A 70,727-nucleotide genomic window follows, 5' to 3' on the forward strand; every position below is an offset into this window, starting at 1 on the left:
CGAGACTCCTTTCCCCATAAGTAGTTCCACGGGTATTTCCTAAGAATAGGGTTGTTCTTTGCCATGGCCCCAGTCCAGTTGTGAGAACTAGGAACATTAACATGGAGGCGAGACTGTGTCATCTACAGGCCTTCCTCAAATTTCACCAATTGTTGCAGTAATGTCACTTGTAACATTTTTTTGTTGATCCCTACTATAAAATATGAAAGTACTGAAGTTTTCCTCACCCTCCCCTTTGGCCAGCTGTAGGCTGCCTACCCCCCCCCCCACCCCAAGAAGTCTGTCTCTCATTGTCCTCAATGAAATCATATTTCCCACTTAATTTGTATGCCTTGAGAACTCTTTTCAATCTCTTCCCCAGGCAGCCAAGGTAGAACTTTCTAGTCTTATTTTACACCAAAAGGAAGTCTAAAGCTGATGGGACAAGTGCCTTTGGTGTCCAGGCTGGAGTGCCAATCCTGTCCTGTGACCCTAGGTCTCCCAGCCTTGCTAAGAAAGCAGGAGAAGGTGAAGGGAAACCTGGTTCTCCAGGGTTATTACAAATTCTGCCCCCTCTCCCCACACCTTTTGGCAGCTTTTAGAACAACCCCGGCGCCCTCCTCCTTGAGACAGCCTCCATCTGGCTTCCCAGAACACCTCTCCCTCCCAATTCTTCCTCTCCCCCCGCCCCCACTCTTTTTGGGTCTCTCCTCAGGCCCTCCACTCTGAGCACTAGGGCGCAGGGCTCAGTCCTGGACACTCTCCACCTGCACTCCTAGGCGGCTGAGCGCATCAGCTCTTAAGGGGAGAGAGTGCCCAAATGCTGGGGGCTCCCAAGTTTGCACAGCTAGCCTGCCATCGCCGGTCAATGCTAGGCTCACATACGCAACTGATTTGACATTTCCTCTTAGATTTCCAATGGGTGTCTCATGCTTAAGATGCCCAAATGGAACCCCTGATTCCCCAGTCCCAGCCAGATCCCCCCTGTCCTCCCCTCAGCAGGTGGTAGTTCTGTGTTTCTGGCTGCCCAGGTTGAAGCCTGGAGCTGTCTCCCCTGCCTCTCTTCTCGCTCATACTCCACATCCAATCCAAGAGCAATTCTTCCTTCCTTCCAGTTCCAACCCCTTCTCACCACCTCTGTGGCTGCCCCCCAAGTCTCCCCACCTGGATGATCACAGAAATTTTCCAACGGGTCTCCCTGCTTCTTCTCTGACTTAGAGCCTATTTCCTACACAGAAGACACAACAGCATTTACAAAACACAAATCAGATCACATTTGATTGTCATATCAAATTGTCACATCCATGCTCTGAACGCCCCAGGAGCTTCCCATCGCAGAGTCAACGCCTCCTCCCCTGCCTCTCTCATTTCTCTCCCACTTTTCCTGTCCTTGCTTTCTTCTAGCCTCATGGCCTTCCTTGCTGTTGCTTGAATGCACAAGCACACTTCCACCTCAGCGGTTTTGTCTGGCTGTCCTCTCTGCCTGGAATGGTCTTCTCTTTGATATTCCCATGGCTCTACTTCTTCCTCTCTGACTCGGCGAACTGTCAGCATTCTGGGGAGCTTCCCCCTAATTGTTCATTCATTCAGTACATTTATTCATTTCTTCAACAAGTATTTATCGAGGGTCCTCTTTGTGACAGGGTGCCACTCTAGGTACAGAGGAAACATCTTTAACAAGATTCTCAACCACATGGAGAAAGGCTATAAACAATAAGATAGAGGGTCAAGGATAACTATTTCAAAGGGGGAGGTGAGCAGGCAAAGGAGGTTGGGTGTGCTGAAGGGGTTGCAATTTAAAATTGGGTGATTGGAACAATTCGTAGAATGCCATTTGAACAAAATTTTGAAGAGGTGAGGGCTTGAGTCATGAGGACACCTGGGGGAAGAGCAGCAGGAACCGCCAGTGCAAAGGCCCTGAGGCAGGGAGCATTCCTGCAATTTCAAAGAACAGCAAGCACTCCAGTGTGGCTGGAGTGGGTGAACAAGAAGAAGGAGTAGGAGATAGGAAGACAGGGGAGGAAGGAAGTTTGTGGGGTCAAACTTTTTTCTGAGTAAAGCAGTGGCCATCAGGGAGGCCACCCTAGCAAACCCCCTCCTTCTTCCCAGTGCCCACACTCCCTGCCTTGCTCTGTTTTCATCACTCAGCAAACTTACATGCCAGGGCCTTTCCTAGGTTCTGGGGACACAAGAGGATGTTGCTGGTGGCTGCCCTCAAAGACTCCCCAGGCAAGCAGAAGGGACAGGGAAAGGATAAACGCACAGGGAGCTAAGTGGAGGGCTTTGTGGTGTGATGGGGTCCAAGGCACCTTGCCATCTGTAGCCAGTGGGTGTGGTGGGCAGGCCGGGTGGGCCTTGTCAGGGAGCCCAGCAGAGTGTAGCCCATCCCTGGTGGAAGTGTTGACCAGGGTCTGTGTTGCTGAGTGTGATGGCAGAAGTGCGGTCTTCTTTGCTCAGAGGAGGTGGAGGAAACTCACGATCACCTGTGTGGGTTTAACCCAGAGCTCTTACAGCAGCTGTGGTCTCCCCACTCCATGCCGACCGGGGCACAGAGGGCTTAGCACACAGAGAAGGCTGCCCGCCCCAGCCCAGCATGCTAGAGGAGCTGAGCTGTCCCCCGAGTCCCCGAATCCCAGAGGGGAGTCGGGGGGCAGAAAAGAAAGGGCTGATGGGCACATCTCCCAGGTCCTTTACTTTGTTCTCCATGATTTATGAGACACTATTCCCTGATTTCACACTCCCTGGGACTCCAAGATTGTGGGCCGTGAAACTCTGCTCCAGAAGAAGTCTTGTCCCTGGGGGATCCGGGTTTCAGCCCTGACTTGGTCCTGCTGGAGCTAGCATAGAAAAGGGACCATTGGTGTCCTGAGAGCCAGGGTTGATGTCCAGTTGGGTACGGGACGAGTTTGATTCCTGAGGACCGTAAGTGTCCCTGCCCCGCAGCGTCTCAGTTGGTAATTGACAACGCCAGGCCCACAGTCTGTCTGCGGGCCTTTCATTCATGCTGCACCACATTCTGGACTCTCTGCGGGTGTTCGGGACACAGAAACCAAAGGGCACAGCTCTGCTGGGGTCGGCTGGAGAAGACCAGCAGGTGAGCGGGCAGGTCTAGTACAGTGTGAGCAGTGCCATTAGTTAGGACCGGTGGGTGTGGCTCAGATGGGGCCACCAAGGCAGCCTCTGGTGGGGAAAGGCCTTGGATTAGTGTTCTATGCCTGCTGCAATAAATTGCCACAAACTTCATGGCTTCAAGCTGCACATCCTTCTTCCCCTTTCATTCTGGAGCCCGGAAGTCTGAGATCAGTCTCCCTGGCTAAGGTTGGGGTGCTGGCCAGGCTAGACCTTTTTGGAACCACTGAGAGTAGAAAATATTCCTTGCCTTTTCCAGCTGCTAGAGGCTGACTTTCCTCCATCTTCAAAGCATGTCATTCCAATCTCTGCTCTGTCATGACATGGCCTGCTCCCCGGTGGTCGAATGTCCCTCTGCCTCCCTCTCTAAGGGTGCTTGGGATGACATAGAGCTCTCACCTGGATAACAGTCTCCAGATCCATAACTTACCACAAAAGCAGAGACCACCATATAGGGTGGCATGAATTTTGGGGGTTCAGCCGTGGATATCTGGGGGCCTAGCACTGCTTCCCAGAGCAGATGACTATGAGGCAGGGCGACAGGGGTGGGAGTGTTCCTGAGTGAGTGACGGGCAACCAGCAAAGGCCAGGAGGCATAGAAAAGGCTGGCATAGTTGGTGAGGGTGCAGGCCAGATTTCAAAGGGCCTGGGGCACCAAGTTACAGGAAACTTGGCTTTGTCCTGGGGGAGGTAGGTCTGCCCTGAAACCAAAACATGGACAAAAGGTGGTTGTCTGGGCCAGAGCCACTCAGGACCCAGATGTCATGCTCAGAGGGGCTGTTTTCAAAAGGGTGGATGGGGTTCTGGAAGACCAACAGGGATGGGGCCTGCCTGGGATGGGCCAGTGATATGTGACCACCTCTTTGGGAAGGTGTGGCCATCCCTAGGAAGCAGGCAGGGAGGAATCATCAGGTCCAGAGAGGGTGGCCCTCTGGCCAGGAGTCTGTAGCTGACCTGGAAGGGACGGAGCTGGGTTACGGTTGCCCCAAGTCCACTCTCCTCTTGCCCTCTCCTGGCCAGCTGATGCCCCCCTCCAGGACAGAGCAGAGGGGTGAAGGACAGAGTGGGGCAGCATGGGAGAATGCTCAGCACATATGTCACAGGGACAGTGGCACAGAGGTGTCATTTGCAAGGAGGATCACTCTGGACACATGTACAAGGATGGATCTGAGTGGGAGACAGGGCAGAAGTGGGGGACCAGCTTATTCCCATTGATCAAAGTAGCACTTTTAAAAAATAAGTTCTCCCCAAGTGGGGATCTATTTACCCTACGGGGTGTCAGGAATAGTTTTGGAATCAGCAGTGTCTGATAGGGTAAAATTTACCCCAGGCTGCCACCTTACAGTGTGCTAAATGCCTCCCCAGTGGGGAAGGCTCAGCGGGCTTGGCTTCAAGCTACAGAAACCACCCATAGCAACTTTAAGCAGAAATATAACTTATTACAGGGTAGTGGGGGGCTCCTGGCATTTCTTGATCAGCCCAGGGATCAGGCTGAGAAGCCCTACGGTGGGGACATAGCCCAGATATGCCAGTTCAGGATAGCTCCAGGGAGCGATCCTGTGAGCCCCACAATGAGCCTGGGCACTATCCTGGGTCCTCTGCTGCCTCCATGGGAAGCTGCCTCATCTTCTTGCTGCTGGCTCTTAACGTGTGGCTGCTGGGACCTCTAACCATGGAACCTGGTCACGTGTATATACCCCTGTTCTGGGACACAGAGTTTCTGGCTTCTCTGGGGAGTCAGGGATCCAGAAGGAAGGAATTCTCCAAAGCTAAGAAGGTTGTAAGGGATGAAGGATATGTACACATATTAAAAGAAAAAAAAAAAAGGACACCTATACGTTAGAAGTAAGTAAAGGTAAATTATCTTAAAGTTCAGACCACCATATCCTTCATCCTCTGGACAGCATGTGTGCTAGTGGCTTCTGTCATTAGGGACAATAACATCTCCATATTATTCCTCCAGTATGCAAAACCTTTCCAGGACCCTGCCCCTGAGAGGCACAGGCACCCCAAAGTATGCCCTAGCTCCAGTCCGTGTTGCTTTGTCATGAAGCGTATGGGCTTCTCGTGTCCCATGCAGGCCCCTAGGCAGGCTGGAATACTGATTCAGTGCCCCCTTGGATACCCTCCCCTTCCCTCCCCTTCCTCTGAAATATATTGAGGGCCTAATCTGCTCTAGACTCTGGGGGGACACGAACACCATGTTGTCTGACTCCCGAGCTCTCTCAGATCCCACTTAGGCATCAGCAGGAGTCACAACCCCCTACCTACCATCCATTCCACAGAGGCCAGTTGCCAAATGAGACCTGCCAGGAGCCAAGGGCAGGACCACATGTCCTAATTCTTCTGTGTGCGTAATGAGTCAGATACCCTTAATGGAGGATCCCAACACCTGGACTTCCCTGGGAGCCTCCCTCGCTAGATCACCCCGTTTATTAAGTAGGTTAGCTACTCTCCATGGGGCTGCAAGGTTGCTAAATTTCTGCCTCTCCACAACGGAAGTCCCCTCTCTTCAGTTTTCAGTATATTTTCCTTTCAATCCTCACTACCATCCCCCTCCTGGCAATCTGATGCCATTGTCTAGACTCTCTGGGACACTTCCTTCACAGGCCTCCCAACTTCTGCTGGGTTAGGTTGACGTTCCCGTGGGTCCCCAGACCTGGTCCGAACTTTATCCTGGTTATCTGCTGCTGTCTCACGGACTACCCCCAATCCTAGTAGCATAAAACAACAGCAAACTTTGACTAGCTTTCACAGCTTCTGTGAGCCCGCTCAGCTGGGTGATCTGCTGTGCTGCTCTCCTGAGGTGGCGGTCCAGAGGGAAGCTGGAGTGGCCGTCATCTGAAGGCTGGATCGGGGCTGGGGGACCCACTCCCGAGGTGGCTCACTCAGATGGTTGACAAGATGCTGCCTGTGGTGGCTTTCTTTCCATGGGACTTCCTCTCTACGGGGCTGTTTGAGCAAACTTGCAACATGGCAGTTGGCTTCCACCAGAGCACAGGGTCTGAGAGAACAGGCGGAAGTCACAATGTCCTATGATTTAGCCTTGGACCTCATACACCATCCCTTCTGCAGTGTTCCACTGGTCCCACTGGCCAGCTCTGACTCAGTGTGAGGGGAGAACACACTGGCGCATGGATGCCAGGATGTGGGGCTCATAAGAGGGCCATCTTGGAGCTGGTGACCACAAACAGTTAAAGGGACATAAGATATGTGTTATATATACACATCTTTCATTATAAAAGTAACACATTATTTATAGAGATTTAGGAAAACTCAGATTAGTCAAAAGAAGGTGGTAGAAACTTCCATAATAGCTCCACTCTCAGAAAAACCACTGTCAACATTTTGGGGGTATATCTTATCATGTCTGAGCTTTAAAAATTTTTACAAAAATTGGGTAATGCTGGGCAAAATCGTTCATGACCTCTATTTTTTCATTTAATAGTGCAGTAACAAATATGCCTTGGCACATCTTTTTTTAATGGCAACATTATAATCCTGGGAGCTTTGAAAACCTGAGGCCTGGGTCCTACCCCCAGAGAGTCTGATGTGATTAGTTTGGTGGGAAAGTAGGCTCAGCAGGTTTTTAAAGCCTCTAAATGATTCAGACACACTGCTAAGGTTGAGAACTGCTGCTCTAGAGTATCTGGTTCTGCAGAGGTGGGTGTGTGTGTGTGTGTGTGTGTGTGTGTGTGCATTTGTGTGTGTCTGTGTGTGTCCCAGATGCCTTCAAGTTTGTAGATTCCCATGGTCACAATTCTGAGGTCGTCCTTCCTGAGAACCTCATTCCACGTATTATGGAAGAGCCTGGAAATCTCTCCCAAATGTTCCCTGATCCCACCCCTCACCCCCAGTCAGCCCTCCCGGCACCCCGGCCCATCCCCGACTCCCCCGCATCCCCCACCATAGGGGCTTATGCCTTACTGGTCACTTCCTGCCTCTGATTTCCTGTTCATACTGAGCAACTCAGTCCCACTCCTGTCTGTCCCCTAGGACTGTTGCCTTCTTTCTCTCTGTCCCTGTCAACTTAGTGTTGGTTTTCACTGACCGCCGGCATACAGCTGTCAAGTTTAGTAGATGTTTCCTGGAGGTCTGCAGTCAATGAAGGGGGCTGTTCCTGGAGTTAAATCACTCTGCCCTAAAGTCCTTAGGTTGACTCCCGCAAAGCCTGCTTCCTCCAGTGGTCAGCGTGCCGCCGCTGGCCAGACTCCAAACTGCTGTTCCTTTCAGGATCAGAACAATTCAACTCTCTTTTTCCATGCCTCTCCTCTACGTCCAGGTAGTTCCAAAAGAGATGCAATTCTCTCTGTGAGGAATCGAGTGGCCTGTACTCCTCCTAGGTGAGCTGGCTCCCACTGCAGCCAGTGCTTAAAAAAAAAAAAAAAAAAAAAAAAAAGCATCTCCTTCTTTCTTCTATTTGTGCAAAGCTTCAGGGATTCTAACAAGTTATCTTAATAGTTAGAGGACACTGCTGAGTTCAATGCAAGTATTCTGGCCAGAGATCCAGGGTCCTTAGATGAAACCCAGTAGCTGGAGGGGTCAGGGATTCCTTGGTTCTGGAGAAAGGCAGCTGGTGTCTCAGCAGATGTTTCTAAAGATTTGGACTTGGGCCACATCTGTTCTGCGGGGAGAGCAGGAGGAAGGGAGGGAGGGAAGAGGAGAGAGAGCAAAGGAAGCTAAAGATGAAAATACAATGATATGGTTCCCCCTAAAATTAAAGTGATCTCTTTTCCTGATCTCAGGAAAAGGCAGAGAGAGAAACATGGGGAATCATGGTGACTCCAAGGCCCTATGGTCCATCCGCCTTCAGATCCTAGAATCTGCAGTCAGCCTTGGCTGTATGGGATGTACACACTCTAGCCAAGCTGCCCGGGAAACCAGCAGCCACTTCCTTTCCTTCCCTTATGTTTTCCCAAGAAGGGAGAAGGCTTTGCTTGAAAAGTTCAACATGAAGCTTTGCTGTGTATACCCAGTAGATGAGTGAAAATTAGGAGGTTGTCTAATGCCAACTGTTGGCCATAGTGTAGGTGCAGTGGGAACCCTGCTTCTCTACAAGGCAGTGAGGGCAGGGGCTGCCACTCCACAGAGCAGCCTCGCCCACCAGCGCAGGTTCAAGTTAACTGCATGGATCCCCCGCTGCTAACCAGGCCAGCCTGTGGGCCAGAGGCACTCTGTCCTAGGGACATATGCCAGAAGATGTTCTTTTGGCACTGTTCATGGCAGGGGAGTAGGAAGCCACCGAGAAGGCCGTCCCTGGAGGCTCCCATCAGGCAGAGCACAGGAGGCGATGTACGTACAAACTGACGTAATCTGTAGAACAAACTACCTTGGAATTCAAGGATACACATGAAACACATAGGAAGGCTGGCCACGTAGAAAGGGATTGTGAGTGGGAACTGGGAGCTGTAGTGGGTTAAAGGTGGTTCTGAAAGCTTGGGCATTGCTTCCATCCAGAGCTGGGCTGATACCTCTGGGTGGGCCTCTGACCGGCCAGGAGAGTATAGCAGAAGCGGTGTCCTGTCAGTTTCTGGGCCTGGGCCTAAAGAGAATGGTGGTTTCCATGCCCTCTCTCATGGAAGTTGGTCTCTGGGCGCTCTGAGCTGCCTTGCAACAGATCGACTATCCTGATTGTCCCAAATTGGAGAGGCCACGTTTAGGCACTCTGGTTTGTGATCCTAACTGAGCCCAGCCATCCAGCCAGCCCCGAGCCTCCAAGATCACCAGATGTATAACTAAAGCCATTTCAGATGCTCTAGACCAGCCCACCTAGGCTGATTACCACTGACTTTAGTGGATGCCACAAGGGGCAGAAGAGTCCACCATGTGTGTCCTGCTCCATTCCTCATTCACAGAATGTGATATGATAATAACATCACTGAGTTCCAGGGGCATTTTGTTGTTCAGCAATAAATCCTTAGAAAAAGATAAAGGGCATTAAATCATGAAAGCCCTTGCACTGAGCAATGAGGAGGCTTTGTGGCAGAGAAGTATACAGAGTCCCATGAACTGAGCCCTCCTGCCACTCTTCTGGGCAAGGAAGAGATGCCTGGATCTAGCCATGCAACTCCATTGCTATGGGTGGGGAGTAGAAGGCCAGCACGGATCCTGTGCAGCTGATAAGGAGGGAATTTACTTTCTCACTCACTAGTTCCACAGTCCAGAAGTGGCACATACCTGGTCAACTTGGCGACCATTAAAAATGTTATGGAAATATTAATATTTTTTCAGAGTTAAAATCCTTTGAGATTAGAAATATACTGAAATGTAAATCTTAAAGCGGGAGATAGCCCAACGGCTCACCTGCATTAGAGCTGACCAGTATTCAGTAAATATTCATTGGATGTCAGACACAGTATCAGCACTGGGGCTGAAAATGAAGTAAGACACAGGTCTGCCCTGGGGGAACACAAAGAACAACTTTAAACAATGAACTTGCACTTACCACCCGTCCCAGGCCATTTCCTGAACTTGGAGCACCTAGAGTTTCCTTGATGACATGATAATCTGCTATTATTATAATATTCTTAAAAATTTTAGTGGGTTTTTTCCAGGAAGAAATCTGTTTATGTACTGCCCTTCTTCCAAAGCATCATTTTGAAGAATGATGTTTGCTACCAATATTTGATAGATGGCTAAGTTGCTAGATCATCAGGATCTTTTATTTATTTACTGCTCCTAACATTTTTTTTTAAAGATTTTATTTATGTATTTGACAGACAGAGATCACAAGCAGGCAGAGAGGCAGGCAGAGAGAGAGGAGGAAGCAGGCTCCCTGCTGAGCAGAGAGCCTGATGCAGGGCTCAATCTGAGGACCCTGAGATCATGACCTGAGCGGAATGCAGAGGCTTAACCCACTGAGCCACCCAGGTGCTCCGCTCCTAAAATTTCTACACAGGAAGATTCATTGTAAAAATTCAGGGCTTCTGAGTGAATTTGGAAAAAAAAAAAAAGATTATTAACAGAGTATGAATTTTATTTCTAAATATGTTAATTTAGATCCCATCTTATTGCAAAATGATTTGGGATAGCTTACATAAATATACCCCACATGAACTATCACAACTCCATAATGAAATGACAAGCCAATTAAAAAATGGGCGCAAAGTGTTTTGAATAGACAGCTCTCTGAAGAAGATGTCCACATGGCCAATAAGCACATTCAAAGACGCTCGATGTCATTGGCATGGCCAATAAGCACATTCAAAGACGCTCGATGTCATTGGTCGTCAGCACAATGCAAATCAAAGCCCCAGTGACTTCATACCCACTAGGATGGCTGTGATCAAAGATGGATCAAAACACACCTTGGGAAGAAGGTGCAGAGAACCCTGATAGACTGCTGGTGGGAGTAGACTTTGGAAAACGGTCTGGCAGCTCCTGAAATGGTTAAACTGAGAGTTACCCTAGGAACCAGCAATCCCACTCCTAGGTATGTACCCAAGAGAAACAGGAATGTGTATCCCCACGAGATCCCCAGTACACAAATGTTCAAGGAAGCATTATTCGTAATAGGAAAAAGTTGGACTAACCCAAGAGTCCATCTGCTGATGTCTGCAGAAATAAAATGTGGTGTATCCACACAGTGGAATATTATCCAGCACTAAAAAGAAGGTACTGATCGATGTTACACAACATACATGAGCTTTGAGAACATGCTCATACTGTGTGATTCCATTTCTATGTTAATAGGCAAGTTAGGCAGATTTATAATAGATAGGTCTTGGGGCTTCTGTATCTTCTGTCTTTCAAAGCAGTCCACAGGATATTAGCAGTACATAAGTCCTAAACATTATTATTATTAATAATTTACCGCTCACATATTCCAATAGGAACCAGTGGAGGAGAATCTCAGCCCCTTCTGAAGTCTCTGACTTAAGCCCAGGACCCTATGCAGTAAGCTCTGAACGGGGTGTTGGCCCCAAACCCTTGGGAGCCCCCTTAAGAATGCCTGATGAAGGGGCACCTGGGTGGCTCAGTCAGCTAAACGTCTGACTGTTGATTTCTGCTCAGGTCATGATCTCAGGGTCATGAGATCGAGCCCCATGTGGGGCTCCATGCTCAGTGGAGTCTGCTTCTCTCCCGTGCCCTTTGCCTCTCCGCCCCCCTCCCTGGCTCACATGCACTCTCCCTCTCAGTAAATAATTATCTAAAAAAAAAAAAAAAAGAGGGGCTCCTGGGTGGCTCAGTGGGTTAAAGCCTCTGCCTTCGGCTCAGGTCATGATCCCAGGGTCCTGGGATCGAGCCCCGCATCAGGCTCTCTGCTCAGCAGGGAGCCTGCTTCCTCTTCCTCTCTCTCTCTCTCTCTGCCTACTTGTGATCTCTGTCTGTCATTATTATTGTTTTTAATCTTAAAAAAAAAAGAATGCCCGAGGAAGACTGAGCCATACCTGTGTGTCCATCTTTGGATCAACGACTGGCTTGATGGACTAAAATTGTAGAGAGATTTCTAAGGGGGGAAGCCAAACAGATAAGCATAGAAGTCCATAGGGAGGCTGTAAGATCAGCCCAGAAGCTGAGGCTGGCAAGAAGGTGATGGAGGAAGGCAAACAAGGAAAATAAAAGGTAAAAACTAAAACCATTCATATTTTAAAATAAACTTTGAATTGTCAGTTTTAGATCAGCAGAAAAATTGTAAAGGCAATACAAAGAGTTTTCACATATTCCACACCCAGCTAACTCTATTATGAACAGCTTTTATTGGCGTGGGACAATTGTCACAATTAATGAACAAATATTGATATGTTATTACTAACTAATATTAACTCAGATCTCTTTAGTTTTTACCTAAGGCCCTTTGTCTATTCCAGGATCCCACCCAGGACTCCGCAGAGCCGTTAGGGACCGTGTCTTTTGGGGATCCTCTTGGCTGTGACAGTTTCTCAGACTTTTCTTTTCCATCCCGTTTCTCGTGACCTTCACAGTTTAAGGAGAACTGGTCAGGGATTTGGTAGAATGTACCTGCACTGGAATGTGTCTGTTATTTTTCTAATGAGTAAAAGGAGGTGGTAGTTTTGGGGATGAAGAGCACAGAGGTCACATGCCACACACGTCACATCATGTCAGGGGAACATACTGTCAACATGACTTCTCGCCGTTGTTGTTGACCTTGACTGCCTGGCCAAGGTAGACTCGGGTTTCTCCTCTGTCAGGTTACCCTTTCCCTCTGTTCCCATACCCCCTCTTTGGGGGATGTCGTCAGTATAGCCCACACTTAAAAGAGCCAGGAGTTGTGGTCCCCCTCCTGGAGGGTGGGGTAGCTACATCAGTTAATTTGGAATCCTGAACAGGAAACTGGAATTATGTAGAATCTGTTACCAACCAAAGGGGGAGCTGGGGCAGGAAACACGTGTCTCCAGGTTTGAAATTGGTCTTGTATCCTTCAGTGAAGAAGGGGGGAGCTGGTGCTCCTCAGAGAGAAGGGAGAGAGGAACGAGAGTTGCCTGGCCTCTCCCTACCTCCCAGACCTAGTGGAAGAGGGGAGCTCTGTTCCTGACTCTGGTGCCCCAGGCTGTCTCCACTGTGCCATTCCTGCTGATGACATGCCTGGGAATCTTGACATGACACATTCACGAGTTTCTCAAGCAATAATGGAAAAGTTTTCCTTCTTCTGCTCTGAGCAGATCATTTAAAATAGCGAAAAAGGTCAGTTATAAAACTGCAACAAAATAATCGGTCTCAGGAGTGTTTCTCCTCCTCCCTCCCCTCTTTGAGTGAGTGGCCAGCACTGAGCTGCGTGCCTAGACCTCCTGAGATGACGTGCTGTCCCGTGAAGGCAGCAAAATCACCTGATCAGGGCATATGGGGCCCTTGGGACTCATGAGTGGGTGGGTCCCAGTTCTGGGAGAAAGCCACCAAGAATTTTTCCACTCTGAGATCAAAGGGAAGACTCTTCTGGATTGGACTATTTAATGAAAGGCAAATGTAATTTGGAAAAAACAAGATCTGGCTGCAAAATACAAAGGTTATTTTTACTGTAGAGGGCCAGTTGTCTAATAAAATGCCACCACTGCCAAAGTTTGTCTCTTCCCCAGCCCCAGGAAGCTTTACAGGCACCTAAGTGTCTGTCCTTTTGATGATGCTGTGAATGTCTCAGTGAGTTCAGTGGGAGCCTGGCCAAGGTCATGGAGTCCCTGCCGGTGGATTTGGTGTCACCTAAGGGCTGAGGTTTATTTCCAGAGGGAGAGATTGAGGTTTCCATTTGTGACAGTCATGGAAGTGCTTCCTTAGTGCTGTCCTGTTCGGGCCATGAGCTGCACCCACGTGTCAGCTTGGGGGCTGCAGGAGACATCGTACGAAGTGTTGGTGGTTCTGTTCTAGAGCTGCCTGCAGACTCTGACGTGCAGGGTGCAGTTTTGTCCTGAATTCATGTGTCTGGTACACAAATCCCTGCGACCGGACAGAAAACATTCTCTGACAGCTGTCTGTAGATCGGATTAGGGCTGAGCATGGCGTCTGTGTTCCTGAATCTGGACTCGAGGTGTCCAATAAGCCATTGGCTTCCTAGCAGGTATCTGAGATCAGCTTTCAGACCTTCCCCAACACCTGCTGCACGCTTCACCTCCTCTTAAGAGCAAGCAGCAGAGCAGTGGCAAGACCAGGCTGGAATCCTGCAGCTACCATTCCTTACTCTCTGACCCTGGACGATTCCCTGGCACCTCTCTGACCCTCCATTTCATTAATTGCGAGAGGCAGGACACGATGTCTGAGAAACAGTGGATTGCACAAAATAAAGTGAGTGACTGGTAAAGAATATATTTCCTCTTCTGACACAGAGTCCCAGCTCTTGATTCTTAAAAACCTCAATGATTTCATGTTTCTACTACTTTAAAAAAAAAATACCTTAATTTTTTTGGTGTGTGTTATGTTAGTCACCATACAGTATGTCATTAGTTTTTGATGTAGTGCTCCATGATTCATTGTTTGCGTATAACACCCAGTGCTCCATGCAATCTGTGCCCTCCTTAATACCCACTGCTGGGCCAATCCATCCCCCAACCCCTCTCCCCTCTTAGACCCTCGGTTTATTTCTCAGAGTCCACAGTCCCTCATGGTTCTTCTCCCCCTCTGATTCCAGCCCCCTTCCCTTTTCCTTTGTTTCTCCCCATGTCCTCCATGCTATTCCTTATGCCCCACAAGTAAGTGAAACTGTATGATAATGGACTCTCTCTGTTGACACATTTCACTCAGCATAATCTTCTCCAGTCCCATCCATGTTGGTGCTAAAATTGGGTATTCATCCTTTCTGATGGAGGCATAATACTCCATTGTATGTATAAACCACATCTTCTTTATCCATTCATCTGTTGAAGGGCATCTTGGCTCTTTCCGCAGTTGGCAATTGTGGCCATTGCTGCTATGAACATTGAGGTCCATATGGCCCTTCTTTTCCCTAAATCTGTATCTTTGGGGTAAATACCAATTGCAACATCATAGGGTAGCCCTATTTTTGATTTTTTGAAGAATCTCCACACTGTTTTCCAAAGTGGTTGCACCAACTTGCATTCCCACCAACAGTGTAAGAGGATTCCTGCTTTCTCCACATCCTCAACAACATTTGTTTTTTCTTGCCTTGTTAATTTTGGCCATTCTAACTGGTATAAGGTATTATCTTAATGTGGTTTTGATTTGAATCTCCCTGATGGCTAGTAATGATGAACATTTTTCATGTGTCTGTTAGCCATTTGTAGGTCTTCTTTGGAGAAGTGTCTGCTCATGTCCTCTGCCCATTTTATGACTTGATTACATGTTTTTTAGGTGTTGAGTTTGATAAGTTCTAACAGCCTCTTGTCTGTAGTGTCATTTGCAAATATCTTCTCCCACTCCATGGGTTGCCTCTTTATTTTGTTGACTGTTTCCTTTGCTGTGCAGAAGCTTTTTATCTTGATGAAGTCCCAAAAGTTCATTTTTGCTTTTGTTTTCTTTGCCTTTGGAGATTTGTCTTGAAAGAAGTTGCTGTGGCTATGTTGAAAAAGTCATTGCCTGTGTTCTCCTCTAGGATTCTGATGGATTCCTGTCTCACATTGAGGTCTTTCATCCATTTTGCATTTATCTTTGTGTATGGTGTAAGAGAATAAGACCTTATTTTTTTTTTTACAGCAGTTTTAGGTCCACAACAAAACTGAGAGGTAGGTACAGAGATTTACTACATGTCCTCTGACCTCCCTCACATATAACCTCTCTCCACTGTCAGTGTCACTCATTGGAGCGGGACATCGTGACCAAGGATGGACCTAGACATCATAGTCATTCAAAGTCTGTGGTTTACCTCAGGGTTCACCCTTGGTGTTGTGCAGTCTATGGATTTGGACAAAAGTGTAATGACATATATCTACCGCAATCATATCACACTGTCTTTTCCCTGCCCTAAAAGTCCTCTGTCCTCTACCTACTCATCTCCCCACCCCCACCCCTGGCAACCACTGTTCTTTTCACTCTCTTCATGGTTTTGCCTTTTCCAGAATGTCATATAGCCAGAATCCTATGGTGTGTAGCCTTTCCAGACTGGCTTCTTTCATGCAGTAATCTGCCTTTAAGGTCCCTCCATGTCTTCCCATGGCTTGATAGCTCACTTATTTATAGCCCTGAATGATATTCCAGTGTCTGGATGAACCCCGGTTTATTTATTCATGCCCCAACTGAAGGATGTCCTGGTTACCTCCAAGTTTTGGCAATAATGAATAAAGCTGCTATAAATGTCTACATGTAGGTTTTTCCATGTATGTAAGTTTTTAAGTCCTTTGGGTGAATACCTAGGGAGTGCTGTTGCTGGATTGTACAGTAAGATTATGTTTAGTTTTGTAAGGAGCAGCCCGACTGTCTTCCAAAGGGGCGGTATCATTTTGCATTCCTGCCGGCAAGGAGGGAGCACTCCCATTGCTCCGCATGCTCGCCAGCAACTGCTGTCGGTGTTTTAGATTTTGGTCATTCTAACAGGTGTGTGGTGGTATCTCGTAGTTACAAACCATCACTTTTTTGAAAAGCATACATTTCAACAGATTATTGGTATGGTTTTAAGAGATCCCAATCTTCCCACAAATTTGAACGTGGTAATTTATCACAGACCCTAAACAATGGCTCTGCCTTGGGATTTTGCTTTTAAAAAAGCATTTTCTGAGAGAACTGCTACGGTCTTACCCTGTACTCTGTGGATATTTAGGGGGGCCTTTGCCCTTATGTGCTGGGACTAGACTAAAAGAGTAGCCAGTCTGAAGGGCTACAAACACTTTAATATGAAGTTGCCTATCAGCTAGGCAGATGCATTCATATCTTGTGGAACTGATAGGTCCCATCCCAAGAGCTTAGGGTAAGTATCTGGTCCTATTTTTTTTTTTTTCTGATTAATCACTTGAATACTACCTCCCCCCACTTCAAACTCTTTTGTTACAAAGCCTAATGCCTTGCTTTTGATTTAAAAAAAAACAAAAAACAAAAAAAACAAAAAACAAACAAAAAAAACAAAACCCAGGGCCTGCCTTAGTTCTGCTTTTGAAATACCAGATGCAGAGGGACCTATTGTTCTTGCCCATCTTCACCACAAGGTGGCGCTGTTGAACAGCAGCCTGTGCAGCTCTGTGGAGGGGAGGCCTTTACTCTTCTGTATCTGTGGTCCCTACAGGGATGTTCTGCTCTCAGGCTCCAGAGTCCGCTCCCTTGGTTCATGTGCAGATCCTGTTCCCCCAAATGAGACCCTGAGTAGCATGCACCAGCTTCTGGGTGTTGAGCCTGAATCATCCACCCCCCCCCTAGACTCCCATGTTTTTCCTGGTAATTGTGATGGACTGAATGTTTTGTCCCCATTCCCTACCACCTCCCCCCTCCACTCCCAATTCATACATTGAAGCCCTAAACCCCGGTATGGCTATATTTGCAGATAGGACCTTTGTGGAAGGGACTAAGGTTGGTAGGGTCCTGATCTGATAGGATGAGGGCCCTTCTAGGAGGGCCATTCTGACACCGGAGAGCCTCATGTCTGTCTTCCTCAATGAGGCACTGAGGCAAATGTGAGCGGGCAGGGAGAAGTCAGCCGTGAGCAAGCCAGGAAGAGGGTCCTCGCCGGCACCCTGACCTTGGACTGCCAGCCTCCAGGGCTGTGAGGAAGCAAATTGCTGTTGTTGAGGCCCCCGGTGTGTGGTAGCTTGTGATGACAGCCAGAGTGGACTGACACATTGTCTGTGGGTTGCAGGGAATGACCCCCATGGAGCTCCCCGTGTCCATTCTTGCCAGCATCCTTTGCTCAGGGGCACCCCTATCTTACCTGCCAGAGCCGCTTGGGGAGGGAATTCTGGCACACTGAGTATCCAGGCCACAGTCCAGCAGTATGGGGGAGAGAGGAGTGGGGTTCTGGTGGGCATGCTCTTGGCCCTTGCCCTGCAGGAGAAGCCTGGTCAGAGGAGGAGCAGAGCAGGGGCCTCTAGAAGGTGGGGCCCAGGCTGGGGTCCTTTCTCTCCAGCTTACAGTCTGCCTGGGCTGGATCCTGGGTCTGCTACCCACTAACTATGAGCCTGGGGATAGGTTCTTTGTTCTCTTTGTGCTTCATTTTTCTCACCTGGAAAATGGATAAGTGAGGGCAGTAATAATAGGACTAAGCTCACAAAATCATCTTGAGGATGAAATGCATCAGTGGTGTGAAGGGCGTAGACTAATGGCTGGCTTATGGTAGCTAGTACTTAAAAACAACAAAAACGGGCTGCCTGGGTGGCTCAGTGGGTTAAGCCTCTGCCTTCGGCTCAGGTCATGATCTCAGGGTCCTGGGATCAAGTCCCGCATCAGGCTCTCTGCTAGTCAGGGAGCCTGCTTCCTCCTCTCTCTCTCTATCTCCCTCTCTATTTGTGAAAAAACAAAAAAAACAAAACAAAAAACCCAGCCTCTCCGAGGGTTCTCCAAACCATCCACTCACACATAAGCAGTAGTGGTCTCTGCACACTTTACTCAAGATCTGGTACGAGGGCGAGAGTTCTGAGGTTACATCATGCTCTCCACAATAAAAACCCTAAAGATCTCCTTCTCTCATGTTCTCTTTGTTCATCCTGCTTCCAGGGTGTCTCTCTCTGGCCCTTTGGCCCCGTGGTCCCCAGCCTTCCCATGTCTCTTATCTAGTCCTGACTCCCCTCCCCCCGGGAGAAGATACCTTCCTCTCCCAGTCTCCTTGTCCCTGTGCTAGTCAGTCATATCCTTGTTCATTTGTACATGAGCTAAGGGTCTCTCACCCTCCATCCCAATCATTCAGTCAAAATATTTCTTTCAAAGAAATATAATGTCCTCCCCGGTGGATCCTGGTGGAGGATATCTTCTCCAGCCTTCCATGTGCAGAACTGAATGTGGGGCCAAGGTGTGCTTGGGGAGTCCTGTTACCTTATTTCATTTCTGTGTCTGTAGCCCTCATTGAAAAGTGAGTTCCCCGAAGACAGGGGTGACACCGTATTCACGACACCGGGGCCTGGTTCCAGGGGCACGGATGACATGTGGATAGGGGGAAGGTGTGCCGCCTTTGCTCTCTGCTGCGTCCCTCAGCAAGGCCTTCTGGGCCCTTCCTCTGCTCTCATGAGGGGCTGGTTCACCACACCCTGACATGCTCCAAGGTCCAGGCTCCCTCCTGGGAATGGTGCCTATCTAGTGACCCACTAGTCATTTCCACTTTTATCTTCACCCTGGGCTCCCGAGAAGCTTGCTCTGAGCTTTTCCCTAGCAACACAGAACATTCGCAGCTTTGGCATTTAAAATTACTCCCTTTGGGCCATCTTGCCTTAAACAGAAAGAAAACAATGAGACTCAAGTGCCAAAACTAATTGGAGACCCCTTCCCCACACCCCCAAGGCCTGACGTCAATCTCTTATTTAAAACCAAATATAAATTAGAGTTATGTACATGTATCCACCCACAAGCAACCAAGAGGTAATACTCCTTTCTTTTTAAGATTTTATTTATTTGACAGAGGGAGAGAGATCACAAGTAGGCAGAGAGGCAGGCAGAAAGAGAGGGGGAAGCAGGCTCCCTGCTGAGCAGAGAGCCCAATGCGGGCTCGATCCCAGGACCCTGAGACGGTGACCTGAGCTGAAGGCAGAGGCTTAACCCTCTGAGCCACCCATGTGTCCCCAAGAGGCAATACTTCTATCCGTTTGGTCAGATACTAGCTTAGTAAATGCATATTTTTAAAGATACACACAACTATGACTTGTTCCAAAAATAAATTGAGATAGCTATAGAATTATAAGTTCATATATATCTTTTTCATTTCATTTTATTTTATTTTACAAACACTTATTTGGGGGGTGCATGGGTGGCTCAGTTGGTTAAGCATCTGACTCTTGATTTCAGCTCAGGTTATGATCTCAGCGTCGTGAGATCCAGCCCTATATTGGGCTCTGTGCTCAGCGGGCAGTCTGCTTGAGATTTCCTCTCCCCAACTTCTGCCCTTTCCTTCACCCTCTCTTAAAAAACAAAGAAGCAAACAAACAAACAAAAAAACACTTATCTAGAACCCATTCTGTGCCAGGAAGTGTTCTAAGAAGGCTACAGATGCTGACTCACTGACTCCTCGTGACTACCACTGGAGGTAGGCACTATGAGAATCCCCATTTTACAGATGAGAAAACTGAGGTACAGAAGAATGAAGTGACTCATTCAGAACACATAGCTGGTGAGGGGCAGCCAGGAATCCAGGCAGTGTGGCTTCAGGGTCCATGTATTTAGCAGCTATACTATGCTTCTAGAACTTCAAGGAGCCTAGGAAATCATCTCTTTGTTTCCCTGTGTGTCCATTCCTTGAGCAGACTCACAATGAGCCCCACGGCTGTGCCATGTCCACCCAAGTCACTGGCCACACCGAAGGGACAGCGTCTGGGGACTGCTCTTAAGGGACAGCCAACCTGTGGGCCTCCCCACACCGAGGGGCTGAGTGCGGCATCAGGACCCCAGCCCCAGGAACGCACTCAGTGACCCCCTTAGGGTGTGAGGCTCAGGAGCGCTACTTACCCTCTAGTCTTTGTTTCTTCAGCTGTAGCATGAGCGTCAGACCCCGGCCCTCTTGGCTGGTTTTCAGGGTGTGATGAATTGGTGCTTGGGAAGGGGCCTGTGGAGCCCTGAGGGACACCTGCTCAACCCCCCTCCTCCTCCAGAGAAATATCTCCCGTTCGGCCTCTGGTCTCCGTGTCCATTTGGAGGGAGAATCATTCAACAGATGTGCTTTGCTTTTAGGGGGTGCTGGGGGGCGTGCTCGGCGCTGGTGAGGGCAGGGTAAGGTGGACTCGATGGCAGGCGGAAGTGAGTTTCCAGCGTGGTGTAGGGCGAAAGGTCAGGTGTGATTCTGCTTCTGTTGGCTTCCAGCAGCGCAGTTGACTGAGAGGCGGTTTCTTTATCTGTGATGGCACTGGTCACATGAGGACCGTGAGGGGCTTAACTGAGACGGGTGTGTAAGAGCCTGGGTACGCACTGGTGCCAGTCCCGCTGTGTGGGCTGCATGGGGTCAGACACTAAGAGGAAGGTGCTCCCCATGGAGAGGACCCATAGCTCAGTTAGAAGGAAGACCCTGGCTTGGGGATGGCCAGGCCTCACAAAGGATGAAAAGGACAGAAGTTAGGGACACCACATGGATGCCATCCGGCTTTCTGCCCCTCACTTGCAGCTCTGCCTGGGCAGGGGTCTTTCGTGGCCTTCCCTGCCCTTGGCTTTGGTGGTTATTTACATCCAGATGGGCTGCCATCCCCCAGCTGACCTCTTGTAAGGCCAGTGGCCTTTGGGGCTACCAGGGAGTAGGTTTTTGCTTACATGGCCTTTGTCTGTTTATAGCAAGTGGCACTGATGAGACAGGTGCTGTGGTTGGACTGGGGTCCTACCCTATAAAGACAGCTTTCAGGCCACACTTGGTTGGAAATTTGGGGACAAGAGCTGGGTGAGATAGAAGGCGAGGTCAGAACTGGCAGGTAGCAGCAATGTTTTAGGCCCTTACTACATGCTAGGACTGTATTAAGGGGCTTGCATGCATTGTCCCAGCTCTTTGGTCCGCAGAGAGGCTGAGAGGCCTGTCTCTGGCTGCTTAGCTACTCGTTTGGAGAGCTGGGATTGGAGTCCTGATCTCTCTGCAGGTCTGTGCTGTCTTCCCCTTGGTTACTCTGCCCCAAGTGAAATGAATACCAGCAGTTTCCATTTAAAGATCCTCTGTAGTCTTTAATGCAGCATTGTAGATAAGGAGACTAAGGTTCCTAGTGGACCAGTGACTTGCTTACTGTAGTTCACACAAGTAGGAAGTAACAGAGCTGGGGCACATCACCCAAGGAGCCTGGCTGTCCCACCAGGAAGGTCTCCTCTGACAGACACTTTTCCTCTAGGGAAACCCAAGGTGTACCCCTCCTGACCTGTCTTACAGGTCATCTCCTGGCTCCCTCTTTCAGCCTGATGCACAGGGTGTGTCTGAGGAGTATGGAAGTCTGGCCTGCATCTCTGCCCTCAGCTCAGCCATCTCTGAGCTCCATGACAAGTGATGCTAGCTCACTTAGCTACATAGGGGTCCACGTGGTGGTCTAACCCAGGTGGGTTTCCCTCCAGAGCTATTGCTTCTTGCCTCCTGTAGAGCATCAGGTTCCAAGGCCCTCTTGATTCCCTTCCCTGTGCCCATGATACCCTCTCTGGCAGGTAAGCTCACTTCTGATCCCCTTTCCCGCTCAGATCTGCCTCCTCTCCTGCATATCCCTGCCCTGTCCATGCCCCACCTTTTCCATCTCCCTTTCCTGTCCCAAGGTCTTTTGGAGACTGCTTGCAAGATAAAGCCCATGCCTTGGGCTAGGCTCCTGGAATCTCCTGAAGGAGACAAGCCCTTACTCCAGGTCTGCTGCCCACAGGCCAGTTGGGCAACTTGGGCCAGGTGGCTTTATTGCCCAGGGCCTCAGTTTCTCCATCTGGAAAATGGAGAGATGATGGCTGCTCGGCATTCTGGGGTGTTTCATGGTTGAATGATTCATCCACCCTTCCTGATGCCCCTGCAGCCATTTCTAGGGGCAAGAGCAATATTTAATGAGCACTGACTGCGTGCCCCACAATGTCCGTACTCTCAGGCACCGTCTCGTTCCATAAATGAAGGAAAGAGGCAGGCTGAGTGCATGGGTGTTTCTGAGCTTCCCGTTCTCGCAGTTTCCTCTCCCTCTTCCCCTTCCTCCCCTTTTTCCTCTTCCCCTTCCTCTCCTATCCCTCTTTTGTTCCCACAGAGCTTGGCCATGAGAGGACTGCCACACCCCAGAGCCCATGGAACAAGAAAAGCTGCCAGGTAAGAGGTGGAAGTTGGGATGCCTGGGTGACTCAGTGGGTTAAGCCTCTGCCTTCAGCTCAGGTCATGGTCCCAGGGTCCTGGGATCGAGCCCCGCATCGGGTTCTCTGCTCAGCGGGGAGTCTGCTTCCCCCTCTCTCTCTGCCTGCCCCACTGCCTACTTGTGATCTCTATCTGTCAAATAAATAAATAAAATCTTAAAAAAAAAATAAAAAGAGGTAGAAGTTGAGGTGACCCTGTTCCTTGAGGATGTGGTTGTATCACTCCTCACGAACAGATGGAGCCTAAGTCCATTGCCAGTGCTGCATTGGGGCACTTAAAAACCATCCCGAAGATAGCTGCTGGGAACTGTTTCTTTTTTTCTTTTTAGAGAGATTGAGAACGAGAGAGAGAGAGCACATGGGGCAAGGGCAGAGAGAGAGAAAGGGAGAGAGAGAGACTCTAAAGCAGGCTCCTTGCTGAGCATGGAGCCCAATGCAGGGCTCGATCCCCGGACCCTGAGATCATGACCTGAGCCAAAATCCAAAGGTGGACACTTAACCCACTGAGCTCCCCCAGGTGCCCCCCACACCTCCCGTTTCTGGTTCTTACAACAACCCCCAACAGATTTGCGAAAGGTCTGTTCCTGCCTCCCTGGGCACCTGTACCTCCCTTCACTCTACCCTGGGGCTGATCTCACAACAGATACTCCCACTCGCCAGAGGAACGAATGCTATAGGAACTGGTAAAATTCTAGGGTCCCACTTGGGCCACAGAGCTAGTGTGGTGTCACTGGTGCCCATGCACAGGCCCAGTGCCCTTGGCCATCACCTCTCTCTGTCCATCCATGAGATCACTGTGGCACAGAGCTGGCTCTGCTCCCTTGGAGCAGGCCTGGGCATCTTCTTCCTCTTTCTTTTCAGCTTCGGAGGCTAGCATAGAGAGCAAGGCCTAGAAGAGTCCTATCCATTTCTTATGTTGCCCCTCCCTCCTCGTGGTAACCCAGCATGGGACTTGCTCTGGCCTGACTTTTCCTGGGTTCAGTTAGGCTGCACTCCAGGCCTGGGGGCCCGTGTGCCTCTCTTGCTGTCCTTCCTTTCTCTTCTGCTCTGGTGGGAGAGGGAGCACCTTTGCAGCTCCCCGGGGTGACAAGTTCTGGGAGTAGGATTTGGGCATGGGGAAATGGGCAGAGCCAGCCTTCTTAAAGCTTATTTTGGTTCAAGACCATGTCATCCTGGAACTGGCTTGGGCCAGCAGCCCCCTGTGTGGTCCGGCTTGTCTCCCTGGAGTTCTGTGTCAGGGCTCTGGCCACAGGCTCTGTGGATAGTCAAGGACCAGCTTATTGATGTCGACTGTGCAAACATGTTCTTTCTTGGGGGTGCGAGGCTGGGCCAAGGAAGCACAGAAGTGGTTCTGGGTCTCCACATCAGATGGGACTGGTTTACAGCTACAAACCACAGGGTGTTCTCAGCACAGACTTAATGAGGGGAAGTGGAATGATGTATTACAATACTCCTTTTATGGGGGTTTTATCCAATAATGTTCACTGTGTTTCCATCCACCCTTGCCCAAGCGTTTATGGGGAGATGTGTGCTGGGCATGGAATTAATAAGATCCCAGCCTATTAATAACTTGTGGACTATAAATAAGTTTCTGTTAGTTTCCACAGCTCATGCAAATGGCAGAGTGGCCCTTTATCCAACCTGGTGGGTGTGTGAGGGGGTCTTGCTGGGAGTATGAAGAGTAAGTTCTGGGCAGGCATGAGAAAGACAGGTGGCCTGCCAGCAGAGTGGCTAACACAAGAGCCACAGCAAGACACAAAAGCCAGATTGGGAGTGAGGCCAGGGCAGAGCGAGTGTGGAGACGATCAGAAAGCATGAACAAAGAGAATACAGAGGGCTGGCTTGACCCCCAAACCTTCTCTCTCTCTCTCTCTCTCTGCGATCTGGCACTGTCTGGGAAGTAACCCCAGTTTCCTCTTCTAGCCAAGCCTGGAGATGGCCAAGCCCCCCAGCCTGCCTGGCAGGGGCTATAACGTGGAGATGACTCGCTGCATCAGCCATTCCATCTTTTCACTGTCACCACCTTGTGGTGACTATCACCTCTGGCCAGTTCCTTGTCAGGAAGGCTCATCTGTTCATAACCACCTGGTCTTTAGGCACGGCTCGGGTCAGAGGTTTGCAGACTGAGATACTAGGTCAGTATCTGTTGAGATGGAAGTAGGGGGCCGGGGACCAGTACGGGTGTCAGAGCCAGAATGGATGAGGGGCAAGTGTCTGGGTTTAAGGTGTTGGCGGTGACAGGGGGTGGTTCTGTGGAGAAGTGACCGATCTCATGTAACATATGGAGGATAGTGGGAAAGGCTAGAGAAGGAATGACAATTAAGGGAAGGAAAGGAGCTTGAGTGCACCCCAGGAGGGTCTGGAAGCGGGGGCACATCTGGCACTCAGTGTGACTTTTAAATACCAGACAAGGGAATCAAAGCTTCTTGGAGAAATGGCAGATTCCAGGGCAGGAGCAGGAAAAGCAGGAAGTAAGCCTAGATCGCCTCCTCGTGTCAGAAAGTAAGGAGGTGCTCAAGGACAGATAGACAAATGTTGCGGGATACAAAAGCCATCCTGAAAGGCTGCCCACCAGCCAAATCTGGGACAACCTGATGCCAAGCAAGGTAATAACCCCAGACTGTATAACACATTGAGTAAAATTGGAATCCATGAGTCCGTACAGATAGAAATGAACAAGTGAACCAATAAACAAGGACAAGAAAAAGCTTTTTATTATGGTAGGATGCCAACTAATGAGTGTAGAAGGAAGGATGGAATTACAAATACCCAGTTGGCTGTGGTCAAGAGTGATACTTGGTTGAACAGAGCTGTCCATTGGCATGAATGCTGGATGAAGAGCAGAACATGTACAAATCTCCAAGTCCCTCTCCACAAAATACTTATTACAAATGGACAAAAGAGGGATGTGGCCAGCACCACTTTAATCAGGTGATCAAAGTTAACATCAGCCACAGACAGATCTCACGCACCCCATAGGATGCTGTGACCAGAATGCATCATCGCTTCTGGGATGTTCCTATCAAAGATGCAGGATTAGACACTCACCATGAGTAATCATCAGATGAACCCAGCTTAATAGCTGTTCTACAAAAGATCTGGCCTGGAATATTAAAGAGGGACTGTTCCAGATTAAAGGAGACGAGAGATGCGGCCACTAAGTACATGTGTGATTCTGAACTGAAGCCCTTCACTACACAGAACCCAATTGGGACCAACTGGCAAAACTGAAATGAGGTCTGAGGATGTGGTGGGAGAGCTCAGTGAGAAATAAGCCAGTCGCAGAGCACAAATATGTACGGCTCCACTTAGATGGGGTGCCTGGAGACTGCAGATAGAGACAGCAAGTTGGATGGTGTCTGCAGAGGGGGGATGGCGAGCTGCTGGTAATGGGGACAGAGTTTGAGTTTAGGAAGATGTACAAATTCTGGAGATGGATGGCGGCGACGGTGGGATAACATGAATGGACTTCATGCTACTGAATTAGACCTTAAAAATGGTTAAGATAGTAAATTTTATGTATAATTTGCTTTAGTTAAAAAAAAAAAGTGTGGCTTTGGAGATGAACAGAGCAGGGCTGGACTCTTGTCACTGGATGGTCTCAGGTGAGTGCTTTTTTCTTTCATTGCCAGTGGGGACAATGACACCGTCTCCCTGCAGCGACACCCTTTAGTGAAGTGGCTGGAGTGCTCTGCATGTGGCAAGCATTTAGACGGAACAGGCTGCTTCCTCTTATCTCATCTGTACGTGGAAGGTGGCTGCCATTTTGCCCATCACCTCCACCCCCAGCCCACCTGTGACCTGTTGGCCACTCAGAGCACCTAAGCCCACCATCATCTTCTCTCCAGGAACTTCTGGGGACAGTTGTAGAGTGCATCCCAGCTGAGGACAGATGTAGGAGCTGGCATGCTCGCGCCTGCATGAGCCTTCTCTGAAGGGGTGAGTACGGACTTCATACTGTGGCCCTTGCTGCTGGGATGGTATCTGGAGATGGGACACTGGGGAGGACCTTCTCCCTGTGAGACTCATACCCTTGGAATGTCTCCCCCCACACAAGTATTGTCTGTGTAAATAAGTAAATACACACATGGCTCCGTCATTACCACAGAGGTGCCGGAGGGGGGCCCCCAATCCCTCCTCTGTCTCGTCAGTGCTCTGTCATCTGGCAGTAGCCCCTAGCTTCCCAGCTGAGACTGCTGTGGCCCTTGCTGATAAATTCAGTGGATTTCTCCCAGTCTCCCTCTTCCTGTCAGCTCTGCAGCTTTGCCAAACACCGCTTCCCCCCACATCAGAGAAACCAGTGACCTGTATCTGCGATTTGAAGAGGAGTGACCTCTTTCATGGCTACGGTGAAGGGCACTGTCTGACATAATTGTAACTGTGCAATGAAGATTTTTTTTTTGAATGAACAAAAATTTAAAAAATATGACGTCTTAATGCAAAAGCAAGCTCAAATATCATGGCACCGACGAGCTCACAAAATCATTTTGATGTGCAGATAGCCAGAAATAAAGGCAAAAGCCATCTGTTTTTAAATAAAGCAGTCCTAGATGTGGGATTATATTTTTGTGTTGTAAAATGTCACCAATGGAAAAACAAGGTAAATATCGACATGTACATAGGCACTCTTGGTATTATGCCTTCTTAACTATCTGTGAATTAAGTTATTACAAAATAAAGAGCTTGATTTAGGTAAAGCAGTAAGTGCAAGCCCGATCTGTCAGAAGACTCATCTGCCAGTCGGGGCATCATTCATTGACAAGTCAATCAGATGGCACTGTAAGGCTGGTCAGGGCATTTGTTTAGCTGCAAGCTGCAAAAATGGCCATCGATCAACCTCTGTAAAGTGGTGCGCCCTGGCAGCAGCAGCTCGGGGGCGGGTCATGTACCTAATGAACTTGTGGCTCAAGAGGAGAGGAGGGAAAATGGATTTTTAATAGCATCTTATGGTTATGTGGCCTGCATGTGGCAAGGTCTTCCCAGAAAGAGAGATCAGAAGTGAATGCAGAGAACACATATGTGACAAAGGCCTCCATACGACGATCAGATAAGGATGTGGTGGTCTGGCCAACTTTTCAGCTTGACAGAATGGCTCAGGGAATAAAGTGTAAGGCTCAGCTTTTACACAGAAACCCCATAGACTCAAAGCTTCCATTGAGAGAGAGGTATGAGAGCAAGGGAGCAGAGGAATACACCAGATTTATGAGTCAAGTCCCCCTAAAAATTTTGTGTGTGGCTTCTGGCTTATGTTGCTGGTTGGAATCTGTCTAGTAAAGCTCCTGCTACGTTTATAAGATAGCCATTCTGACCCAAACCCCCATGATCCCCAGGCTCCAGAAGTCTCCGCTCCAAACTTACAATGACCCTTGGGGCTGTGGTCACCTAGAGCAGGACGGGGATTGAGAAAGCCGGACAGTCTCTCAGTTCCGACTCCCCAGGAGTGTGGTGTGGCCAGAGTGCCTTGGAGAACACCGTGGCCATGGAAGAACCTCCCAGAGGGTGGCACCAGAGGCCACTGCAGGCTGGGCCGGGCCTACAGGGGATGCCCGGCCTGCCAGTCTTCCCCTTCCTAGTTAATCCTCTGTTAAGGACTGGTGGGGGGGCGGGGGTTATTAGGCAGGTGACTTCTCTCTTTAGTTCTGAGGTTTGAGGAGGAGAGGCCTAATTGCTAACGCAGACACCTCCTGGGAGTTGGTCGAGCTGGCTGAGACCACTAGATAGTACTTTGAGATCATTTTCCACGGACCAGGAGCAGGACCGCTGTGGGAAGACAAAGCATATTCAGGGTCGGGAAGGCACACTGAGGTAGCCTTCTGGGACTCAGCCACATTTGGTTCTCTGCTCCTTCTGGGCATGTCTGTACCTCTCGGTGCCCTTGCAGTAAGGTGTGACGACGTGCCTAGCTGTGGCCAGTGGACTATGAGGGAACGCCATGGGGTCACTTGCAGGCTGGATCATTCATCCTTCATCTGAGACCTTCTGTGGTTCTCTTCCTCTGCTGTGCTCTTATGGAAGAGGTCTTGGGTTAAGACGATGGGCTAAAATTTTGAAGCAGCCAGGATGCTAAATGTCACCTTGAAGGCAACTTGCCCTGGACCATTGCCCGAATTATAGCCATTTTGTGTGAGAAACTTGGTGTGTGAGGCTGATGAGATTCTGGTGTTCCTTTGTTCATATGCTGTAGCAGAAACAGGATCTACCGTCACGCATGCTGCCCCAGAGCCCAAGTGGCAGAGTCAGGACTCGGATTCTGAGCCTTGAACCAGCACACCGTATGAGCTCATCGGATTGTTGCGAGACGGTCATTGTTACAACTCCAGACCAGGCTGAGTGTGACAAGTTCTCCCACCTGCCCTTGGCGTCACCTCCACACAGACCAAGTGCTACACCCTGAAGAGGGCTGCGTAAGTTTTGCCACATTCAGATCCCACCCTGAGCATCGTTTGACTTCTACCATATCCAAACTCTTGCTCTTGTTAGGGGTGGAAGTGATTTTCTTTCTGCCCTTCAGGTACTTGGCTGAGACCCCTGTAATAAAAGAAAGGTTAATGAAAGAAACACAGAAGCTTCTTCACATGTATACCTCATGTCGCCATGGAGACACCCAGGGAAAAAGAAGTAACTCCCTGAGGTGGCTTGGAATTCAGGATTAAATTAAACAGGGAAGGAAGAAGGGGTAGGGAAGCCTTTTCAGGGAGAGTCAATGATTTTTAGGAAAGATGAAGAGCCCTTTAGAAGAACAGATGGAAGGTATCACAGTTTGTGATGAAGTTTATCAGGGTACACTGTTGACTTCTAGTCTCTTCTTCTGGCTGATGAACCTCCAGGGAGGGGGACCTGTGACAACTGTGTTCCTTTTGGGGTATCTGCCTTTAGGAAATAAAAGGATTTCAGTGAAATCCTCTCCCCATATTTGCTGTTTTCCAAGTGCCTGCAGCTCTAAGTAATCCATGTATCAGAGGCAAATTTGGGGATTGCAGATCCTGAACTCCTGTGGTCATATTTTGGGGTGGCATATTCTAATACCCTTTACCCTCTCATTTAGAAGACTTTAAGCTTCATACATCAATTAGGCTACACAGACAAGCCCTCTTCTGGCTTCAGCCCTAGCGAGACTGCCATTCAGGGCGAGTCTGAGGGGCTTCTGAGAATATCGTGAGCCGGTTCTCTGTCTGCGTCCTAGCTATACCCTGAGCTCACCTCTATGTGCGATGTTCTGTGACCTTCCCTCATCCTTGGATAGGTTCAATATGGACACCCAGAGAGAGATGTTAGAAAGGGAACTTCAGACTCCATTCCAAGCTTGAAAATTCTGGAGCCCAACTCAGGTAGCTGAAAATCTTGTCTCCATGAAAATCAGTCTAGAAGATCTGGCCGTCGAGCTGGAGATGTTTTGAATATTCATCACAGGATGTTGACCCTGTAGGGCAAGTATCCCCAACATCCTCAGGGGCCCTCATGGCGATGGAAATGAGAAGCTAGCCAGTGGCATCTGCATGTCCCACGTGCTATCCAAAGTGGGAGAGTTGCTACAGAGTTCTGGCGGATTGTCGTCCTGCAGAAATACAAGTATGTTGCCAAACCTTGACATTTCTCATTAGGAAGCAGAAAGAGAGCTCTATATGGAATTCTCCCCATTTTGAAATATTGGTAATTAAAAACAGAACAACAGACAACAGTTACAATTCCAAGGCCAACAGAACATGCCTGGAGGGCAGAGTGGGTTTGCAAGCTCTGCCCTGTGACAGACGTTTGAATGAGGGGCACTTTAGCTCTAGGCATGCATTGAAATGTAGCAAGAGCTCAAGCTGACTTGACTTTGGCCTACATTTGGAATGAAGGGTGGACCCCAAAGGACTGACAAGTCTGACTTGTTAAGTAATAATGAGGCAGAATAGCAAGGGGGTAGGGTGGGGAAGGCAACATGAACTTTAAATCCAGAGGCTTGGGTACAAACCTTGCTCCCCTACATGACAGTTGTGTAGTGAGTACGTTATTCTTTCACTGGAGTCTAGGTTGCCTCATCCACAGAATGGAGAATAAATCCTAACAGGGTTGTGAGAATTAAATTTATGTGTAAGAAAGTATCGGCCACCTGGTCAGTGCCTAGTTTGTCTACTTCCTTTCAAAGGCTCCAGAGTGAGGAAGAGATTTGACAAAAGCAGCGTTTCTGGAAGAAAGGCCAAATGGCAGTTTGGACACTGGAGACAGAGAGACTGGCAAGATCTCAGGCAGTGTGACCAACTTGAGAGGACGAGTAATTACTACCATGTGGCCTTGGAGCCAAGCCCATCCCTAGTGACAAGACCATAAAAGTTGACCTCCTGGCTCCTCCATGGGTATGGTGATGGCCAGGGTGTGATACGTAGTGCCAACAAAAGTTAGGCTGTGCCAGCTGTCCTGTCTGCTTCCCGCCCTGTTCTCGGCCAGCCAAGAGGGGCAGGGCCTGGCCACCCGTCAGCGCTGATCCCGATGGGGAGTTTTCAAACCCAGACCTCAGTGCCAGCCTCAGACCTACGCCAGACCCTGACCTTTGCCGGGTCGCCACAGACATCCTCCTCTATCTTAAATAGCAATGAGTCTCAGCAGAGTTCTCACCAGCGTTCTGAGCTACTTACCAAACTCCTCTTCGGAAGACACTTCTTTTGAAAGCCAAGGAGATGTAAGTCACATGCACACATTCCTACATCAAAATGCCCCAAAGCAGAGTCCTTGCAAGGAATTAAAAAACAAAACAAACTCAATAGTCTCACCCCTCAGGAGCTGCTGGAAGAGACAGGTTTACACACTAATCACAATTAAACTGTCATTGCCAGTCAACATCACCAGCTTCCCAAAAACTTTCCTTAAAGAGAAAATGATTTTTCAGGCGAAGAGAATCACCTGAAGAAGAGGGCTTGCTGGGCCCCTCGAGTCTCAGAATCCGGTCTGGGGTGGGGGCTGCTTTTCTAGCAAGTTCCAGGGTGATCCTGCTGCTGCTGGTAGGGGACTCTGCTTTCAGCAGCACTGCTGAAATGGGTCTCTCAGTACTTACCTTAGTTCACAGTGCCAGTGAGCAATCCCAAAGGCACGGGAACCCATTTGCCCTCGATGAGTAAAGAGAAGCCAGGGTAAACGGCAGAAATAGGGTAAAGCAATGCCAGAACATCTGACATAAGAGCCACAAGCTTCACTTATAAGCCAAGAAATGTAAAGGTGCAGGTGGTTCATTTTAACGGGGAACCAGCTAAATAGGTTACAATTTATTGGATGAATAATATCCAGTGACAGATTCAACTAGGAACCCAAACTCTTGGATATAAGCTCTGATATTATTCAAGGCCTGCAGTACAGTGTTTGCCTGGGGCCAGCACAAGCATCCCCTGGAGCGTGAGAAACATGCTCAGATCCCACCCTAGAACTTCTGGGTGATGCTGCTGCTGTAAACTCAGGCTTGAGAAACACAGAGAGATGGTTCTGCCCTCACAACTAGGGAAGAGCAGCAGTCATGGTCCAGGGGAGAAGTGGGACCACCTGCTCACTTCCAGTATTACCCACTAGCTTCAGGGCGTGGGCAGCTCTGAGTTCTGCTCATCCCCCGTCCCCACCACTACTCACATGTGGGCAGGGAACAGCAGGCAGAGGACAAAGGTTACTCTTCACAGGCTCACAGTCTTGGAGGCTACACTCAGTTGAGGCTTCAGAGTATCAAATCATTTTATTACAAAACTTAAGCTATTTATTAATCATTCAACTCTTCTAAAAAACACAAACACGAGAATAAAACACACACACCCAAGCTCACTAGCCCTTGCAGGATAAGCAGCAGACCTGGACGGAGAGCCTGCAGGTGTTTTTCCTTCTACCTGTTGTCCGCACTTCCTCACATATCCTATGGTCCTCTTACAGGCAAAGGAAACCGAAGCTACAAGGTTCACGTACAAGAGGGTCATGACAACTTTAGAGCTAGTTGGTGCTAATGGCTTATACACTCTAGTTGACAAATAAGCACTAATTCCTACTCCATGCTAACCTTTACTGTCATTCTTTGAAACTGCGTCTTTGGAACTGGTTATGTTCCTTCACTGTAGCTATAGCCCCTCTAGGGATCCCCGAGCACAAACCCTAAAATCCACACAGTCTCCAAGTTCAAGTATAAACATTTGTTTCAGGACAACCCCGGACTGATGTAGTGTTTCTTTACATCTCTGTAGTGTATGTTGGGTGTCATCCCCTTTGGCAGGCTGACCAGACAGCAGCACCATGAGGGGACAACACGGTCAACTCCATTATGGCCCATTCCATCTGGACACTGCCCCACAGTCAAGGCTGAATGTTGAAATCAGTGATGACCTCAGCCTGTCTTCATTCAGAAGTTGTACTCTTAGGTAACCAAATCCATTTCTTCATGGTCAATTCAATGGAGCTTCCAATGGTGTCAGACACACTCTAAAGAGAATCAGATGAAGATGTTTTTTGAAAGAGACTACATTTAATTTTACCTTCCTAAAGGAATTTACAGTTAAACTAGAAAGACAGGTAATGTTTTATATTCCACAATGGAATTGAGTTTTTCCCCCAGTCCAGGCACAAATAAGACACCCCTCCCCCTTAAGGCACTGGCCCCCACAAGCTTATGCTCTTGTTCTGTTCACTCACTGATGCCTTCCCATCATAAATAAGAAACATCTTAACGACGCTTACAGAGAGAACACCAAAATGGAATGAGGGGACAGGTGACGAACAGTGGCTAGGTAAGAATCCACTGCTTATCTGCTGGTCACTGCCCACATTTACTAATGTCTCAAAGCCTGCAAAAAGCATTGCTTTGTGGATCTGTAGCTGACTTTTAAGATTAATTAAATCCCAAACATAATAAGAAGGGACAATGCACATAACAGAAGAATACTATGGTGACTGACATCGTTGAACTCCAATCTCTAAACACAAGGAAATCCAGCGGGGCTTAAAGCAGTCTGTGAGTCCCGTTTAGGATGTCTTTTTAGAATGCCGTGTTTGATTTTATATTGAAATTGCAAACTCAAGCTGAATTCATGTCTAGGCATAAGACTCATTTAATCAATTTCAGAAAAATAGGACTTTCATTTGAATTTCTCTTGTGCACAACAATCACCCCTGTTGGTCTCTAACGAAGTATCTATTCACAGCGTACATGTTTAGCTCCAGGGGCACAGAAGATCACACTAACACAGGAGAATGCTCCCCATTAGTTTTCAGTAAAAGAGAGACTCTTGAATAGTAGCTCAAGTCCATATGCAGTAAATGCTTTTTTGAATAAAGAACAGGATCCCCAGTAGTGGCTTACCCCTTTTCTATCCATTTTATATATCTACAAGCCAGAGATGAATGCTCCTGGACAAAAGACGGGATACTGGACCTTAGGAAGCATCCTGGGAGGGAGCTGGGGGCTCTTGGCTCTCAGGCTCCGGAGGGGGTGCGGGCACGGCTTCTTTTTTCTTGGCTGCCAGGAACTCGTGAATTGCTCTTTCTATCTGTGGTCTGAAGATGTGGTTTAGTTTGGGATCCACCACTTGAGAAATGATTCTGTCCACTCCAGCTTCCAACATCCCTGACCTTGTGGAGACAAAGAGACCACTCTTTGAAGGTCCCTGCACCCTCCACCCAGCGACCTGTTTGCACCATGCATACCTGCAGTACAACATCAAAACTGGAAAAACGACACCAGTACGATTCAACCTTCCTTAGTTTTCACACATGGGGCTAGACACCATTGTGTGTTTGCACAGGCAGCTCTGTGCCATTTCAGCACAGGAGTGACTTCAGGTGACCACCCCCACAGTGAAGAGCTCTCCTCAGCCACCACAGCAACCCCTGGTGTGACCCGTTTCAGGTCACACTCACCCCTACCACCTCCTGCCCCTAAGCCCTAGGCAACCCCTGATCTGGTCTCCAGCACTGTCATTGTTCACCAATGTGACATATATGGAATCGGCACCACACATCTTTTTTTGATACTGGCTTTTTTCACTCAGCATAATTTCCTGATATTTCTATTTCTAAGGAGGTAGGCTTCACAAGCTTTTAGACATCCTAGAAGAGCCAAGTGGATCAAGACCTGAACTTGAGTGCTAGTAATAAGACCAAAAAAAGGACCGCAAGCAGATTAGAAAAAGCCAGATGCCATGACCGGCCTCTGCTGTTGGGCCCAGTAACACTAAGAAGTCACCTAGATGAGCCAGCAGCAGCACCTTGTTAACTAAGGTTCAGTTTGTGACCGAAAGACATGCTTTAATAAGACTCCAGGTCTTCCTGACAGCTGCCCTTATACTTTAGACCTCTCGCCCAAGATCCAAACACTGCTATCTTGGTAGAAAACGCCCAGGTGTGTGCCAACTACACTGAAAACTTCAAGCAAGCCGGGAATCATGTTTTGTAATTTGGAGTATCTTTCGAGGCACCTGGTCGAGTTTACACAGGAGACCTATGGAGGCTGGATAAACTAGCAAGAATGTCAGTTGAGTCCTTTGATTACTTGAACCTTAACTTTAATAAAGGGTGGACTGCTGCGACGTGTGCATGTGATTTTCTGTAAAGTACCATCCATCCTGACCAGTTAATAACACCTATCAGCTTTTCTGTGCCTCCAGCGGTGAGTACTTTTCACTCTTAATTCTGATTACTTACTGAACCACACTTTGCCTCAGACCATTTCGCAACTGGTTTTTGTTCATTGTAGGATTCCATTCCTGCTTGTCCAGATGTGTTGACACAAAATTATCCACTTTCTGCCTCAGGTTCTGGTAAGCTGGCTGAAACATTTTTAAAAAAGAGGTAAGGTAAGAAGTTATATGCACCAAAATTTTAGAAGTCAGTCATTCAAGGATACGGCTTTCCACAGAAATATAGATGTCTCAAGCCCCTAAAGACACTTCTATCATGATGATGAAGACGGCCCTGAGGCCCAGAAGAGCATGAATTAATGAGCAACAAAGTGCTAACATTACAGTGGGCAGGCACAAGGCTAGCAGATGCCTTATCATCCCATTTACTTTCCAAGTAACAGTACAGGGAGACTCTATTAACTCTCCTGCCCCCACTGAAGAGATTAGAAATTCATGCTTAGAAAGGGGAAACAACTTGCCCACATGGCCAAAATGTGGTAAATTCAAGGTTAGGATTAGTCTGTTTCTGAATCAGAGGAACTGGGCTCTAGCCGGGCACCATGACTAACTGGCTGTCTGACTTTCAACAAGTCACCAACCTTTCAGTCTCAGTTATTTCCATCGGTAAACCTGAAATGTTACCATCCCACTTATCTCACAGGGTATCCCAAGCAACAAATAAGGGCTCAGGAAAGCCCACCACATAAAATGAAGGGCTACGCGAATGTCGGCACGATGTGAGAATGGAGACTGAGGTCAAAGCCTATGGAACAGTTGGAAAGGCTGAGGGGAAGCACAGCTTATGGCCAAAAATGGCGCTTGAGGCTCTTATTGGCTTAGAGTTGATTTTAGACCCAACTATGATCAGGACAAAATTAGAAGGAAGTGGTGAACACATGGAATTTGTATTCTTAGCCTCTAAGACCTTCTGGTATGATCAAACCAGGTATAATAATGTGCATTGCTGCTAGGCATCACCCCTGCCTCCCTCTGCCTGGGCAGAGACTGCTTCTCTACCCCAACGACATTGAGTTTCAGCAATGCAACATGGTCTGGTCAATGGGGTGCTAGTGACAAGAAGCCTTAAATGCGGTCATCCTCTGTCTGGCTTTGTTCTTGTGCTCTGGTGACCCTCTATGAGGGCATGTCCGGGACCTAAGATGAGTTTGTATGCAGCCAAGCTAAACCCAAGCCCAGGTCACCTGAACCATCTAGCAGAAGCCCACTTAGATTAGCTCAACTTTAGCTGACCTGCAGCCCTATCAGCATGAAGATGAATGCTCATCATAAGTCACCACGATTTGCTTCATCGTGCAGTTTTAACTGTGGCAAAAGTCTGCTAGCAGTCAGAGGTAAAAATCGACAACGAAATCAGCAGGCTTAACTCTACAGGTGGGCTCTTGCCAAAGTCCTAGGGAACTGACAAACACCCATGTACTATCTACCTAGCAACTCCTCCTTCCTCTCCTCACAAGGGCAGGACAGAGAGTGCCATGTTCTCCTGACCACAAATGGGGTGCCTGACCCACGCTAAGACAATGCTGATGTTCCCTGGGATTTTCAGAACAGGGATTGAGAGTCCCTTTCTAGAGGAAGAAGAGGTAAGATGTAATCACAGTAGGAGTAACCGAACGGATGACGCTGCTCTGCGGTGACAAGACAATAGCTATTATGAAGAACAGAGATGAAAGACACCTTGTGGAGCATCCCTGGTTCCAAATGCATTGCTACTCTTCTGACAGCCTGTTCAATCAGTCCTTTCTTGGGGTGCCCAATCAACAGATTCACCACTTTGCTTAAAGAAACTGGAATTAATTTGTCACTCAGAACTATGCATCCTGATACTAGATTTTCTACTATTCCAAGTAAGTCACCTGGTTTGAAATGATAGTTACTATTTACTGAAAAATAACAAAAGACAACAAAGGTCACCACCAAACCTGAACAGATCTTGGCAACACAGAATCATCCCTTCAGTTCTTAAAGTGAAAGGACAGAATGGACCTGCCATGAATATTCTATTGTATTATCTATCCCTCACTTGATTCACCTCACAGTTTGTTCTATTTATTTGTATTTTAGGTACAATGCAAAGTAAATTACAACATCATCAGTACACTTTCCTCGAAATATTTCAGCAGTCTGGGAAGGGGTCCAAGAATATACATTTCTAACAAGTTCTCAGGTGATGTTGATGCTGCAGATCCAAGAGCCACACTGAGAACCATGGAGCTAAAGCCACAGTGACTGAAAACATGCTTCCAGAATTAAAACCACCCAGTGACTAATGGAAGGAATATTTAAGATGTATGTGGGGAAGGCTCCAACTCTTCTTCCCCCAACAGCTTTACAATACTACTTTTCTTTCTTTCTTTTAAAAATAACATGCACAGGGGCATCTGAGTGGCTCAGGGGGTTAAAGCCTCTGCCTTTGGCTCAGGTCATGATTCCTGGGTCCTGGGATCGAGCCCTGCATCGGGCTCTCTGCTCAGCGGGAGCCTGCCCCCCCCCCCCGCCTCCTTGTGATCTCTGTCAAATAAAAAAATAAAATCTTAAAAAAAATAATAATAACATGCATGAGGTGCCTGGGTGGCTCAGTTGTTAAGCGCCTGCCTTCAGCTCAGGTCATGATCCCAGGGTCCCGAGATCGAGACTTGCATCAGGCTCCCTGCTCAGCGGGAAGCCTGCTTCTCCCTCTCCCACACCCCCTGCTTACGTTCCTTCTCTCCCTGTCTCTCTGTCAAATAAATAAAATCTCTTAAAAAATAAATAAAAATAAAAATAACACGCATACTACATTGACTTAGACACATAAAACAGAAAATGATAGGAGGGAAGAGCTTATGATGGAAGTTGAGAGCATCCAGAGTCCTAGGAAAGGTGGAAGCTCAGCTGATACATATCTGAGACCTTTAAATAAGGAAAATTAAACGCTAAATATTAAGCACTTTTAACACCATGTAGCGTATATACCATTTGGTCTACATGTCAGTTTTCTACCCTACAGTTCAAACTTTGAGGACTGGTAGTGACTTACTTGTTCCTATATCCACATAGCCCCCATGCTGTAGGCCAATAAATGTTCAATGAATAAATGGATGATGTCTTTCCCTATCTTTGAATTGTAATTTTAAGTTCACGATCTTCATGTTAGGTAGGCAGATTTTCTCGAAGACAAGAACTTACTTCTGTAACAAAACCTCTTTAACCTTTAACCCTAGTCTTGTTAGAAAAGCTTCTGAAAAGGGAGAAAATGGAACATTCCAGCAACTACTGTATGTCTGACACTTAACACAGCTGACTTCATTGAATCTCCATGACTTTGGCAAGTAACCTGAAATAGCATTTTACTAGGGGGTTAACCTATGGCATTAGGATCTAAAATTGGCACCAAACCCCCTGTAATCCACGGTGGAGTACAAAATGGGGTTCCGCACAGTGTATCTTAATTCAACTGGATGTTCAAGCCTGCAAATCACTGAGCTAGAGAAAAGGAAGGAACAAATAGATACAACGTTCTGATGACTGCATTCAAACCGTTCTCCCTTCCTTACCTGGCTTTCTCCAATGTTCTTAACACACAAGAGGTTTGTTACTGAAGGGCTTAAAGAAGTCTCAGGTTGGGAAAGATAAGAGCTAAGCTCTGAAACCAGTACTGAGTCCCAAGTTCAGAGAAACGACTGGACCGTCACACAGCTAACAGTGATGGGAGCCCAGCCCACGTGTACACCACTCAGAAAGCTTCCTGTACTTCCTCAAGCGGTCTAACACCTCACTGCTGAGATTTTCGAAAGTATCTTTTGTTTTCCTTTCTGCTTTAGAAAAGCCAGCCTGCAACACTGCCATCCTCACGCCCAGCCCAACCCCACCCCCTTCCTCCCAATACCTTGGTGTCCACGTCCGCCAGACAGTCCCGGCGGAAGCTGTCAAACAAGCCCCGGCTCTTGAGCTGCTCCACGATGAGAGCGATGAGCTGTGGGTCTCCGGGAGGCAGTGAGGCCGGGTTGATGGGGCCGCCGCTCCCACCGGCCCCTGTCGCGCCTGTCGCCGACCCGGCCGAGGCCTGGCCCGCTCCGCCGCCGCCCACCGAGCCTGTGCCCCCGCCGCCGCCGCCGTCCGCCATGGCTGTGCCCTGGGCCCACAAAGGAAACTGAACACGACTTCTCAGGGACAGAGGGTCTGGGTCATACAGAGGTGGCAGAAGCGCCCAAGGAGGAGGTGTTGGGGGGAGAGGTGGAGGAAGGGAGGGAGAAGGCGGCGGCGGCGGAGGAGGAGGCGGTCGGCTCTGATGCAGCGGAGGTAGTGGTAGGAGCGGTAGAAACGGCCCGCTCCATCCCGGGCGCTGTGCAGATGACGTCACAAACGGTCTTTGCATTGTGGGGTGGGAAGTTTTTGGCAGTCAGCTCCGCCTTTTTTTATAGGTAGCGTTTTGGCGGTGGAAACTACAACTCCCGGAAGGCTCCGGCGCCAGTTTGTGGGGCAGTGTGGGAATTGTAGGCTCAGGAGCTCACGATTGCTAGAACCTGCGCAGGCGTTCCTGGACCAGTCACTTGTTCGCTTGGAATCAGCACGTCTCAGCCAGTGTCCGATTATGAGAACCATCTGTGGGACTGAGTAAAAGTGCAGAGTAACAGGTTTGTCCCTGAGATGTTCGGATTCAGTATTTCTCCGTTGGGGCCAAGGAGTCTGCTTTAAACGTGCACACCCACGCCCTCCTTGAACAATAGGAGCCCGGGAAATTTGGGCAACAGTGGACCAATCAATTTTATATTATGTCAAAATGTGTAGGTACTTTTTCCTCCTTAAAATTTAATAGCAGTGCATATTTTTTTAATTGGAAAATAGGGGCGCCTGGGTGGCTCAGTAGGTTAAACCTCTGCCTTCAGCTCAGGTCATGATCTAGGGGTTCTGGAATCGAGACCTGCATAGGCTCTCTGCTTGGCGGGGAGCCTGCTTCCCCCTCTCTCTTGGCCTGCCTCTCTGCCTACTTGTGATCTCTCTGTCTGTCAAATAAACAAATAAAATCTTTTTTTTTAAAATTGGAGAATAACAGAACATTGTGACGAGGAAGATAAAAGTTTCCCTCAATTTCTTAACGTGTGTGGATTTGGTCCCAGATAATAGACACTGTCAATAATAATGATGATAATAATAAGAAACTAATATCGAGTAATTGGAATGTACCAGGCATGATGCTAAGCCCTTTACACCCAGTGCTTGACAGGAAACTAAAAAGCAGATACTGTTATTGCTGTTTTACAGATGCAAAAATGGAGACAGAGTTTGTTGCTCTGGTCACATAGCTAGAGGCTGAAGAGGAGGCTTTGAACTCAGGTTTTCTGAGTACAAATCTTGCAGCTTTTAACCCAAGCTATGCTACCTCCTGAGATCTAGAGGGCATCACACACTAGGTAAGGCTTTTTATCCTGATTTGGTTTTAGCCTTGGTTCACCACGGGAACCCCATGGAGGTCACCACTCTCCTCTCTTCCTTTCAGCCTTTTGCCTATTATTGGCTCAACTCCTGCTCACCTGGAGCAATTAGGTCAGCTTTTGTTATTTCCTCATCTTTTATAAATAGTGCAGGGGATGTAAATAATAAATCCTGCAACACCATCGGTTACTGGGCAGAGGCAGAATGGACAGGTCTGGGATGCTCTCCTCGTTAACATTTCCTACTCAAGAGAGTTAAAATTAATCTTCAAACTAAATATTCAGGTGTTAGTTATTTTTTTAAAAATTTTATTTATTTATTTGATAGAGATCACAAGTAGGCAGAGAGGCAGGCAGGGAGTGGGGGGAGGAAGCAGGCACCCTGCCGAGCAGAGAGCCTGATGCAGGGCTCGATCCCAGGACCCTGAGACGATGACCTGAGCTGAAGGCAGAGGCTTAACCCACTGAACCACCCAGGTGCCTCCAGGTGTTAGTTTATACTCATCCTTTAACATCCATCTCAGTCTTTCTCAATTAATGACAAATGTTACTGTTAATGACATTCTCTTAATACCTCACCATCCTTGGATTGACCCAATGCCTATTCTGACTGACTTCACACTTAACCAGCTTTTGCCCCAGGAGAAGCCCAATTCAGGCTGCTTGTGCCCCAGGTTTGTTCTCTTCCAAACTCTCTGATCACTTTTCCCAGCCTTTTCTCTATTTTGGCACTGTACGCCTTTCTTTCTTTCCTCTTCTGACCCTCAGAACCTATCTGCCTTTGGTCTCACAGATGTAGACTTTCAGAGCAGACTCTCTTGTAGCGGTTATTATAATCAAAAGTAAATAATTAATAGACTCATTAGCCACTTGTTGCCCCTACTAGAGTGTAAGCTTTAGAGTTGGGACCACGCCTTGTTGTTCATTACTGTGTCCCCCGCCTGAAGCACAAAACCTAGTTCAAAGTGAATGTGTAAGTTCCTGTCTGTTTCTGGTATGTTTAGGATAAGGTCAGAGTGCGTGTGTGTGTGGAGGGTGGGTATCCCCTAAGCCACAACCTCCAAAAAAGTGGGAGTCATTATAGCAGGAAATACTGGATTAGTTTATTTCTCATGGGAAAGTGATCCTGGAGATTGGCAATGGGTGGTTCACCGTTTTGCAGTCTTGGTGTGGGGACCCTTGTGTGTCCCAGGTGGCGGAATTCTGAACTGTGAGAAGATGTGCACCATATATCTGTGACGTTGCCTCTGGAATTGATATAAATGGTGTGGGGTGGGGGTTTGTGCAGTCAAGGTGATCAAGCCTAAGGGAGGCTTATTATTCATCCAGACTTCTAAATAGGAAGCCACCACTTAAATCATCAAGATGCTCTCATCTCCAGTCAAGGAGTGTGTAATACGCAGTGCACTAGGGGGCACCATTGCTCTGTTGATAATCCAGGACCTTTAGCAAAATCTACGGAGATGATTGCTTTAACTTTGGCCCAGGAAGTCTCATTTTCAGGTATTCTTCGGGTGAAAATAATTGTTGAGTCTCAGTTTTAAAATTGGTCTCTAACAAGTTTCCCAATCCCAGTGACTTGGACATACTAGGTTCTGGACTATTTTTTATATCAAAGATTACATAGAAGAATGGAAGCCCCATTAAGCCCAAGTCCAAGTCTCAAAGGAGAAAGGGCAGGAGCTGGAAAGAGTTGAGATCTATAGGTTGCCAAGGGAGATATGTAAAAAGCAGCCAAGTGCATGCAGGGCTTTTTGCATCAGGTGGTACAGGATTGGAATTCCAGCTGTCACTTTGGGACAGTGTGGCTTTGGGAAAGCTGAATCACATCTCCAAGCTTCTACTCCTCAGGACCTTGGAGAGGATTAAGCGCCATTTTGGCAATCCACTTAGTGTAATTCCTGGTCCTCAGCAAATGTTTAGTAACATTTCAGTTGCAGATCTACCCCTGGGTTGGGGCATTATTTAATTTAACTCTGTCTCCCCACTGACCTCTAAATTCCCTGAAGGTATTGTCTGTTTCACCTAGAAGAGTGCCTGGTATATATAGGCTCTTGGAAAATGTATGATGGAGGAAAAAAAAAAAAAGAATGAATGAGAAATTTGCTTTTCTAAGTATAGGATAAGGCTGTTTAAGATTTTTGATACTGCCTTCAAGCAAATGTCAGAATATAGCCAATATTCAGAGGGGTCAGCTACAGTCCAGTAAGCTCTCCGCATTATGTGTCTAAATGGTCCGTGATTTATGACCACATGGACTAGGAGACTAGGCCAGGAAGCAGACCCCAAGGTTAGAAGTCAATCTTTGGGTTGCCTTGGTAACCTTCCAACCATGTAATCCAAGATCCTGGTCCCTAAGCAAGAGCATTGCAGAGCCCTAAGAACTGAATGCAAGGCTGCATTTAGACACCATAGCCACTTGGGGTAGACACATGGTTGATTCTTATTCATGTTAACGGTGCAGCCCTTTTTCTTCTCGCTTCCGTGTCGCCGTCCAGAGAGCTCTGCCAGTTCTTAGTCTGGACAGCTGTTCGTTTCCTAATTAACTGTATCCAGAGTTTCTCAAGATTGCCTGTCTGTAGCGTGTTGGCTCCATCTATACCATGTGATCTCCGCTGCTTCATTTTGTTTGTTTCTTTCTAATATTTTCCAGCATATCTAATGACAAAATGGATCCAAATATACACTGAAAACCAGGGCTTTAATAAGCAGGAGTCCATAGCACCGATCAGTACGATCACCGTCTTTCCTACTGGACATGCATCTCAGGTAACATTTCAGGCTCCGGTGTTTTTAACACATTGTCATTTTGAATGATTTTTACTAAAGGATTTCTGGTGAAAGAGGCAACCTCAGATCATATTGAGAAAGGAGTGGGAAGTTTGGAATCTGGGCTGGGTTTGGACATAGCACCTCTGCTTATTGACTGTGTGCCTTGGGGTTATCCATGAACCCTTTGGAGCCTCGGTTTGCTCATCTGTAAAATGGAGATGATATTAATACCTACCTTCTGTTGTCCTGAAAATCAGCCATCATATCTATGCAGAACCTGGTGCATAGTAGACCCTTAATAGCTAATGATATGGTCTTGGTACAACACCCTGGTGTACTCGGTTATAGTCTATGAGTGGGGTAGAGATCTTGATTAATAGGTATCCAGAATTAATGTACATGTTACTTTAGGAGTTTTAATCTTGTGATGACCTAGGAAACCACTCAGCTGACCTCTAAACTGGTGAGCTCAGTAAAGCCAAGCTCATAGTCAAGCCCTCCATGCTACTGCTGCTAGGGTCTGGGCCCGTAGTCTGTCTTTGTCGTCATACTTCTCACGCCATTTCTCATTCTCCTGTGATGCTCCCGATCTACTACATATTTATTTCTAGTTGCTAATCCAATATCCATTCTACTTCTTTACTAACAGAACCTAGTTTTGTTTGAAGCTGCAGCAAGCCCTGTTAAAACATCCTTCCCTAGGTTCTCCTATTGCTCTGGTCACCTATGGGGGGGTGACCATAGGTCCCGCTTCTGGTCAGAGAGGTATCTGCGGAGGCTCCTGGGAAAGCCTGGCCTTGCTGATAGAAGCAACCCCCCTTCCTCCTCTAGCATGAGGGCACATGAAAAAGACCCTAAGGGTCAGCTGGGGCCATGTAACTTGTTCTAGTCAGTGACTTGTGAGCAGAAGTGACTTGTGATACTTCTGGGCCAGAACATTTAAATACCAACATGAGACCCTCCAAGAATTCTCTTTCCATCTGCTCGTGATAACTGGCATGGTTTCAGATAGCAACTGAACTGTCATCCTGGGCCCCAAAGTGAGGAGACATGGAGCAGAGGCCCCACTGGCTACTAGTAGACCCGTAGCAGGAGTGAGAAACTGGTTGGAAGCCACTGAGCCTTTGGAATTGTTTGTTAGTGCAGCAGACCCTAGTCCATTCTGACAGACACAATCGTGACCCCATTCCTCCACTAAGTCCATCATCTGTGAAGTAACTGAATGCTAAGAACTCCCGAGTGAGTGACTGACTGAATGCCAGGCCCCATTCCTTCAGCTCCTGTCTAGAAATGATTGTACATCAACCTCGTTTACGATGTAGGTGCCCCCTCTGAGACAACTTCTGTCAGTCCTTCTTCAATTTTGATAGCCATCCAAATTGCCTTATTAAAAACAAGAGTCACTCGGCCATCCCTCCCAAACCTACAGAAGCAGTCCCTAGAGGTGGGTCAAGGCCATCTGCATTTTTAAACAAGTTTCCTGGAAGGTTTTGACAATGGGCCAGGGTTGGGGACTCTGGTCTCTTTGGGTGGAAATTTCCAGTGCCATCAATAGGCCAGAGATGGTGATTATCTTCAGCCTGTGGGATTTTAGCTTCTTCCAGTCATTCTGTCCCCAGCTCTGCCTCCCAACCCCCACCCTCATTCCAAGGCGGCCACTTTGACCTAAAAGCAATTACCTTTGGGAAGGGTTCCCTTGAATATGTCAGTGATATCTCCTCTCTGACCCTCATATCTCTAGTCTGTCAAAAGAAGGGAGTTGGACCAGGGTGGCCAGAAGAGCCTTCTTTGAGAGGTGTCAGTGCTTAACAATCAAACATCTTTCACACACACATCACTCAGGTTCCTCCCATGTCACATGACAGTAATGACAGAACAGTGCAGGGATTGTGCTGCTTCTAAGATAATACAGGCTTAGCACATATGTGATGTGTATAAATTCATAAGTGTGCCCCATGCTCTGAGGTGTAACCATCAGATAAAGTTAAAAGCTGTGTGGCAGTTGTCTTCTTCATCCCTTTGGTGTTTCTCTGTGACTGTATATTTAGCCTTATTTGGAGATAATATGTAAATTGGAGGATTGAATGGCAAGACCCCGGAGAGTGGCTCCCCTGACATCCTCCAGCCCCATACCACACCATGATGGGTCCAGGGGAGGCAGAAAAAGGCCTGGTGTTGGGTTTTTGGGGCCCACTTTCTTTTTTTTTTTTTTTTTAAAGATTTTATTTATTTATTTGACAGAGAGAAATCACAAGTAGATGGAGAGGCAGGCAGAGAGAGAGAGAGAGAGGGAAGCAGGCTCCCTGCCGAGCAGAGAGCCCGCCCAATGCGGGACTCGATCCCAGGACCTTGAGATCATGACCTGAGCCGAAGGCAGCGGCTTAACCCACTGAGCCACCCAGGCGCCCTGGGGCCCACTTTCTGTAGCCAGGCTCTGCCAAGGCAAGCAGCGGTCTCTTGTGGAGACCGGGGGCGGGGGGAGGCAGAGGGTCCCTTCCATTTTTGAGAGCAGAGCCAGCTTTAGGCTGTGCTGGATCTTCATGGAAACACAGCTGAAATTCCAAAAATTTATGATGGGCGGAGAGACAGAACCGCAGGGTGCTCTGGCCAGAGGAAGGGAAGTCATATTTATTGAGTGCCTACTCTCTACTGGCCCTGAAGGGAGCTCCAAACCCCTGTGGCCTGTAGTTGGGCCAACCACTCTGCGAGGCAGACAGACGTTCTTCTCGTTTTACAGATGAGGACACTAAGGTGTAGAGAGGGGAAGTCGCAATCAAAGCTCAGACTAGGTCTGCCTGATTCTAAAGCCTGGATTTCACCTTCTATAAAGTTGTAGGAGGACTGTGACCTCTGGAGACAGGCTGGGGATGGAATTCTGGCCCGCCACATTGCAGCTATGAATTATGGGTCGTCTTTCTTGTTGGAGCTCAGGTTCCTCCCATGTCATATGACAGTAGTGACAGAACCTACCTCATAAGGATGTTGTGAGAATTATGTGAGACAGTGCCTGTCAGGTGCTAAGTTCTAGATATGAGCTACCTGTGATTGTTCTAGAGAGAAGACCAGTGGCAGTTTGTTGGACAGGGAAGGGCCCTTGCAGGGGTGAGGAGGTATGTGCATGTAGATTTTATTGTTCCTGAGCTCAGGAAGCTTTCTCAGGGCAGAGAGAGCAGTCGCTTAATGTGGCCCTTGGGTGGTTGAGTTGCCCTGCCCTATGACAACCTGCTGTATTCACCCCTCCTTCTGTCTCTACAAGCTGTCCCCTATTCCCCACCCCCTTGCCCTGGTGGCTGCTTTGCTGGGCATTCCAGACTATACTGGGACATTCATATCTTTCTGGGCTCAGGGACAGGGGCACGTGGGGGAGCTCCTGGGAGCTCCCATACCATGTGTGTCTTTACCCTCTCCTGAGACAAAGTAGGCAAGAAGGCTCTAGAAGGTGTCCATGGTCTTACAGAGGAAATGAGTGCTGGGCCATCCCCCTAATTTCCTTGCATTGCCTTCTCTGGCCAACCCTATGAGGTAGCCATGGGTTTGGGGCCCAGGTCAGTGGGATGGGCTGAGTGTTTTTAACAGGTTACTTAATTTCCCTAATAGGCCTCACATTCCCCACCTGCAAAACAGAGAGGATCCAAATCATCCCTACTTGCTATAATTTTTTGAATTAATAAAATATGGCATATAAAGCACCAGGATGGAAATCAGTGCAGTGCTCAGTTTGCCATCATTCTTATTACCCATGGTTCTCCTGGAAGTATGTATGCTTGATAGTGGAGCTAAACCACTTATTTGTTCGCCTGGAAACAATGATATCTGCATTCTGTTCTAGGTCCCGATGGGTAGAGGAAAGAGAGGGGAGATACCCACATGAACTATGGCCTTGGTCCTCGTCCTGGAGGAGTTCAAAAACTGGAGGAAGATCATTAGTAGAGTGCCTGGGGAGGGAGGGAGGTGTAGGGGGAAGAGAGAGGGCGCAGGTAATGGCTCGAGGCCGCCTTGGGGATATGACAAAGGAGACACTATTCGAGAAGGGTCCTAGTGAGAGCAGTGAGCTTTTGCCATTCCGTGTAGAAGGAGCTCCTTTGAAGATCCCCAGCTTATAAGTCTTGGTGGGAAATGTAGAGCGCAGGGACTTGACTTAGCTTCCTAAACATGTGGCCTTGCCTTCAGCCATCTGTGGCCAGCCAGCCAGGTGGTCTGACGCAGCGGGGAGCATGTGAGGAAGCGGGATCGGGGGGGGGCGGGGGGATGTGCTGTCCCTGTCAGAGGGAGCCATGGTGGCAGTCCCACATGGGTCTGATACCTGCTGTCTTGTCTCTCCTAGCATCGGGGCTGTGGTGTTGCCAGGCAACAATCCGTAGTGTGACTTCGAGTGTGGCTCCTGTCCACCCTCAACCCTGGCTCTCTGGCCCTCCCAGAGATTCCGGGAGCCATGTGTCATTTACTTTGTATGTTCACTGCGTAAATCAGCCAAAACTCCTTTGTGTTGTGATTAAGAACATTTCCTGGATAAGTAGGCAGAGAGAAGGGAGAGGCTCCGAGTCCCAGGCAGAAGGTACAGCTTGGGCAAAGGCTCAGACGCCTGAAGAACACCAATGTATTCTGAAAAGAGTTTCAAGCCCGTGAGCTCTGTGGGGCTAAAGAACATTGTATTCCACATGGGGCCTGGGGTTGGGGGGACCAGCAAGAGGTGAGGTTGATGAAATAGGCTAGAGCCCCGAATGCTACCATTACAGAGGGTGAATTTGACCTTGGAGTGGGCACTGTGTGTTTTTAATAGGGCAGGACCGGCATCCGATATGCAGTTTTCTCTAGGACAGCACACAGCATGGTAGGACTGGGTGAAGCCAGAGGCAGGGAGACCAGTGAGGAGCCTGTAGGAGTCTTCTCATGGGGCAGGTGTTGGCTGGGGCTACTGCCCCTTGGGAGCTGTCAAAGACCGCTACCCTGCTGCCTCCACCCTGGCCATCCTGGGCCCTGCCTGACCCGTTGCATGATTTCTGCAGAATCTCCATGGTCACCTCTGCTTTGGAGTTCCTTCCTCTACCACATTCATCGTAGCTCCTGGATTTTTGTATGAAACTCAGCGTCTTGATTCTTTGATGCTGACCGAAATTCCAGAGGTGTCAGAGGAAGTATTGACATTTCAGCAACGTTGAAAACAAACTGCAAATTGTCCTTTCAACCTTCTTGTTCTCAGAGGACTTTCCATGTCCTGAGGGATTCATGGTCAGCTTTTTCTCCTCATGAGTGCGCTAGCCTCTGGCCAACTTATTATTTCCTGGCTCCTCTCCCTCTGCCCTGTCGCCTCTTCATTCCCACCCTCATGATTTGCCAACAGAATGCCAACTTTTTGTGATGGGATCCTCTGCAAGTCAGTTCTTCAGCTCCTTTTTGCAAACAGCCCTAGGCTGACTTTTGCATCTCCGAGCCGATCAAGAAGGTCATCCAAACAGGAAGGTGATCCTTTTAACAAGCTCCACGCTCCCTTGAAGACAAGAGTGGTTAACATGACTTTCCTGCTTTATGCTACAGCTGTTCACGGTTGTGTTTTGCTGCTAATAACTGTTAACCACAAAATAGCAGTAGCTTGTGCAAGAGCTTGTCTTATGTAGAAGTCTGGAGGAAGGCAGTGCTGGGCAGATACAGTGGCTCCATGACCACCCTAAGCTCCACCATCTTAGAAGTGCTGCCTTGTGATCCAAGATGGCTGCCCTAGTCTCCTGACCTTCATCTTGGAGCTTTCTGGTAGAGTCTCTAGTTAAAAATTAGGGTTCATATTATTAAGGAAGGAGTGGCACATGTATACAGGGAGGAAACTAGTGGTCTGTGCTGTATCTATGTACCTCCCATTTCTCACAGAAGCTACAACTGTATTCCCTGCGCTGGGTGACTGGAGTTTTAGTGTTTAGTCTGTTATCAGAGTAATTGTTCTCACTCCTTTTAGAAGTGTCAACATTACAATTCTAGGGAGGGCTGTGGGGCTCGTCGGACCCAGGTGTGTGAGGCCCTTCAGAGAGGCAGGCCAACCCTCGCTCTTGGCACCTGGCTTCTCTGCCTTTTTCTGGGGCTCTGCTTGCCTTCATCTCTCTGTGGCTGAAATGGATTAGTTCCCAGCGGCCTGTAGATGTCCTGGCTCCTGCTGCCTGTCAGCCAGTTGTACGCAAAGTGTTTATTTCCAAAAAGAAAGTAGAGCTACGGAGAGGTGCCCATCTCTCTGGGGAGATGGCTCAGTGGTCAGGAGCCTGAGAGGGAGAATGAGGCTGCCTCAGCTCCAGGAGCTGCTCTTGGCTTCCTGCTCCAATTCCTCCCAGGGCGTCTGGTGCTTCATTGTCAGCTGAGCTCTGGACGTTTGGTGCTGCCTCTTGCGCTTTGAGGGGACTGCCTTCTGTGACCGCACCCCAAAGTGGGGATTCCTTGTGCCTCTGGGGATACTAGGGGAATACACAGATCTTCATAGCTCTACCTAGAATGAAGCTCTGGTCTGTTGTAGTGTCGTTTCTTCTGCTCTTTCCCTAGATGGGCTGTGGTTGTCAGGCTTCAGGTGGTGGACTGTGGGTGGGCATCACTCATGCTATTCTCAAGATATTCCCAGCTGTCTGCCTCCTACATTCGAGGCAGGGTTGCACCTGCTGGCCCCAAGGCGGGGCCATGTGAGTAGTCCAACCAATGACCCATGAGTAGAAGTCACACGTGCCCCTTCTGGACTTGGGCCTTTAAAAATTGCTGCTTTGGGGGCGCCTGGGTGGCTCAGTCGTGAAGTGTCTGCCTTCAGCTCAGGTCATAATCCCAGCATCCCGGGATCAAGCCCCATATCCGGCTCCTTGCTCAGTGGGAAGCCTGCTTCTCCCTGTGCCTGCTGCCTCCTGGTCCTCTGCTTGTGTTCCCTCTCTTGCTATCTCTGTCATAAATAAATAAAATCTTTAAAAAAAATATTGCTGCTTTGACTCTCCCTTTCTGTCGGGGTGACAGTGGACAGTATTTGAAATGGTGGGTGCTCTGTCCGCCTGAGATCTAGGTCAAGAGTGACCTAGAGCCGAGCTCCCAGCTGGCCCTTGGTTCATAGACACAGTGAAGGAGAAAGAATCGTTTAATGTTTGAAGCCACTCAGATTTAGGATTTTTATGTGATCACAACATTATGCAGCCTACCTGACCATTTGTGGTTGCCAGGCGTCCCAGTGCCCTTCCTGTTTGGGTCTTTGCCCTCTGAGCAAAGTGTACAGGTGAAAATGCCAGATCCACACCCACTTTCCCAGCCTCCCTTGCAGCTCAAGGGCCAAGGCCAGCCCAGACGGAGGTGGGGCGGGGGGCGGTGGCCAGAGGCTGGGTGTTCTTAGCAGCTGCTGCGGAGACAGTGCTGGGCTGGTTCTGTAGCAAGGGTTTGGGTTATGCTTCTGGCTGTGTGACCTCCCTTTTTCCTTGCCTGCTTCCTAAGCCTCATTTTCCAGCTTTCCCATATGTTCTGTGAGCTGCCCAGTATCTTTCTGTAAATTCCCTTTCAGTTTAAATCACCCAGCATCATGCTGCTGGAGACTAGGAGCCTTGGACCAAAACGGGCATTTAGGGGCGGTTGTGAGGCTGCAGGGAGGCAGGGGGGAGGCACAGGTGGGATGTGACTAGCTTCTCTTCCCCTGAATGAGTTGCTTCCCCAAGAGCAAACCTTCTCTATCTTAGCCCAAAGCAAGCCAGAGGGGACTGGGCTCAGGGGTTCTGCTCAGACTTGGACCACCTTTAGGCACGTGAATCATACATTCTTTATCAGTAATACACAGCAAATAATACACCCTCACTTAGCAGGTAGTTCCGAGGAATGTATTTGAAAGGGAATGCATTTGGGAGCATTCTGGGAACCACAAATCGAACCCCCAGTGTGAGTTTACCCTTTATCCTTGGAAGCGTGACCTCGCTGAGCAGATCCAGCCAGGGACGCTGGGATGGCAGGACTGTAGAATGGAGGCCGCCCTTCCTGATGCGCTTCTGTCACTCACCTCCTGCGTAGTCGCAGCTCCGTCCTCTCGGTTCCAACCCATCTGAGATTCTGCCCAAGAGACCAGAGACTTCACGTTTAAGGCAATGAGAGGATTCCTGATGAGCTCGGAAAAAGCCGAGAAGCATAAAGGTGGGAAAAGATACTGGGGATTCTTTTCTTCAGTTCTCTCAATTTCCAGAGCTCAGAGAAGGAGACCTCCCGACGCACAGCCACACAGCAGCTCTCGCACAGCCACACAGCAGCTCTCGCTGAGCTGGGGGTCGGGAGGCACATTTTTTCCACTCTGACAGTGAGTCTTAACCCGGAGGCATACTTGTGGTGTCATCCAAATTGGCAAAAATGATCTGGAAAGACAGCAACTCTCCTTCAAAGCTACAAGCCCCATTTCATAGCAACCTGTGATCACCTGATCCCTTACCCCCGCCCCCCACCACCACGAGAGAAGGATCCTCAGAGTACACTTCTTTTCGCTTTCTCAGCCATCTGAAACACTTTATTGCAGAAGGATGAAAAATTGCTGAATTGATCTTTTTAAATTAACATGGGATCCAAATGAAAGAAATTTGGAAGAAGAGAACTTTCTCATCTGAGTGGCTGCCAGCACCCAGCCCCACCACCCACCCCACCCCCCCAGCTGACGTGTCCCTTGTTCTTGCCTTCTCTGCCCCAGATTCATGGGCTGCTCTCTGAATCGTTGGCAATTTTCTCTTCACTGTCCTGACAACCTCCGGCCATGAAATTAAAAAGCTAGTTACCGAATCTTGCTCCTAACGTCTTTGTCCTTGCCAGTGATTCGACAGAGAAATCTGGAAGAGGGAGCCTCCGCTATGCCTGCAGTGGGCTGAAATGCCACCGGAATGACAATGGGCTTCACCAGGGGAGGGGGAGAGAATGCGCAATTTGCCAGGAATGAATGCATGAAAGAAAGAGAGAGAGGAAGAACGGAACTTTGGGCTTCAAATTGAAAAATTCCAGTGTCTCCGCAGAGCTCTGGGTGCCTCTGCTCCAGGACCTGCTACAAAATGCTGAGCAGAGCACATTTCCCCACACCAGTGCCCTCTGGTCCTCCGCCAGGGTCCAGAGCTCACGGCTGGAGAGCTGGGAAGTCAGAATTTGGGGAGGAAGTGGCTCCAAACTGGGGCAAGCCCTCCCTGGGAGGACAGCCTGCCTAGCCAGCTTGCCTGTGGCCAAGCACCCCCTAGCCTGCCACCCCCTAGCCTGAAATCTCTCCCCTGCTTGTAGACTGTAGGTGCTCACTCCACACACTGTCTACCACCAGCCTCCACTCCCAAGGAATTTTAAGAAATCTCAAAACTGGAAGAATTTTCATTACCTTTAATTAAGGAAAATCTTTCTAGAAGGAGACTGTGGTGTGGCTTGCTGCAGGTGGGTGGGGCTCAGTCCCTTGGCCTTGGCACCTGCGCTGAGCAAGGGCCTGGTGGATACTTGTTGGGTGAGGGAAGAGGGGCAGCTCTGTCAGAGATCAGCTCTCTTCCCTGCATTGCCCCCTCTGGGCATGGTCTCACAGATGGCCACATGGCTATATAGGGAAGTGGGAAAGAGGCGTTTGAGCCCTGGGTTGCCAGGGAGAGCAAATGAGGTCTTTGGCTTTATAGCCAAAGTTCTTGAACAAGTTGCTTAATCTCCCCAAGTATGACTCCTTTTCTGTGAAACGGGAGTCACCATGGTGGCCACTCAGAGGGAAGCTGTGAATTAGTCAGTGTTGAATAAAAATAACGTAACCAGGACCTGGACCCAGAGCCCATCCTGACCCGGAAGTTCTTGAGAGCTTTGGCCTCACCATCCCAGGGAACTTGGGATTAGTGTCATTGCCGGACAGGTCTGACATTGAATGGCCCCCCAGGAAGCTGGATTGGTCCTCACTATTTAACTGAACAGAAGCATTCACTCAGTCACCCAGTCGCTATTCATTGATCTGAACCAGTGTCTATCGGGGGCCTTCCTGTGTACCACCCTGTGGGATTTGGGCTAAGGGAGTAAGGGAAAGGTGGCATGGGCTTGGTTTTTGGAGCTTACAAGCAAGCAAGAAATAAACAAAATCAAGATCAAAATCCTTTGGGGTTCAGATCAGGAGGTGGTCAGGGAAGGCTTCTTTTGAGAGATGTTGTTTGAACTGAGACCTAAGAAGAAGAAGAAGCTGCCTGTGCTCAGACCTGAGGAAAGAGGGTCCCATTGAGGGGGAGCAATCGTATAAAGGTTCGGAAGGGAGAACGAGCCTGCCCAGCGGGTTAGCATGTCCACAGCTGATGGAGTAGTGGGACAGGGGCAGCGGCTGGGTTCATTGGAGAAGTCATTCCACAGGAAGCCCATCCAGAGGACTGGTGCTAGGCCTGGAGTCCAGAACGTGAGGTAGGGTTGGAATACTTTGACTGGTGGCTTCCTGCAGCCCCCTCTGTGGCCTGCACCTGCTTGGCCTGCTTTAGAGGACAGACTGTACAAAATGGAGAGGCGGCTCCACCAGTCTCCACATTGTTATGTATGGCCCAACTTCTTAAAAGTGCATGTCTCCTGCTGGCCTTGGGGTCATGCCTGCCACCAGGCTCTCCTGCAGCCCACCCTGTGTGGAGTGCGCGCTGGTGCTGGCTGCCAGTGATAGAGGCTGCTGAAGTCAGAGAGGCTTTTCCCAAGCTGTGTCCTGAATGGGATGGGAGTCAAGTAAGCTCCATGGTCAGCCTGTCCTCCGGGCCCCCAGCCTGCGCTCACCCTTATGACCAAGTCTCCTTTGCTCTGATCTGTGTCACATGAAGACCTGCATCCCCCCTGGAAGTCGGACCTGGGGTCCCCACACCGTGTTGCCATGACTAGTCAGCACGCAAAGGGCTGCCCACTTGGGGTCAGGCAGCCAAGGGACCTCGAATCATCTGTGAGGTTCATTATTATTAATAATACAGGCCAGAAAGAATAAATATGAAAACCATGTTGTAGAGAAAGTCTCTAATCTGGCCTGTTTGGAGATGAGCTGGTGAATCCTGAGGTTAATGAAAGTGGTTAAGTTTGACGGTCATGGACTGCGTTTGTAAACTCAGAGATGTGAACGGGTGAGACATTCGTGAAGCATCTCCCACGCCAAACACTACAGCGGGCACGGGAGGCCCCCAGGGTGTTAGCTGTCGACTGGGAACCCGCCCGCCTGCGTGCTTGGAGCGCCAGCCCAGTGCTGGGCCGGGCCACGTGAGAGACGGCTGGGCTGCAAATTCTGGTGTCTGTTCTGCGTCAAGATTTGGCTTTGTCACCAGATTTCTGTGGAGATGAACCTGACAGAGCCCCGAATGTAGTTCCTTCTGTGGTGGGTTAGGTTTTCATACTCGATGAAGTCAGTTATACCTACATCTTGGTGAAGCAGGCACAGAAGGGGAGGTTTGTATCTCAGAAAAAAAATCTCTTTTTAGATTAGGCAAAATAGAATTCATGCTTGAAAAAAGAGTGCTATTTCTGTCATCAATCTGATTTTGTACCCATTTCAGTTTTAAGCTCTATGTCCCATTCCAGTGCAAAACCCTCCTCCTGCCCCAGCTCCTCCTCCTCTCCCTCCTCAGATCTTCCCCATCCTCCTCCTCCTCCTCAGCCTTCCCCTCCTCATTTCCTCTCCCTCCACCCTTCCCCCCTCCTTCCTCTCCTCAACTCTTCCCCCTCCCCCCCATTATCTCCTCCCCTTTTCTCCATCCCCCCTTCTTCTTCTCCTTGTCTCTCCCTTCTCTCTCCTCCCCCTCAGCTTTCTCCCTCCCCCCCCACCTCCTCTTTCCTGTTCCTTTCTTCCTCCCTCCCCACTCCTCCTCCTATAAGTCAGTCCATATTTATTTGCCTTCGATTTGAGGTGTAGTCGCCATCAGGAGACTTACTGTTGGAAATCAGAAAACACAGGAGCAGCTGACCTCGTTTATAGGAGTTCCTTTGTTTTCTCTCTAAAATGGGAACAGTTCAACACCACATCTATTGACTTGGGCCTATGTTTGTTTTTGCCAGTCTTCTGGGTTCTCTGAAGAAGAAGAGAGGAATAAAGAGGACAGCATCCTCCCTTTTAGCAACTTCCTCTCTCAGCGGGAACCTCCTTTGTGACGGGAGCTTTCTGTCTGGACACAGACCACAGTATGACTGTCTGTATGCAATTCACAGCCGGAGAGGGCGGCTCAGGCCACAAATGCTACTAAACATCAGGGTCACTGTGGGCTGGAGGAAGGCTCCGTAGATAGGGTGGTGCTTTAGCTGAGCCTTGGAGTTTGGAATGATCTGGAATTTGGAATGATCTGGAATTGGAAGGGTGGTCACTCTTGATTGTAATCATTGGACAAACCCATCACTCCCCAGATTCCCCTTCCTGCACTGTGTAGACCTGCCTTCTTGTTTTCTTGCCCGTCTCCTCCTCATGGCAGCCCACTTGCCCTTATGTCTTTCTGGCACTGGACCTTTTCTCCCCGCTTTCTCTCACTGGAAGTAACCAGTCCTCACTCATGCTCACTTACCGATGTTTCCCTCAGCACTCCCAGGAGACCCAGGTATCCTAGTGCTGTGGGAGCAATGTGGGTGACAGATCAGGCATGGACTTGGAGTTCACACTGACTTGAATCTGGATCCTCTTCTGCTCGAGACTTGGCAGACCCGGGCAAGCTGATCAACAGGTCGGGCCTCTGTATCATCGCCTGTCCCTGGGGGTGATGGTCCCTACTTCAGGGCTGCTTTCTGGATGAAATGGGATAATGCGTGGGTAAAAGGTCTAGTGCAAGTAGAGACACCCCCAAAATACTGGTTCTAGCCTCAGTTCATTTCAGCCAAGTCTGATGGCAAACAGAGCCCATGGGGGAGATGGAGGAGTCGGAGCACTCACACTGCGGAGTCCCATCACACTGGCCTTGGGCCTGATGCTAGGACAGCTGATTTATCCGGAGTCTTCCCAATTGCTGCGCCTTGCATGAAACTGACTCATGGATGAGAACTGTCGCTTCCAGCAGCTGACGTGTAGAAGGCGTGAGCTTCACCGTCACAGCTGAGCCCAGGCCATAGAAACTGAACCCCCGGGGCTGCATCAGGCAGAACATTTATACGAGCCTCAGAAAGAGGATAAAATGCATTGGAAATGACGAATTGCCTCCGTGAAGTCTTCACACGGAGTTGTTCTCCCTCTCTAGTCGAGGTCCCTGCGGGCGAGAAGCATTTGGAAGTAGGATGTGGGAAGCCCCAATGTGACTGATTTTCCCGAGTTGCCCTCTGGAGCTCGCACACAACATTCCGTCCTCAGAACTCACACAATGCCGAGAGCTCCTCACGTACCGAGAACAGAGTAACCAAACCCGGGGCAGCTGGCATCGTGGGGCGCTTTGTTTGCTAACCTGACTGACAGACTCAGCGCGCTGACAACAGCCCGCCAGCCTGCTTCAGGCAGCACAGAGCCCGGAGCCGGGGAGCTCTCTTGGCCTGCCTGTTAGAGTGACAGCAGCAGAGATCAAAGTTTAATGCACTGATTATTTTTCTGTTTTCAGGGGCCAGACAGGATAGAATGGGCCGCCTCATCCAAGGAGCCTGCAGAAGGTGGCTGGGTGGGAGCTGAAAAAGGAAGGAGACTTGTCTGAAACAAGGCCAACCTCACCGTGTTTCTCAGCAGGGCTCTGAGTGCCGGGGGGCCTTCCTGGGGACAGGGCTGTGGGGCCTGTTCCGTTGTCTTCAGGCTTCTCTGGTCCATGCAGGATTGGCAGGCAGGTGGCACTGAACAGAGGGACCCAGCTGAATCAGCCCTCAGGAATAGAACTGCTTGTAGGAAAACCAAAGAAATATCTGGACATCTTTTTGTGCTTCTAGACCTGCTCAGAATGCATGCTGCTAACAGAGCCTCTGCCCTCAACTGTTGGAAAGTGGGTCATGCAACTGATACCAGGCAGGAATATGCTCACTCCTCCACCCTTATCGATACGTCACAACAGTAATTCTTATGACAATAGCAACAACGAAAGCAGCTCACACAGATTGTTTACTGTATGCCAGGCGGTCTTCTGAGCACTTGACGTACATTAATGCAGGCAGTCCTTTTTTTAATCTTGATTTTCCTTATGAATTTGCTCCATGTTCTTGAGGAAGTTACCCACCTTCCCTAAACAAAGAGATATTTACATGTAATTCATAGGTTTTTTTTTTAGAGAGAATGACATATAAGGACGTTATGTGAAGTGTGAGGTATATGGTAGGTGCTCCGTGATGGTGACCAGTATGATTTTTATTAATCATATGAATGGTCCTGTTTATCTTCATCTTTATACCTATTTCCAAAGGTTGCACCTTCCTAGGACCTGTCCTGAAATTGGGAATGTAGAGTTACACCTTCTTTTTCTGGACAAAACTCCTACTTAACCCTCAAGAGCCATTTCAAAAGTTCCCTACACTGTGAAACCTTCGCCAGTCTCTACAGTGTGAAACAGATTGCGCTCTTTGCCATCGCGTCATATGATAATCATGTCTGCTTATGGTCTATCTTGGACCGCTGGGAAGATTCTGGAGGTACAGTTAATATCTGCTGTGCTCCCCTAGCTTAGCAGCTCTCCGGGTGTGGCCTGCAGACTCCTGGGAGTCTGCAAAACTCTTTCCCGGGGTTCTTGAGGTCAGAACTGTGTTCACAAGTCTTTACCTTGTTCATTCTATTGACATTTGTAGCAGTGGTGGGTAAAGCTGCTGGTATTGGTTTCAGTTGAGGCTATGACATCAAAATGTACAAGGAATTGTTATACCCATCACTGTCATACGGTTGTGCTAAAACACATGCCAATTTCACTTAAGAATGTCCTTAATGAGGCAGTGAAGTGATTCACTTTATGATATCCCGACCCTTGCCTTTTCAATAATCTGTATAAATTAAAGTGGGAAGTACATCTAAGCACTTTGGCCACATAGGAAAGCACAGTGGTTGTAGGTAAGGTCGAGGAAAAGCATGTGTGTGATTGAATTGTGAGCTGAATTAGCCATGGCTTTTTCATGACACGTGCTCTTTACTTGAAAGGACAGCTGACACACAGGGTGGTCTTTCATATTTGGGCATTGGCAGATGTCCTCTCAAAAATGAATTATTGAGCCTGTCACTTTAAGGAAAGCAGTATTTGTTACCAATAGAAAGTTCAAGCTAGGTGAAAATCAGAAGTTTGGAAAACTTTTTCTGCCATTCTGCATTCAACATCTTCTCATTACATGTCCTACAAGAGAATTCCAGTGATACTAGTGAATTAGAATTTTTGATGCTGTATAGTGACATGTGTAAATGTTTGGAAATTCTGCATGAGTCTGTGAAGCTGTTGTTTTCTTATGAACATTCCAAATGTTACAAGGTTTCACATGGGTGAAAGACAGTTCCAAGTGCAAGATGGGCGCCTGGGCGGTGCCGTCAGTTGAGCATCCAGCTCTTGGTTTCGGCTCAGGTGCTGAACTCGGGGTCACAAGATCTGGCCCTGCGTCAGGCTCCACGCTCAGCACGGAGTCTGCTTTAGACTCTCTCTCCCTCTCCATTGGTCCCCCTACCCCCAACGCATGTGCCCCCCCATGCCTCCGCTGAAATGAATAAATAAATCTTAAAAAAAAAAAGTGCAAGACTGATGGATTTTATGGTGGCAGAGAAGAAAAGTTCAGCAACACGGTTTCAGACTTTACATCACATCAAACCTTAACCCAGACTTGTCAAGTGTGTCTGTAGTACCAAAGAATATCCAGTGTTATCTGAAAAGGCTATTCAGATACTGCTCCCTTTTCTAGCTATGTCTGTGCATTTTAACTGGAACCAGAGCAAGCTATCAAACCAGCCTGAGTGTAGAAGCCGATCTGAGAATCCAGCCGTCTTCCATTGGGCTGGATGATGTTGAAGATATTTGAAGATACGTCCAACAATGTCGCTCCTCTCACTGAACTTTTTCATTCCGTAAACTGGAGTTTTTGTACAATCAAAAATATTTTTATTTCATAAAATATGTGACGTGTTAACATGTGATGGGTTTGTTGTTATTTTTAAATAAATAAACGACTGAATATTTGTGTAGTTCTTCAATTTTAATTTCTTATTTGGCAAATTAGCAGCAAAAGCACTTTGGGGTCATTCCTCAATAAATGTTGAGCATGTAGAGGCATCTGAAGACCAGAGAGGTTGAGAGCCACTGACTCATGGCCCAGCACATAGTAGGTGCTCACTAAATAGGTATGGTGTCCAGGCCCTTAGAGGTGATGACAGGCCAGGCTTCCTGGTCCTAATGTTTCTCTGCTGCTCTGTTCCTTGAAGGACAGTGACTGAACTGCCTGGCTCTTACTCCTGTGACTCGGAGCAGGATGGACGTGACCTTGGAGCTCCTTCAGACTGAGTTCCACTGCCTCGTTTATGCTAAATAGGGTTACTCCTGAGTCCTTCCGTCCACATCCCAAAAGCACCTCTGCAGACTACAAGTTCTAATTCCATTTGTTTTCTGCTTTTATTGCTGGGTTTAGGCTACAGTAGGAAGCCTATGGAATTGCTGAGACAGTAATTTAATTTGCAATTAAGTTTAAGAAATGTTAGGGGTCAAACCTGGGGCAGCTGTAGGCTATTTTTAAAGACAGGCCATTTAAGAATAGAGCAAAGGTGGGTCACTTACCACCCAGGCCCTCCTCTGCCCGGCTCAGAAAGATGCCTCCTCAAGGAGGGCAAATGCTGATTGCTCTCCCCTTCCTCAAAGGCAGACAAGGTAGGGAAGCAGTGACCCTTCCCTGACACCCCGTAATCCAATTCCCCCCCCAACCCCTGCCCCGGCTGATCCCTGTGGGCCTGAAAGGGAGCATCTTCCCAGGCCAGCCTGTGTGCTGTCCTTCATTAGAGCTGAGGCCATGATACACTTCAGGAAACGGTAATGGGGCCTAGGAACAAAGATAATTAGCTAATGCATGAAAACATGTAAATAAACCCAACCACCTCCACGGCTTTCAGGGCTTGTGGAGGTTGAGGTTACGCTGGGTCTTTAGTACCACCAAGAGCCTTGGTGAAGGTCCAATGGACTGGGGCTCCTTCCGCTTGGGTCTTGACTGGGGAGGGACTGCCGGGAAGACGGGCTGGTTGCAGCTTTGGATGGGAGCAGATGCCTCTGTAGAGTATCTTAGGTGGAGTTTCCCAGGATAAGACTCAGATGGGTGGCATTTGGGGGGGTCAGGCTCAGGAGCACAGCTGTGAGGGAGCGTGGGGAGCAGGCCTGGCAGGGGAAAGTTGGTCTGTGGTGCAACCACGACAAGAGGTCTCGGCCGACCTGCAGGGAGCCCGAAGCTGGGGTGGCCCCAGCAGTGGTCCTGAAGCGGTGTAAGAGGTCTTTGTTTTGTTCCCTTACAGTGGTCTGTCCCCAGTTGCCAGCTGTGCTCCACACCAACCAGAATGGGACAGCGGAGCTTAAGGCCACGTTATAGTTCCCAGACAAGGACTCAGCTAAAGCCACCTGCAGTCTGGAAGCCAGGGGAACGGGTGGCTGGGTCCAGATGGGTGACCTGGTCAGTGCATCATGGCACAGCCCACAGAGACAGCAGGAAGCCATTTGAGCATGCTGGGAGTGAAGGATGTAAACTAAAGTGTGGGCAGAGCCGGAAACAGTGTTGTAGAGTTTGAGTACAAATAAGTATTGCTTCAAATGAAAGGGAAGGAAACAAAAAAGATAGTGCATGTCTGCTGAGCAACTGGATGAAAGAATGGAGAAAGTAATGAGATTCTGTATGGGAATCTAATATATAAATGGAATGAATTTGCTCTTGGGCAGGTGTTTAATCTTTCTGTGCCTCAGTTTTCTCATCTGTAAAATGGGAATAGAACAGTGGTACCATTGTCATTGATGTTTTTGTGAGGATTAAGTAATATGTTTAAATGCTTAGGAAATGGTCTGGTATACAATAAGAACTATGTAAGTGTTTGCTCTGATGGTGATTGTTGCTCTTGTAGGGGTCATGGTTGTTACTGTCATGCAAAGTGCTCTTCTACCATGACAGCCCCTGGGTCCAGCCATGGAGTCCACTGTTTCCCAAGAGCATCAACGACCTGCAGGAAACTATGGAGGCACACACGTTAAGTTAGGGGCTGGCTCGGGATTTGGCTGGGATAGGGTTTCTTAAAGTGTGGGGACCCTAGTATCTAGGGTTTCTTTAGTGGGGGACACACAAAGCATTAAAGCAAATATCTCTCTTGTTTCCACCTTATCTCAATCCTGATTATCTCAAGGGGAAAATATCAGGTTGGTGCTGAGTATCCCCAATGCCTCTCTAATACTCTGTTCTCTCTTTTTAATGACGAGAGCGCGGGCTACAGACTCGGCACCTCCTGATTCTGCTGGGTGGCAGAACCGGGGCTGGATTTCATAGCATTATCTTGTGTTCAGTGTTCTTATTTTTCTAGCGATCAACAATTTATAAGTGAAATTTATTTTTTAATTCCTATTGTAGGAGAAAGATTCTTCTTAATGTAAGTTTTAACCGGTATGCCGACATAAAGAAAAACATGAAATTAACACACGAGGGGGTTATATGGATGACTAGTTTGAGATGTGCCGTGGGTAAGGGGACAGGAAGTGTTCAGGAGGCAGGATGGGCAGGGCTGGCAGGGTTGGCAGGACTGGAACCTGCCTGCATTCCTTGGCACATGGTTTATGCCACAGAGAACACCCCTGCCCTCTCCTCTCCATGTGGCTGATCCAACACACCTTTCCCAGCCTCCCTTTATGGCCACGTCATCCACAGACTTTTCCCTGATTCCTCCCCAGGTGAGTCACCTCTCTCTGTCTCGGCTCCGTTCCCATAGCGCACCGGGGGCAATAAGACACTTCGGTTGTGTTAGCTCAGTACAGAACAAATTCCAGTTGTCTATGCCCTGCACAACACAGAACAAGCACACGGTAGGCACTCAGATGTTTGCTGGGAGTCTGCACATCCCTGAACTGCAGCCAGATGATAGGCGTGTGCACTGATCTAGGTAAATCGGGCCAGAGAAGGAAACTGCAGCAAAGTGCCGTGGGACCCCCAGCTACAGGGGGCACGGGCTTGTGATTTAAGACTTTGCCATGATCCTATTTCACTCAAGCTACGCCTGGTGGGAGGAGTGTGTGAGGGCTGAGTGGGGAAGGACAGCAGCGGGTGGCTGCCATCCCCATGTCTGTAAGGCGTCTATTAGAGCTGATATCTGGGGAAGCCTTGTTTTGTCCCCAGGAGCCATCTACTCCCACCAAAGCCACACACTGTCTTCGTCCCCTCCTTGTGACCCTGTCATACCCTTCTCCCCATCATAAAGTAATCAGCCCTTTGTGCTCCTTACACGATCAGGAAGATCAGACAATGCTAACCAGGAAGAAAGAGGGACGCTGAACCAAAAGTCATCTTTCAACATGACGATGACCTTCTGTATGTTTCTACCTGGGGGGAGAGGGTTTGGCCTGGTGGAAGGCTCTTCAGGGTGCTCTGACGTACAGACTGGAATTTGATCGCCTGACTCTGTGACCTCGGGCAAGTGACCATCCCTCTGGAAGCTTCAGGCTTCTCATTGTCGTCTCTGCCTACACGTTGTAGCAGTGGAGCTGGCACAGTGATGGACAGGTGGCAGGAGCTCCTGTTCCAGCAAATTCTGGCACCACCACCTGCTCTGCTCCAAGGTTGCCTTGGGGTGAGGGGTTGGCTTGTCTGCAGAGAAAATGTGAAAGGGAAGGTGCTCCCACCCCCACCCATTGTAATGGACTTTGATGAAAGGTGAGACCCCATTAAAACGGAAAACCCAAGATTTAGTTCTCAGCTTTTACTAAGCATAGCACCTAAGGACACTTGGTAAGATGTAGATTCCTGGGTCCTGGCTCCAGAGATTCTAGACGGAGCCAGAAAATGCATTTTAAGTAACCTTCTCAGGTATCTTGTGCATGTGGTTCCCAGAATCTGGGTGGTAACTAGGTTGCAGGACCGGACAATCTAGTCTAGAGGTCACAAACAGGGCACAACTACTCAAAATTGAGAGTTTTCCATTCTTACCGAGATTTCTTCTTCTTTGGGAAAATCAGAAACATGGGCAATACTGGGTCTGCCTTTCTACCTGACAAGGGGCCAAAGCTCAGTTGCTCTTGCTGCCTTCAGACGAGGCTGTGGTCTTTATTTAAAGTGCTGGCCCAAACTCTTGTGTCCTTGGAGTTGCAGCTGGTGGTGACTGCTGCAGTCCCCTTGCCCAGCATATTGTGAAACTGAAGCCCAGAGCCAAAATGGCTTAAATGTGGAGAATCGGCTTGGGACGCCAAGGTCAGAGGTGACCTTTGAAGAGTTGCTGTGTCCACTGTGATCAGAGCTGGTAAATGGAGGCAGCGGGTGGAAGAGGAGAAAGTCGTGCAGGGCGCTCCCAGGGAGGGGAAGAGCCTGTGGGAAGACCCCCAGGGCTGAGGGCCCAGCCTGTTGGTGGGGCCCAGAGGGACCTGAAGGAGGAGGCCGTGAGAGGGGCAAATCCGAAGCTGCTGAGCCCTGACACGTGGCACAGTTTAGGGCAGGGAAGGGCTAACCACAGTGTGGTAGACAAGAGGTATGGGGCCAGCATGGACACAGGATGGGTGAAAGGAAAGAAGGAAGGAGGGAGGGTCCTCTGCGTTACCCAGTCCTCCTTGCGGCTGCAGAAAGCAAAGCCCGGAGTGGGAGCAGGAGGAGAGAAAGAGAGAATCCTCACGGGGTTACTTTAACTCCCAGATCCAGCTTGTTTCTTCAGTTAGTTATACCCACCCCACCTAGGGCTGCTGGATAAGATGCAGGCTGGCAGTTAAATTTGAGTTTTTGATGCACTCTGTGTGTGTGTGTATGTGTGTGTGTGTTAGCATAAGTATGCCCCGTGCAATATTTGAGAACTACCTGTATAGAAATTTAGTTGTTGTTTATCGAAATTCACATGAAACTGGGCGTCCTCTAATGTTTATTAGCTAAACCTTCAACCCTAACCTCAACTGTCCTTTGGGCTTAAGCCAGCCTGGTTGGATTTCTGAGTCTTGCAACTAAAGGGATCTCAAGGAGAGCAGACGGGTTGAGAAGTGACTCAACTTGCCCGGGGTCACAAGGCCAGTGAGCAGCTGGATTAGAACACAGGTCTGTGACTCAGAAACCTGTGATTATCCTTCTGAGAGTCTGGGGGATGGCAAAGAACAGATGATCTGAAGCTCATGAGACAGAATTGGGTCTGAACAGAGTGTGGATCAGGAAGGGGAGAGAAAAGGGAACTGGGAGTCACAGTTTTGTTGACTGACAGAGATGACATTCATTTTTTATCTTATGTGCAGATTCCCTCTCCAGATAATTGTCAATTGCCTGCCAGGTGCAGGGCACTGTGCTTGTTTTTCTGACACCTGCAGTGAGCTGATGGGATCATGGTTTAGCTTTCCCATTTTGCAGATGGGAGAGTGAGAGGCTCGGAGAGACCATAGGTCCAGGAGCCCCAAGGATCTGGGGTTTCCCAGGCCCGCCCTGAGCTCCGTGCCCCACCCTGCCAGCCCACACAGAGGCCCGTCTGCCCCAGTGCTTTACTGCCTGTTGAAACCCAACTCCCCACCATGTCTGAGCAAAGCACTGAAACCGAACTTGCGAGTAAGTGTTTGGTCTGTGTATACGCTTGGCAGGTAGGCCCGTAGTGACACACCTGATGTTTAATTCTGTCACCTTGGGCCCTGCATCTGGCCAGAGCCCTCCTTGCATGTCCTCAGGGTGGTGCCCAGCCACGTCTCCTTTCTGAGGTGTGGGATGGAGGCTGCTGCAGAGGGGGACAGGAGCTCAGGGCCTCAGTGGTGCCGGAAGTTGGATCCAGGCCTCTGGTGCCATGGTGACGGTTACTATAGAGACGCAAGGTCTGCGCTCAGCAGGACGACGAGAATCTGTGCAGTTTTCGTAGACTGAAACCAGCAGAGAGGGGGATCTTGGTAGTGGTGAGAGACCCCCCCCCCCCCACCAACAACAAACACACTCCAGAGTGAGGGCCCAGTCTTGTCTTGGGGCTGCCCTGCCTGTGTCTCCATCTTCCTCTCCTGCCACTTCTGTCTTATCCCCTTTCCTCATGCCATGCAGCCTACGGTTTCCGTGGCTTTGGCTGCTGTTGGCTCCGCCAGGAACTCATTCTGACTTCTTCACTTGGCGAATCCTACTTACCTTCCAGACCTCATCCTGATGCTTTCTTTTGTTCAACAAATATGTATTGGGCATCTCCTAAGTACAGGACACTGCAGTGGCCACTGGAGACCGAGGCAGACAAGGGCTCTGCTTTCACCAAGCCTCCAGTCTAGCTAGGGAGACCCAGGCGTGAGGGAAGCGTGCAGGTAAATGAAGAATATGTTCAGATGGTGCCGTGGAGAGAGCAAAGGAGGATCACGAGGCAGACGGTCCTGGCTTGTGGGGACTGGAGTCCAGGGAAGATGTCTAAGGAGCACTGCTTGTCCTCGAGCCTTCTGGTTCTCCTCTTCTGCATAGTCTGTCCCTGAATCACAGCACTGAGACAATGTCACTGTCTGTCTCCCACCCTAAAGTACTTTTTCCTTGAAGGCAGGAGCAAAGCCTCATTTGTCCCTGTGTCCCCAGGGTCTGGTACACATCAGGGACTTGAGAAGGCTCACACATTTACTGAGTGTGACCCATGGGTCAGGCACTGTCACAGTCTCATTTCCCCTTTATTTTGATTCCATGACATGAATGTGATTTGACCAAGGGCTCTGCTTTCACCAAGCCTCCAGTCTAGCTAGGGAGACTTCCTCACTTCAGAGCTTCAGGAACCGAGCTCAGGCAGGTGCAGGAATCCACTTCCAGTCCGCCTGCTCGTACATAGTAGGGCTGAAGATCCAAACCCAGCCTTTCCCTGAGTGCTCCTTTTGTGCAACATGGTAACAACTTTATGGAGATAGAATTCACATGCCATGCGATCTGCCTTTTTTGAAGGGTGCAAGTTAATGGTTTTTAGTTTATTCAGAACTGTGCCAACATCAAAACAGCTGAGGTTAGAACAGCCCAGAACACAACTGGATTCCTTCAAGCAAGGCCTTCCCCCTCAGCATCGTAGGAGGACCTGAAGTTCAGAAGTTGGCTGCAGCCGTAAATTGAGAGCTGAGGAGTTTTGTGTGGGCTGGCTGCCTTTCTCTTGGCATATCAATAATGAGCTTTTGCTTATTGGCATTTTAAATGTCTATGCTTGGCCTCTCTGAATTAAGACCCCGATTCTCTGCTGGAAATCTCCAAACCACCTACAGACAAATAAGTTGAATTCCAGAAGGCCCTCCCGAGGGCTTTCCTAGCTGAAACACAGGGCGTGTGGTCCATGCAGCTACTCAGAATGTCCGGAATTCACCAGGCCCTGAGCTCGTAAAGCCCGAGGCTTTAGGGAAGCCTGACTTTGTGGCATGTGATGGCCCAGAAGCTTCAGCCAGGGGGAACCGGGACTTCTGAACCCCAGGACCACTCTGCCCTCTCCTTCCTGCAGAGCCCGTAGCGGTCAGTTTAACCTGTATGCGCACTCCACTGAGCCCCCGAATCAGTGGCTGGAGTAGGTGACCAGTTTATCCTTTTCCCAGTGGGATGGGCTCCATTGTCCCACATTTTCCCATCCTTCCGACACCTGCCCTTTAGCTAACCACAAGTGCCTGAATTTCACCTCTGAAGATGGAGTTAATCAAGTATTGAAGGGCAACGGGTATCACCTTTTCCCCCCAGCCGGGTGTGCCAAAGAGGTCCCTTGTCCTTCCGTCATGCACATCAAAGCTCCAGTCGCCCAACGTAGCAGAATGTTCAGACACTTCCTGGCCCATCTCTCCCTTCGAACTCCGCTTCTTCATCCGTCTCCGGAGGTCAGGCTACAGTCCAGGATGGGTGAAGTACACTCTGGAGAACCTCAGCATTTTTCCATCCTCTTTTTCATGGTCGGCTCTCGATTTCTATCCGTACTCCAAGACAGGAACCGAACTGGGCAAGCTGAAGCAGAAAAATATTTTGTAAAGGTTGCTTGAGAGTCACTGGGCGGGCTGGACACTCGGGCTTGGAGATCGCTCGGCTAGGAACAGCTTCCCGCATAGACATTGCCCCCGGCAACACACCCACCGGCACCCTGGATCCGAGGGGCTGACGCTGCCTCTGGAAACCTGATTCAGCAACTGGGCGCAGTCCTTGCTGCCAGGATTCCCTGCAGTCCCTGGTGCTCAGTAGTGGTCATGTTCCTATCCTGAGAGGGCATGTAAGAAGGAAAAGCCAAGTTTATGGGCTGTCTTGCTATCTACAGAAGAGCCTGGAAAGTGAATTTTGACATGTGTAGTGGGAGGTGGACTCTGCCTACCAGGGAGACTCCTGAGCTGGAGAATTCTTCCCAAAATGAGCAACCCAAACAAATAAGCAGTTACCAGTGGATCCTAGGAAGCAAATTTGCCCATCTCTGCCCTGGACCTGTATACCGTGGGACAGCCATTGGCCCCCAAATAAATCTTCCCCCTCCCTCCAAGACATTGGGTGTCCGTTTGCCTGGCATTTCTATAATGAAGATGAGCCACACAATAAAAAAGTCTGCTCCAAGAAGACCATAAATTCCCATGGACCCAAGTGGGAAGAGCTGTTCCCCAAAGGAAATCAGGGTGCTCTTTCCAACAGAAGGGATTCTAGGCAAAAAAACCAAACCAAAACAAAACAAAAAACCCCCAAAAAACTCACGTTCACTGCAGCTGGGAAATTGCAGAGGATTTTATTTTATCTTATTAATTTAAACTTAAACTGAATTGTATTTTAATCGATTGAGACCTAAGTTAAGTCCCAAAGTGGAATTTCTGGGTCGGAGGTCATGTGTATTTTCAATTTGAACAGACATTACCAATATTTCCATAAAGCCTTCATAGTAGTTCTCATCCCTTCCAGTAACGTATGAGAGTGTCTTTTTCTTGTTCTTCTCAGCCCTTAAGGATTTCTTGTTGCCAAGCTAAGAAAAGTGACGTAGGCTTGCTATATTCTGCTCCAGCGAGAGCATCTGTGTGTCTCTGCACTTTTGTATTTGTTATCTACCTCATTTCCCCACCTGGATGTCCTTTTTCTTCTTCCCAGCCTGGTGAGCTCCTACTTGGCTTTCAGAACCCAGCCACAAGGCCCTGTACTTGGGAGGCTTCCCTACTTCTCTAGAGTTAGCTTGCCTTCCTCCCTACCACCTGCTCTCTCTGTGCTCCCTGCCCCTCCCCTGTGCCCCTGCCAGCTCCATCATGGGGCACAAACAGGATTTGGGTGTCTGGAAGCCTTTCCCAGAGGACTGTAAGCTGTTAGAAGGGAAGGAACACGTCACAGTCTCCTCTGGGTCCCCTCTGCCTGAACTGTGCCTGGTGCAGAGCAGTGGCCCAGGAAATGTTTGTTTATTAAATGTCGTTATAACAAAGCTTGTCTGCAAATGTTGGCAGAATGAGGGAAGGAATTTTGTGAGAGGGAACTGGTGCTTGTAGCTGTCTAGGCAGGGTGAGCTGGAAAGAATGTGCAAGGACAGACTCTGTGGGCAGAGCATGTTGGTGACAGAGGGACATAGACGGCACCATGTAGGCCTTGATCAGTTTAGAATTCCTACAATTCTGACATTCTCTGTTCTTCCTGGATGCAGCCTTCCAAGGTCACCTCATTATGGCTCCGTGTGAAGGCAGTACCCCAAAGGGGCCATCGATTTGGAACATCTGATCAGCTTTCTGAGTCAGATCCACTAGCTCGTAAAATCCAATAAATGTCAAAGATCTGTCAGGCCCATTAACCTCTGGAGGTCTATTAAAAGACTGCTTTCGCTAAGGAGATTCTGTTTCTGTCACACAGATGCCAGGGCAGCCAATTTGAAAACCCCCTGAATTTTGGAAGTTAGGAAAGGGGAAGATTTAAAATGGGATGACCAGGTCTCTATTAGTTTTTGTCCTGAGACCCTGCCATTTCTTTCACACTGGTCCATATGGAGAGCGCCTGCTAATTTGCCCAGCCCTGTGGTAAGTATATGGGTGGGGGCCTGATCCAGAAAACATTCCAGAACTTCTTTACAAGCTTCAAGAGAATGACCCCAATCCCTCCCTACATAATATCCTGTGTGTATCTTTTTTTTTTTTTTTAATCCCTTATACCACGGAAACAATTATTTGCTGCATATGGGCCCCTCCCAATAGACTGTAAGTGCCTCAGGAACAGAGTTTGTAGAGATTCCCTTTGATAGGAGGCGAGGGAAAACCGGAACCCAAATCACTTTAACAAAAAAGGAAATTTGGTTGTCACACCTGTCACAAGCCCTTTCCATATGTGGCAGGAGGTCCACTGGCAGATTCTGTGTGATGGCCACCCTGCCTCCGGCAGCCCCAGGCATCCTGCTTCCAACTTAACAGCCCTGTGAAAAAGTGCCTTTCTCCCCCAGGGAGAACTTTGCTCCCTGGCTGATTCCCACTGGTCCACTGCGGGTCCACTTGACCATCCCAGGGCTTTCTTCTAGCAAAGCAGTTACCACATTGTGCTGTTGTTACTACTTTATTTGACTCTTTCCCATTCAGAACTAGGAATTCCTTGGTGGGTGGAACCAACTCCATTTTCCAGTGCCTAGTTTAAGGCCTGGCCCACAGTAAGTATTTACTGAAAGTGTGTAGGATGAATGGATGGATGGATGATTGAATGAATGAATGACTGGATGAATGAATGAAACTAACATCATTAAAGGGCTTCAGTGTATTAGGCTTTGTGGAAGTCCATCAGTTGGACATTGTGTTTCCAAAGTGGCTACAAAAATATCCCCTGTCTCCCATGCTTTTTTGTGAGGAGGACTTCTATGTCCACATAAGAGGCAGTCTATTGGCCTTTGTTCAGTCCTTGGGGCTGGCACTGTTAAGAGCACTAGAATGTGAGGGAGGTGATGCTGGCTACCTTCTAGACCTTTAGAGAGCTCTGGCTTCCGTCTTTGCCTCTTGGAACAGCCCTTGCTGCCATTCTGTGAGGAAGCACAGGCAGCTACGTGGAGGGGTGCACAGGGGAGAACGAGAATTCCCACCCAGTGACTCCTCAGAGCTAGCGGGTGCTCAGAGCTAACTGCCAGTCATGTGAGTGAGGCCACATTGGACCTTCGAGCCATCCCTGGGCCTCAGTTGGCACCATATTGAGCAAAAGAACCACCCAAGCAACCTAGAGAATCAGGAAACATAGATCATCATCATCATCATCATCATCATCATTATATTTTATCCTTGCATCATTCCCAAGGAAGTTGAGGTTCAGAGGCTCAGAGCCCTTAAATAAATAGTTTCCCTAAAATCACATGTAACTTAGACGGCAGAGCAGTAGACTTGTGGCCAGGAAGTGCTCAGGGAGACTGATCTAGCCAGCATTTCATGATGGAAATCAGGAATAGGAAGGCAAAGCATTTGGCGAAATCACAGAAATGCATTTCAGAGCCAGGCACTGGTCTGGTTAGACTCTCTTTGAGGGCTTTGGCATGGTAGCGAGGTGTGAGGACACAAGGTGGGGGCGACAACAGCGGCTACAGTGTGAGGGATGTAGGCTGCTG

At 48.7% G+C, this 70,727-nt stretch overlaps 1 protein-coding gene and 1 long non-coding RNA gene across 3 annotated transcripts; one reads left to right on the plus strand and one right to left on the minus strand.

Annotated features, from left to right (window-relative positions):
* Positions 1-32,078: 32,078 nt before the first annotated feature.
* Positions 32,079-39,370, minus strand: BOD1 (biorientation of chromosomes in cell division 1). Of its 2 annotated transcripts, none has more exons than XR_009353864.1 (4): positions 38,917-39,370; positions 35,053-35,177; positions 33,713-33,981; positions 32,079-32,835 (listed from the first exon to the last, which is right to left on the minus strand). XR_009353864.1 is itself a non-coding variant. In XM_059174327.1 (4 exons), the coding sequence occupies exons 1-3, from the start codon at positions 39,151-39,153 to the stop codon at positions 33,786-33,788; spliced, it is 558 nt and encodes a 185-aa protein (XP_059030310.1). In that variant the 5' UTR covers positions 39,154-39,367; the 3' UTR covers positions 32,079-32,835; position 33,785. The 2 variants fall into 2 exon arrangements, 1 of the variants encoding a protein (XP_059030310.1); XM_059174327.1 differs by having other exon boundaries at positions 33,785-33,981; positions 38,917-39,367.
* A 60-nt stretch (positions 39,371-39,430) lies between these two features.
* LOC131831928 (uncharacterized) lies at positions 39,431-59,231 on the plus strand. Its single transcript, XR_009353867.1, has 4 exons — positions 39,431-39,664; positions 40,293-40,441; positions 43,116-43,231; positions 56,722-59,231. It is a non-coding gene; the product is annotated as an uncharacterized LOC131831928 (long non-coding RNA).
* Positions 59,232-70,727: the final 11,496 nt, after the last annotated feature.

The sequence above is a fragment of the Mustela lutreola genome, chromosome 5, assembly GCF_030435805.1.
Source record: "Mustela lutreola isolate mMusLut2 chromosome 5, mMusLut2.pri, whole genome shotgun sequence".
Taxonomy (NCBI): Eukaryota; Metazoa; Chordata; class Mammalia; order Carnivora; family Mustelidae; genus Mustela; species Mustela lutreola.

Excerpts from the sequence above, each read along its gene's own strand:
- BOD1 (XM_059174327.1), bottom strand. The coding sequence starts at position 39,153 with ATGGCGGACGGCGGCGGCGGCGGGGGCACAGGCTCGGTGGGCGGCGGC. Across the intron at positions 35,178-38,916 it reads TGGCGGACGTGGACACCAAG|CCAGCTTACCAGAACCTGAG; the intron begins GTATTGGGAGGA and ends AAAATGTTTCAG. Across the intron at positions 33,982-35,052 it reads CTGAGGCAAAGTGTGGTTCA|GTCAGGGATGTTGGAAGCTG; the intron begins GTAAGTAATCAG and ends TGTCTCCACAAG.